Source organism: Ixodes scapularis, unplaced genomic scaffold, assembly GCF_016920785.2.
Source record: "Ixodes scapularis isolate PalLabHiFi unplaced genomic scaffold, ASM1692078v2 PGA_scaffold8__174_contigs__length_109621045, whole genome shotgun sequence".
Lineage (NCBI taxonomy): Eukaryota > Metazoa > Arthropoda > Arachnida > Ixodida > Ixodidae > Ixodes > Ixodes scapularis.
In genome coordinates this window covers 69,837,917-69,909,656 of record NW_024609883.1, presented here as the reverse complement: position 1 = coordinate 69,909,656, position 71,740 = coordinate 69,837,917, and the positions used below count along the sequence as shown (strand labels likewise).

At 48.9% G+C, this 71,740-nt stretch overlaps 2 protein-coding genes and 2 pseudogenes across 2 annotated transcripts; 3 read left to right on the top strand and 1 right to left on the bottom strand.

Moving 5' to 3' along the window:
• Positions 1-927: 927 nt before the first annotated feature.
• On the bottom strand, positions 928-2,125 carry LOC115322624 (annotated as a pseudogene).
• A 1,342-nt stretch (positions 2,126-3,467) lies between these two features.
• On the top strand, positions 3,468-6,709 carry LOC115322472. The gene is made up of 3 exons (XM_040212382.3): positions 3,468-3,472; positions 3,817-4,459; positions 6,533-6,709. The coding sequence occupies exons 1-3, from the start codon at positions 3,468-3,470 to the stop codon at positions 6,707-6,709; spliced, it is 825 nt and encodes a 274-aa protein (XP_040068316.3).
• A 4,525-nt stretch (positions 6,710-11,234) lies between these two features.
• LOC115320076 lies at positions 11,235-42,076 on the top strand (annotated as a pseudogene).
• A 7,376-nt stretch (positions 42,077-49,452) lies between these two features.
• LOC120841458 ((3R)-3-hydroxyacyl-CoA dehydrogenase) lies at positions 49,453-57,891 on the top strand. The gene is made up of 2 exons (XM_040212347.3): positions 49,453-49,624; positions 57,206-57,891. The coding sequence occupies exons 1-2, from the start codon at positions 49,562-49,564 to the stop codon at positions 57,602-57,604; spliced, it is 462 nt and encodes a 153-aa protein (XP_040068281.1). The 5' UTR covers positions 49,453-49,561; the 3' UTR covers positions 57,605-57,891.
• The last annotated feature ends 13,849 nt before the right edge of the window (positions 57,892-71,740 follow it).

Sequence of the window (71,740 nt, the reverse complement as noted above, 5' to 3'; positions counted from 1 at the left end):
AGGAGGACGTGACGCCCTCCGAGCTTTGAATTGACCCCGGTGATTCACCATCCTTTCCAGTCTATCTTCAGGTGAAACAAATGTATAGCCACCGTAACACGGCAAATGCGGAGCCACCCCCCCCCCCCCCCCCCCAAAGCCCTTTTTCACAACTCCCATAGTCTAGTTCGCTGTACCATTAGTAAGACACGTATGATCGTTATCAAAGTGGCCAGACCGAATTTCGAGAAGGGTCTATTGTAAGCATGGCGCCCCGACTCCGTCCCCATGTGTGCGAGCACATTCGACGTGCGCGTTTCCAGGCTGGATACAAACTGGTGCCCCAATTTTGGGTCTAGGCGGAACCGGCATTTTTCATTCCGGCTTGAATCTGACATTTTCGTACGGGCCAGCACCCCAGACCCTTTTTTTGTGTCTGAAATAAAAGATGCATACATACATACATACATAACCGTTAGGCCACACGCGCGCTTCCTCCTTGGCCAGCTGCGCGCTCGGCAATATGAGCTTATGTGTCCCCGATTTTCTGGTGTGATCCATCAGGAGGTCGTGGAGCGCTTTGCGGTGTTGTGACAAGCCTCTGGGTCGGGCCCATTCGTCTATCGTCCTCGGTCGGTCTTCCTCATGGAGGAGTTCGAGGGCTTCTTGTCTGTGTCTATCTAAACCTTTGCACTTCCAATGAAGGTGTTGGATTGTCGCCATGTTGTTCCCCGTGCAGGTCTTGCACTTTGCTTCTTCTGCTTCCAGCAAGCCAAAGCTCGCCAGTTTCGCTCGAGTGCACGCCGTCTTGGTCGTGATACGACGGGCCTGGACGGCAGCCAATCGGCTGTAGCCTGCTGGTATCTCGTCGTCTTGTGGCGGGCCAAGCGTGGAGCTATAATTTGCTGCCTCCACTGCGGCCCTGTGTGCACTCTCGGTAACGGGTATTCAACTGTGTCCAGGAAGCCACGTAATGTACAACTCGCGGTGCCCCTTACTCGAAGCTCTGTCGCCATCCTTTTTATCTTTTTAGTCGTGCAGCCTTTGGCCCTGCTGCATCTGGTCGCGATGATTGCCTCCTAAAAATTCGTAAAAATTCTGGCTTTGCTTGCCGTTACTGGCATGCTCAGGATGTCTTCGTTCGCCGCAAGAATCGCCCTGAGCTCGGCTTCTTTGACGGATTTGCCCTCCGGTAGCGCTTCGGCCCACCCCTTGTTCCCTCTTGGGTCGTGCCGTGCTGCTGCTGAGGCTCCCTCGGTTCTTGCTGCGCCGGTATAGCGTGTTTTGTCGCCCCTTCTATGTTCCTCGCACCAAGCTGCATGTAGCCTATAGCAGCCCTTGCCCTCTTCCCTTCGTTTAGGGCTTTAGGGAGTCGCCAATGGTCTGTGACTGCCTCATCTTACCACGGTGGAAGGGGCTCTTCAAGTGTGGGCTTGTTCCCTATGTCGTACCCCAAGTCCTCTAGAAGTCGACGACCTTGCCTGGTCCGCTCCAGTCGTTGAAATTGTGCGATGTTCTCTGCGTCGTCTCTGTCCTCAATACGGCTCATCTGAGCTTGCCTCGGCTCTTCGAGTGGCGTGAAGTTGGGAAGGCCTGTGATCACCCTCATGGATCGGTGATTCAATTTTTCTAGCTTCTTCCACTGCCCGCGGATGAGATTTAGCAAGTTCCAGCTATATAGAGCTCTTGACGTGAGCAGGGCTTCCGCCAGGATGCGAAGAGCCTTCTCGTTGGCGCCCCATGACTTGTTGGTTGTTTTTCTAATGAGCTTCAAGCCCTGAACCCAGTTTTTCTCTATCTCTGGGAGCCATTTCGTACTTCTCGCCGTTTCCACGAAGGTGACTGCGAGGATTTTGATCTGTGGCTTCCTGCCAATCTCTTGCCCGTTTATCTCGAGTACTATCGAGTTGGCGATTCCTTCCCGATGGTCTCGGGCCCTGGCTACTGCCATGTATTGCGTCTTCTCAGGGGACGCTTCCGTCCCGGACTTGAAATACTCCAGGACTTGTTCTATGCCGCGTTGCACCGCCCATCCCTGCTCGCCTAAGGATCCGCCGCGGGTCCTGAGTGTCACGTCATCAGCGTAGACGGTTAAACCTAGTCCTTCAATCGTACGAAGTCGGATCGGCAGAGCTGTTATCACCATGTTGAAGACGACCGGCGATATCATCGCCCCCTGCGGTACTCCTCTGCAGTTCGGCTCATGAGGACCTTTGGTTTCTCCTATTTTCACCTGGAAGTTTCTATTGCGTAGGAAGTCCCCCATGAAATTCAGTGCCCTGCCTCAAATGCCGCATGCCTTGGCTCCTCTAGCGACAGCCCAATGAGGGACAGCGTCAAAAGCCTTTCGGATGTGGAAAGCAACGACAAGTCACGGATCTTGCTTATTCTTGTCTGCCATAACTTCTTCGTAGAAAAGTTTGAGGCTGTCATAGGTACCCATTGCCTCCCAGAAGCCCGTCTGTCTGGGATCTAGGCACTCGTGCTTCTCCAAGTACCACTGAATCCTCCTGTGTACAACCTTCTCCACCGTCTTTCCGACGTTAGATGTCAGGGAAAACGGCCGCAGATTTTCAGTTCGATCGAGTGGCTTGCCGGGCTTGGGTATCGAAGTCACCCAGGACAGCTTCCAATCCTCCGGCAGCCTCCCCGAATCCCAGACCTGGGAAGCTAAGCTCGGGACGGAGAGATCAAGGCGAGTTCTCCGTCGAACTCGCCGCCCTCCGCGATTGGTCGGCGCCGTGCATGACGACATGCGCCGTCACTCCTTAGATTGTGACGTAACAGCGGAGGGTTTGAGGCAGTCGGAGAGTGGCATATGCGAAACTCCCGGCGAGATGCTGTAACGTCCTTGTGACGTGCGCCGCCGCGGATAGGAAAAGCTTGCCGGCTCCGACCAAGGCGAGTTTGGGCGAGTTTGGCGCTAGATGAGCGAGTAGCGTCCAAAATGGCAGCTTTTTGGTTCGTGTTTCGCCATCGGCGTAGGTATTTAAGCTACGCCAATGTGTTTGACATGAACGACGTTGATTTTCAACAACACTATCACCTCTCGAAAGACGTGGTAAGGTGGCTGTGCGATGAACTCCGTGGCGATCCGGGCTTGAGGCGATGGAGCCATGAATGGACCGTCGTCCCCGTCGTGAATCCTACAAACAAATTCTACAAAGTGCATCCAAATACTTTACGAGGGGTGGTGAATCCTGGAAACAAACGTGTTTTACGGCAATCTGCAACCAGGAGCGCAATTTATCATTACCTACAGGCTTTTACCATTATTCTGATGGTTTGCTGCACCGCGTAGATGCAAGGAAAACGCACTTTGTGGCGTGAGCTTCTTTTGAACTTCCCGCTTTTTATAAGCGAGGCACGGACGCGCGTGCCTTGGTGCCCGTGACTTGTGCAGGAGCACGAGGGAATAAACATTATTTTTGGTTTGCCGTGACACGGAGTCAGTCGCATTTCTTTCGGGTGCCACCGAGCACCGATACATGGTGTCAGAAGTGGGATCCCGTCGCCTCTGAAGCTTCGGGCGTCGCCTTGCGGTTGCGGACCACACCGAGTCATGGATCGGGCAAGCGTCGCCACCGGCCTCGCCCTCAGGCCGCCTGAACCCTTCCACTTTGGGAACGCTTCGGAGTGGCCGGCGTGGATCGCCGAGTTCGACGATTTCCGTCACGCAACCGGACTGGTCGCACAGAACGAAGAAACCCAGGTACGAACGCTTCTCTACGTCATGGGTCGCCAGGCTAGGCAAATTTTCAACACCTTCAGGCTATCTGACGCTGACGCCAAGAAGTACGACACCGTGAAAGCGAGATTCGACGGTCACTTCATTCAAGTCAGGAACGTAGTATACGAGTCTGCATGTTTTAACAGACGGGAGCAGGGGCCCACTGAAACAGTGGACCAATACATAACCGTGCTCTACAACATGGCGGACCGATGCGACTACGGAAGCCTCCGTGACCGCCTGATTCGTGACCGCTTCGTTCTTGTGCTGCGAGACAAGTCACTCTCGGAAACTCTTCAGTTAGACGCTGCGCTCACTCTGACTTCCGCGCTTTTCAAGGCTCGACAGAAAGAGTCTGTTCACAAGCAGCAGCAGTTGTTGAGAGAGACTGAAGTGCAACCGCCTGTCAAGACTGAAGACGCCGACTTCGACGCAGTGGCGAAAGGCTCGTTGTCTAAGCCTCGCAGCGCGCTATCTTCTTCGAATGCGAAGCGAACCTCAAAAGCAAAACAACCAAGCTCCACGTGCGGTTATTGCGGAGGATTGCGTCACGCTCGTTCTGAGTGCCCTGCGCGAGCCGAAAAGTGCGCACGATGCAAGACCAAGGGTCATTACGCACGTGTCTGCAAAAAGATGCCTGGAGGAACCAAAGGCATTTCCTCAGTGGAACAGAATTCAACACCGACGGTTTTTCTGGGCGCCGTCGGGGAGTTCGGTAAACGTCCAGACGCCAAGTTCACGACGATAACCGTGAACAACGTTTCGCTGACCGCAAAGATCTACACCGGTGCAGAGGTCTCAGCGGTCCCTGATACATTTTCGGGAATACCGTCTTCTGGCCTACGCTCAGCAGAAGAGCTCCTTTCGGAGCCCAGTGGACATGCCCTGAAGGGGTTGGGGAAGTTTGACGTTGTCATGAGATGGAAGGACAAGCTCACAAGGCAAAAGGTTTACGTCGTATAACAACTTCGCACTGCCCTTCTTGGATTGCCTGCCATACAGAAGTTAGGACTCGTCAAGTTTCTCTGCAGCACCGAACGCTTCGAGAAGCGCTTTGCTCGACTCTTCAGCGGCCTTGGGACACTTCCAGAAGAGTACACCATCCGACTAGACCCGGCGGCGGTGCCTTACTCGCTGAGCGTCGCACGTCGCGTGCCCATCCCTCTGAGAGATGCTGTCGTTCAAGAACTCAGAAAGATGGTGGATCTGGGCGTCATTCGCCCAGGTGAAGGTCCAACCGACTGGTGTGCTGGGATTGTTCCAATTCTGAAGCCTTCCGGAGAAGTAAGGATATGCATTGACTTCACTCACCTCAACACCTCCCTCCGACGAGAGCGCTATGTACTTCCAACTGTGGAGGAAACGCTTGGCCAGCTGGGGGCGGCGGCAGTGTTTTCGAAGTTGGATGCTAATTCCGGGTTCCATCAGATCCGTCTCTCTCCCTCGTGCCAAGGGCTGACCACATTCATCACCCCAATTGGCCGTTTTTGCTTCACGCGACTACCTTTTGGGATAACATCAGCTCCGGAATATTTCCAAAAACGCATGTCTGAGATCTTGAGCGGACTGCCCGGAGCTCTCAACCTCATGGATGGTATATACTTGTTTTCGGCAAGGACCAAGCTGAGCATGATGCGAATGTGCACAAGACTCTCAAGCGCCTAGATGAAGCTGGAGTCACCCTCAACAAAGCCAAGTGTGTCTTCAGAAAAGGGAAGTTACCTTCCTTGGATGTATCATATATCCCGCCATGGTGTTCGACCGGACCCAGCAAAGGTCAAGGCAATCAGAGATCTTCCGGCTCCAGAGGATCCTGCCGGCGTCCGTCGGATCCTTGGAATGGCGAACCATCTGGCAAGGTTTCTTCCGAACTTGGCACAAATTACGGCGCCGCTCAGAGACCTGCTTCGAAAAACGTCGGAGTGGACCTGGGGTCCCCCACAAGCAGCCGCTGGCTGCTCTGCAAGGCGTCAAGGATCTCCTGTGTTCAGATTGTCGCATGGCTCACTACAATCCGTCGCATCCCACAATACTCTCGGCGGATGCGTCTTCACACGGATTAGGAGCAGTCTTGCTTCAGGTCCAGCCGGATGGGAGGGTAAGAGCTGTGGCCTTCGCATCATGTCCCTTACCCCGACTGAAACCCGATACGCTCAGGTGGAAAAAGAAGCATTGGCTTTGACCTGGGGAACAGAGCGGTTTCAAGACTTTTTCCGGGGCCTAACGACAACATTCCAGACCGAGCATCAACCTTTGCTGACGCTCTTGGGAAAGTCGGCACTGGATGTGCTCCCTCCTCGCACCCAGTGCTTCCGCATGCGTCTGATGCGGTTCAGCTACAGAATGCAGTATGTTCCTGGCAAGAGCATCGCCACGGCTGATACTCTATCAAGGGCTCCGGTGGGTGAGGAAGAGCCAGCGGAGACACTGACCTGCGCTGAGGTTCAGTCATTCACTGTTGGAGCAGTGATGGGACTCCGAAGCAGCTCTCTGCATCCAGTCAAAGAAGCCTGGGAGAAAGACAAAGTTTGCCAGATGCTTCGGGAGTACTGTATGAACGGATGGCCATCAAAGTCAAGACTTCCTCTCGACGTGTCGCCCTTTTGGCAGTACAGAGGAAGCCTGTCCCACTGCGAAGGCTTTCTGCTCTATGAAACCCGCAACCTTATTCCTGACTCCCTAAGGAAGGAGATGCTGAAACTACTGCACGAGGGACACCAGGGAATCGGACGGTGCAGGCAGCGCGCGAAAGAAGCTGTCTGGTGGCCAAGCCTGTCGTCCGAGCTGAGAAGGGTTGTCAATAACTGTGTTGTATGCACGAAGCTACGTCAACAAAACGCCGAGCCTCTCATGCCAACGGTGACGCCATCTCTGCCATGGCAAAAGGTTGGGCTGGACTGGTTTCAGCTGCGAGGCAAGGAGTATTTGCTCCGCGTTGACCAATTGACTAATTGTATTTGTCCAGGAGTCTTTTCTTGGCTTCTTCCGGAAGATTTCTGAGTGCTTGATAAGTGACCCTGTCCGGGCCGGGGGCGCTGTTGGTCTTTGTTGTGAAGAGCGCGTCTATGAGTTCTCCCATGCCAAGCTGCAGGGGGCTAAGCTCGGCGCGGCGAGATCGAGGCGAGTTCTCCGCCAAACTCGCCGACCGCCGCGATTGGTCGGCGCCGTGCATGACGACACGCGCCGACACTCCCTAGATCGTGACGTTAAACGGAGGGTTTGAGGCAGTCGGAGAGTTGCATATTCGGAACTCGCGGCGAGATGCGGTGACGTCATTGTGACGTGGCAGAAGCCGCCACGGATGGGAAAAGCTTGCCGGCTCCGACCTAGGCGAGTTTGGGCGAGTTGGGCGCGAGATCAGGGAGAAGCGTCCAAAATGGCAGCGTTTTCGTTCGTGTTTTGCCGTCGGCATAAGTATTTAAACCACGCCAATGTGTTGGACATGGACTACAATCATTTTCAACAACACTATCGCCTCTCGAAAGACGTGGTAAGGTGGCTGTGCGATGAACTGCGTGGCGAACGGGGCTTGAGGCGATGGAGCCGTGAATGAACCGTCGCCCCCGTCGTGAATCCTACATCCAAATTCTACAAAGTGAATCCTAGAAACAAATGTGTTTTTACGGCAATCTGCAACCAGGAACGCAATTTACCATTACCTGCAGGCTTTTACAATTATTTTGATGGGTTGCTGTGCTGCGTATATGCAAGATAAACGCACTTGATAAAATTCAAACTAAAACAGATGATACAAGAAAAGCAATATACATGAATGGCGCAGACTAACAACTGTGTAATTTCTTTCTCATCTTTCTTCTTCCACACCGTATTTTGACAAACAAATTGGCCGTTAGTTGTTTATACAGCAGGAGAACATGCCAGAACATTGTCACCTACTGTAGATAAGCAATTTAGCCAGTGCAGTATGACTGCTAGCCTAGGGTCTTTAACGTGCACCACGTAGTAGTGATACACGACCGCATGCCGGTTCGATGCTCATCAACATCGAAAAGGGCAGGGGTGGGGGTGAATCCACGATCCTGGGTTCTGCAGCGCGAGCTTTCGCTCCACGTGCACCCTATTCTGAAAAACAAAAAAAAAAATATATATATATATATTGTGGCTGTGTGGCGGTGTGGGGGGAGAAAGATGAGAAAGAAATTATACAGTTGTTAGTCTGCGCCATTCCTGTATGTTGTTTTTCGTCTATACTCTGCTTTAGTTTATATATTTATCAAGAGCGTTTTTCTTGCATCTACGTGGCGCCAGCAAACCATCACAATGTCTAGTCAACTAGCCCACATCCAAGCAATGTTTGTATAATTAGCATCCCTGCTGTTACCTATTCTTATTTGACATTTACGATTTAAATAAAAAAAAAATTGGGCTGTATGTATGTTGATACTGCCTAAAACTTGGTCTGCCTTAACGGGGGAGATTCTCCCAGCTGTAGATGAGAAATTTAGCCATGCAGTGCCGTACAACCGCTAGCCTGGGGTCTTTAACGTCCATCCCGCAGTAGTGTTACACGACTGCACGCCGGTGCGATGCTCATTAACATCGAAACGGGCAGGGGTGTGGATTGAACCCAGCATCCTGGGTTCTGCAACGGACCTTTCGCTAGACGTGCTCCGAGCTGGTGTGCGCTAGCCCAGCCGGCCACCGATCCCCCGATTTAAAGGGGTCATGAAACGATTTTCCTACTTCTTCCTCCTTAGCTTTAATCCTCAACTCAAATGCGAATTGTGAAATTACGTCGTCGTGACATTCCTTCGGCACCGGTGCGATGACCCCTAGGTTCCACCGTGCTTTTTATGCACACCATAGTACTTGTCATTCCCCAGTGACAATAAGTTCCGTCAGGGCACTCATTGGCCACAAACGCAAATCCAAATATTCGTCGACGGATTGATTGTTGACGAGCACATACGTCCGAGTGACGCAGTTCTCGTGTCCAATGCGTGAGCTGGGCTCTGCTGACGTCAGTTTGGCGCCGGTGACGCGCTTTTGGAACAGCGGATGTACATAGTGAAAAGGCGGACACCTTTCGAAGGCAAGAAGGTACAAAATAGTCCGCTATATTTTCAAAAGTTCGTACCGAAAAGCTGGCTTTTGACTTTCTAGCCTCTTTCTTTTGGCCAACTAAACGATATGCGATTAGTAAAGTCCCAATTTAAAATCATTCATCCCAACCCAAAATTCGTTTCATGGCCCCCTTAGATTAAATAAAAAACCTTCACTGCGGAGCGTAGGGAAAAATCGGAGCTACGCTGGGGAACTCGCCGCCGCCGGGGAGGTCGGAAATGTAAGAGGGGGGACTGGGAAACTCGCCGGGGCGGAGTCAAAAGAAGCTCCCCTCCCTCGTGACGTGGCATCGGAGAGATTCCCGCCGAAAGCGAGCTTAGCCCCCCCCCCCCCCCCCCCCCCCCCCCCCCGATTTTCCATCCCAACTTTTAGTGGCATGGCCAAGTCCTCGGCTGTTGCTCCGGGGGTCGTCGGTGCTCCGTCCTCGGGGAAAAAAGTTCACCGGCCTTGATTGCTAACTCCTCCTCGCTTATGTTTAGCTTAAGGGCGAGGTTCCGTGCCGCATTTCTCGTCCTGCGCTTCCTTCCGTTGAGGCCCCGGTAAGTTCGCCATGCCTTTCCAAGCGTCGCATGGTTTAGCTTGATTTTGTTCCGTAGTGTTTTCTTTTTACCGTATCTCTGGAGCGCTTGTAGCCGGCTAGCCCAGAGATTGAGTACGTGATTGTCAGGGGTGGGGGAATCGGTCTTTACCAATATCTCGTCTTGCCTTCTCGGAGTGCCTTGCGTATGCTCATCTCGGCGTCTTGACCGTCTTCCACTTCAAGAAGCTCCCGGCAACGGTCCCACTTTACCACCGCTCCCTTCTCCCTATAGCCTGTCCCTTGGCCATGTCTGAGCTCATAGGCGTAGACTTTGAGGGGGGGGGGGGGGGGGGGGGGGGGGGCATCGTGGCTCGTGCTTCCCCCGGGCCCGGGCCATGATCCTTACCGAGATGCTGTTTACGTGCCATGTAACGAGCTTCTAGTAGTGGCATGTAAACAAAATAACGCACACGTTGCCTTCATTGACGCCAGACTCTAGCTGACAGAGGTCAATTTCGGCTCAAAAAATACGTTTTTCTTCAGTAGTCCGCAAAAAATTTTTCAGGCTGAAAAATTACTTCCTAGATAGTCCTCAAACAAGGCATTTGCAGATGGAAGTCAGGGGCCTTTTGCTCCGCTGGTTGGTCAATAGACCTTTTTAAAAATCCCCCAAGCGCCCCGGCCCGCGCGCGAAGAATTGTTGGAGAGACTGTCCCTCGCCTGGCCACTCTGCCTGCAAAAAGACTGAAGTTCCCTCAATCCATTCCGGCAGCGGCGGCGTAGTCAAATTGGCTGGTGAGATCGGTGTATTTGGCAATAGGTCAATTGGAGATCTTATGATGCCCGTCAGATTGGCTGGCACCCCAGCCGGTATTCAAACACCCGAATTAGGAATTTATATGCCAGCGCGTTGGTTCAGAGCCATTGAGACACTTTAATGTGTTGTCATTTGTTTTAATATCACTGCCAGTTAAAAGCCACCGAGGTGGCTGTAAAACAAAATATAGTCGAACCATTCCGACAACCCATAGTCTCGTCGGGGGAAACATGTGTAGGGAGTCATAATCTAAGGTAAATCAGCGTCGATATCCTAAAACCTAACAAATGTAGGGTGTCACATAAACACGTTTTCTCAAGAAAATAATTTGGACCACGTGCATTCCTGAACTATATTCTTTACTTTACATAATCAATAGAAATTGACTTACAACTGCAGTGACACCGATGGCTGCTACGAGTATGGAAATATTATCACTTCCTTACAAACTCAACTAAATAAAAGGCCGTGGTGATGATTTTTTTCTTTATCGTTAAAAGGGTCAATACTGAAAAATGAGAAAGTGAAATTATTTTTCACACTGTGACGAGGCAAACGACATTGACACCGAACTTGATGCGCACTACCCTAATGTAAGCTTGAGACGGGGCCGGGTGGCGCGACTTGAAATAATATTATTCAACTGGCCGTTACTGCATCTGTCTTTACTCCACCCGTACCGAAATATTATTTAGAGGCTGTTTAATATTAGCATTTTATGAACACTTTATTATATTTATGAACTCCAATATTCATATTATATATAAATACCCAGGTAGCACAGTTCGTCGGGCCAAAATAAGTGTTTTGTGCTAGTCTAGGGTCCTAAAAAGCAGAAAAGACTAAGATACGACCGCAATTGGCAGGATAACTTGCTCGCTTTATATAGAACTTTGAGACTTTTTTCTTGCAACTAACATACCACCCATAAGATAAAAGAGTAAGCCCTACAGATTGCTGCGAATTAATAAAAAAACGAAACAAAAAGTGTCGTCTTTTTTGTTTGTTTCTGAAATTTTTACCGTTCTACATGTACATCTCGCGCGCACCTGTGATTTAAATGTTGGCGTAAAATCACATGACCTAGTTATACTTATACAGGGATGATTCCGACACATGTGACATTCTTCAGAAGTTACACCTTTGCTGCGGCCTCTGCCTCTAAAATTCTCCTGAAAGCCATGTCCAGCGCTCCGAGCTTCTTCGAGGAACGAGTCGCTCTCGTAGTCGGAGGCGGCGGGGGAATCGGCAGATGTGTGTGTCTCGCTTTCGCCAAGGAAGGCTGCCGAGTCATCGTGGCTGGAAGGAACTTGGACAGAGTTGTGGACGTTGCCAAGTCCCTGCCGGGTAAGAAAAATTACGGCCACAAATGGACGTCATTTCATTTTTCATTTATTTTTAGCTATATTCTGCTAGCCAGTGGTAGGAACCAACGAGCCACTCAGGTAGCACTGTAAGCGCAACGTCATGACGTTCAGCTTCTTTTAATGCGTGCCCATACGCCGGTTCCTCCAATTAAGCGGAGAAGGTGCGCCGTAACTTTACTTTTAACTCTTTGTGCATGTGTTTGTCTGTTTTTAGGCGGGGTCACACTCTTTATTACGTCAAACAGAAGGCAGTCTGCCAGACATCAGTCACCGCGGTACCCGTGGTTCGAATGCGGCGTGCCAAGCTTCTCCCTGAACTCGCTGCCATGCGGCATCCGAAGCACGGACCTCGAGGTGACTCGCGTTCAAATCTGTATGCTGTCTATATTTTGAACGATGTTCAAGCAGTGTGGCCATCACAATGGCGAGGGTGAGAAAACACGTTCTTAAGTGCATGCGCTTTATTATGCTTTGGTTCGCCGTTTCCACGCTTCAGTGTTTTTCCCCCACAGCGCCCTTTCCATGCAAGCACCCCCCGACACAGTACGCCAATCTTCAGGCAAATTTCGATTGTCCAGAATGAAGTGCGGCGCTCACACGCGGACGTGGATAACCTACAAAGCTTACCCGATCCGGTCGGTCGTCAACCAGGTCTCAAACGTTTGTCAGCCGTTGCGTTCTTCAACCTCATGTTTACATGATCCTCTTATGTGCCGGCGACGTACCACTCAACTCGTGACCTCGCCCTACCTGTCCTCGCGGCTGCTGCAGTGTGACCATCATGATGGCGGTGGTGAGAAAACACGTTCTTAAGTGCATGCGCTTTATTATGCTTTGGTTCGCCGTTTCCACGCTTCAGTGTTTTCCCCCACAGCGCCCTTTCCATGCAAGCACCCCCCGACACAGTACGCCAATCTTCAGGCAAATTTCGATTGTCCAGAATGAAGTGCGGCGCTCACACGCGGACGTGGATAACCTACAAAGCTTACCCGATCCGGTCGGTCGTCAACCAGGTCTCAAACGTTTGTCAGCCGTTGCGTTCTTCAACCTCATGTTTACATGATCCTCTTATGTGCCGGCGACGTATTACTCAACTCGTGACCTCGCCCTACCTGTCCTCGCGGCTGCTGCAGTGTGACCATCATGATGGCGGTGGTGAGAAAACACGTTCTTAAGTGCATGCGCTTTATTATGCTTTGGTTCGTCGTTTCCACGCTTCAGTGTTTTTCCCCCACAGCGCCCTTTCCATGCAAGCACCCCCCGATACAGTACGCCAATCTTCGGGCAAATTTCGATTGTCCAGAATGAAGTGCGGCGCTCACACGCGGACGTGGATAAGCTACAAAGCTTACCCGATCCGGTCGGTCGTCAACCAGGTCTCAAACGTTTGTCAGCCGTTGCGTTCTTCAACCTCATGTTTACATGATCCTCTTATGTGCCGGCGACGTACCACTCAACTCGTGACCTCGCCCTACCTGTCCTCGCGGCTGCTGCAGTGTGACCATCACGATGGCGGTGGTGAGAAAACACGTTCTTAAGTGCATGCGCTTTATTATGCTTGGTTCGTCGTTTCCACGCTTCAGTGTTTTTCCCCCACAGCGCCCTTTCCATGCAAGCACCCCCCGACACAGTACGCCAATCTTCGGGCAAATTTCGATTGTCCAGAATGAAGTGCGGCGCTCACACGCGGACGTGGATAACCTACAAAGCTTACCCGATCCGGTCGGTCGTCAACCAGGTCTCAAACGTTTGTCAGCCGTTGCGTTCTTCAACCTCATGTTTACATGATCCTCTTATGTGCCGGCGACGTACCACTCAACTCGTGACCTCGCCCTACCTGTCCTCGCGGCTGCTGCAGTGTGACCATCATGATGGCGGTGGTGAGAAAACACGTTCTTAAGTGCATGCGCTTTATTATGCTTTGGTTCGCCGTTTCCACGCTTCAGTGTTTTTCCCCCACAGCGCCCTTTCCATGCAAGCACCCCCCGACACAGTACGCCAATCTTCGGGCAAATTTCGATTGTCCAGAATGAAGTGCGGCGCTCACACGCGGACGTGGATAACCTACAAAGCTTACCCGATCCGGTCGGTCGTCAACCAGGTCTCAAACGTTTGTCAGCCGTTGCGTTCTTCAACCTCATGTTTACATGATCCTCTTATGTGCCGGCGACGTACCACTCAACTCGTGACCTCGCCCTACCTGTCCTCGCGGCTGCTGCAGTGTGACCATCACGATGGCGGTGGTGAGAAAACACGTTCTTAAGTGCATGCGCTTTATTATGCTTGGTTCGTCGTTTCCACGCTTCAGTGTTTTTCCCCCACAGCGCCCTTTCCATGCAAGCACCCCCCGACACAGTACGCCAATCTTCGGGCAAATTTCGATTGTCCAGAATGAAGTGCGGCGCTCACACGCGGACGTGGATAACCTACAAAGCTTACCCGATCCGGTCGGTCGTCAACCAGGTCTCAAACGTTTGTCAGCCGTTGCGTTCTTCAACCTCATGTTTACATGATCCTCTTATGTGCCGGCGACGTACCACTCAACTCGTGACCTCGCCCTACCTGTCCTCGCGGCTGCTGCAGTGTGACCATCATGATGGCGGTGGTGAGAAAACACGTTCTTAAGTGCATGCGCTTTATTATGCTTTGGTTCGCCGTTTCCACGCTTCAGTGTTTTTCCCCCACAGCGCCCTTTCCATGCAAGCACCCCCCGATACAGTACGCCAATCTTCGGGCAAATTTCGATTGTCCAGAATGAAGTGCGGCGTTCACACGCGGACGTGGATAAGCTACAAAGCTTACCCGATCCGGTCGGTCGTCAACCAGGTCTCAAACGTTTGTCAGCCGTTGCGTTCTTCAACCTCATGTTTACATGATCCTCTTATGTGCCGGCGACGTACCACTCAACTCGTGACCTCGCCCTACCTGTCCTCGCGGCTGCTGCAGTGTGACCATCATGATGGCGGTGGTGAGAAAACACGTTCTTAAGTGCATGCGCTTTATTATGCTTTGGCTCGCCGTTTCCACGCTTCAGTGTTTTTCCCCCACAGCGCCCTTTCCATGCAAGCACCCCCCGATACAGTACGCCAATCTTCGGGCAAATTTCGATTGTCCAGAATGAAGTGCGGCGCTCACACGCGGACGTGGATAACCTACAAAGCTTACCCGATCCGGTCGGTCGTCAACCAGGTCTCAAACGTTTGTCAGCCGTTGCGTTCTTCAACCTCATGTTTACATGATCCTCTTATGTGCCGGCGACGTACCACTCAACTCGTGACCTCGCCCTACCTGTCCTCGCGGCTGCTGCAGTGTGACCATCACGATGGCGGTGGTGAGAAAACACGTTCTTAAGTGCATGCGCTTTATTATGCTTGGTTCGTCGTTTCCACGCTTCAGTGTTTTTCCCCCACAGCGCCCTTTCCATGCAAGCACCCCCCGACACAGTACGCCAATCTTCAGGCAAATTTCTATCGTCCAGAATGAAGTGCGGCGCTCACACGCGGACGTGGATAACCTACAAAGCTTACCCGATCCGGTCGGTCGTCAACCAGGTCTCAAACGTTTGTCAGCCGTTGCGTTCTTCAACCTCATGTTTACATGATCCTCTTATGTGCCGGCGACGTACCACTCAACTCGTGACCTCGCCCTACCTGTCCTCGCGGCTGCTGCAGTGTGACCATCATGATGGCGGTGGTGAGAAAACACGTTCTTAAGTGCATGCGCTTTATTATGCTTTGGTTCGCCGTTTCCACGCTTCAGTGTTTTTCCCCCACAGCGCCCTTTCCATGCAAGCACCCCCCGATACAGTACGCCAATCTTCAGGCAAATTTCTATCGTCCAGAATGAAGTGCGGCGCTCACACGCGGACGTGGATAACCTACAAAGCTTACCCGATCCGGTCGGTCGTCAACCAGGTCTCAAACGTTTGTCAGCCGTTGCGTTCTTCAACCTCATGTTTACATGATCCTCTTATGTGCCGGCGACGTACCACTCAACTCGTGACCTCGCCCTACCTGTCCTCGCGGCTGCTGCAGTGTGACCATCATGATGGCGGTGGTGAGAAAACACGTTCTTAAGTGCATGCGCTTTATTATGCTTGGTTCGTCGTTTCCACGCTTCAGTGTTTTTCCCCCACAGCGCCCTTTCCATGCAAGCACCCCCCGATACAGTACGCCAATCTTCGGGCAAATTTCGATTGTCCAGAATGAAGTGCGGCGCTCACACGCGGACGTGGATAACCTACAAAGCTTACCCGATCCGGTCGGTCGTCAACCAGGTCTCAAACGTTTGTCAGCCGTTGCGTTCTTCAACCTCATGTTTACATGATCCTCTTATGTGCCGGCGACGTACCACTCAACTCGTGACCTCGCCCTACCTGTCCTCGCGGCTGCTGCAGTGTGACCATCATGATGGCGGTGGTGAGAAAACACGTTCTTAAGTGCATGCGCTTTATTATGCTTGGTTCGTCGTTTCCACGCTTCAGTGTTTTTCCCCCACAGCGCCCTTTCCATGCAAGCACCCCCCGATACAGTACGCCAATCTTCGGGCAAATTTCGATTGTCCAGAATGAAGTGCGGCGTTCACACGCGGACGTGGATAACCTACAAAGCTTACCCGATCCGGTCGGTCGTCAACCAGGTCTCAAACGTTTGTCAGCCGTTGCGTTCTTCAACCTCATGTTTACATGATCCTCTTATGTGCCGGCGACGTACCACTCAACTCGTGACCTCGCCCTACCTGTCCTCGCGGCTGCTGCAGTGTGACCATCATGATGGCGGTGGTGAGAAAACACGTTCTTAAGTGCATGCGCTTTATTATGCTTTGGTTCGCCGTTTCCACGCTTCAGTGTTTTTCCCCCACAGCGCCCTTTCCATGCAAGCACCCCCCGATACAGTACGCCAATCTTCGGGCAAATTTCGATTGTCCAGAATGAAGTGCGGCGTTCACACGCGGACGTGGATAACCTACAAAGCTTACCCGATCCGGTCGGTCGTCAACCAGGTCTCAAACGTTTGTCAGCCGTTGCGTTCTTCAACCTCATGTTTACATGATCCTCTTATGTGCCGGCGACGTACCACTCAACTCGTGACCTCGCCCTACCTGTCCTCGCGGCTGCTGCAGTGTGACCATCACGATGGCGGTGGTGAGAAAACACGTTCTTAAGTGCATGCGCTTTATTATGCTTGGTTCGTCGTTTCCACGCTTCAGTGTTTTTCCCCCACAGCGCCCTTTCCATGCAAGCACCCCCCGATACAGTACGCCAATCTTCGGGCAAATTTCGATTGTCCAGAATGAAGTGCGGCGCTCACACGCGGACGTGGATAACCTACAAAGCTTACCCGATCCGGTCGGTCGTCAACCAGGTCTCAAACGTTTGTCAGCCGTTGCGTTCTTCAACCTCATGTTTACATGATCCTCTTATGTGCCGGCGACGTACCACTCAACTCGTGACCTCGCCCTACCTGTCCTCGCGGCTGCTGCAGTGTGACCATCACGATGGCGGTGGTGAGAAAACACGTTCTTAAGTGCATGCGCTTTATTATGCTTTGGTTCGCCGTTTCCACGCTTCAGTGTTTTTCCCCCACAGCGCCCTTTCCATGCAAGCACCCCCCGATACAGTACGCCAATCTTCGGGCAAATTTCGATTGTCCAGAATGAAGTGCGGCGCTCACACGCGGACGTGGATAACCTACAAAGCTTACCCGATCCGGTCGGTCGTCAACCAGGTCTCAAACGTTTGTCAGCCGTTGCGTTCTTCAACCTCATGTTTACATGATCCTCTTATGTGCCGGCGACGTACCACTCAACTCGTGACCTCGCCCTACCTGTCCTCGCGGCTGCTGCAGTGTGACCATCATGATGGCGGTGGTGAGAAAACACGTTCTTAAGTGCATGCGCTTTATTATGCTTTGGTTCGCCGTTTCCACGCTTCGGTGTTTTTCCCCCACAGCGCCCTTTCCATGCAAGCACCCCCCGATACAGTACGCCAATCTTCGGGCAAATTTCGATTGTCCAGAATGAAGTGCGGCGTTCACACGCGGACGTGGATAAGCTACAAAGCTTACCCGATCCGGTCGGTCGTCAACCAGGTCTCAAACGTTTGTCAGCCGTTGCGTTCTTCAACCTCATGTTTACATGATCCTCTTATGTGCCGGCGACGTACCACTCAACTCGTGACCTCGCCCTACCTGTCCTCGCGGCTGCTGCAGTGTGACCATCACGATGGCGGTGGTGAGAAAACACGTTCTTAAGTGCATGCGCTTTATTATGCTTGGTTCGTCGTTTCCACGCTTCAGTGTTTTTCCCCCACAGCGCCCTTTCCATGCAAGCACCCCCCGATACAGTACGCCAATCTTCGGGCAAATTTCGATTGTCCAGAATGAAGTGCGGCGTTCACACGCGGACGTGGATAAGCTACAAAGCTTACCCGATCCGGTCGGTCGTCAACCAGGTCTCAAACGTTTGTCAGCCGTTGCGTTCTTCAACCTCATGTTTACATGATCCTCTTATGTGCCGGCGACGTACCACTCAACTCGTGACCTCGCCCTACCTGTCCTCGCGGCTGCTGCAGTGTGACCATCATGATGGCGGTGGTGAGAAAACACGTTCTTAAGTGCATGCGCTTTATTATGCTTTGGTTCGCCGTTTCCACGCTTCAGTGTTTTTCCCCCACAGCGCCCTTTCCATGCAAGCACCCCCCGATACAGTACGCCAATCTTCGGGCAAATTTCGATTGTCCAGAATGAAGTGCGGCGCTCACACGCGGACGTGGATAACCTACAAAGCTTACCCGATCCGGTCGGTCGTCAACCAGGTCTCAAACGTTTGTCAGCCGTTGCGTTCTTCAACCTCATGTTTACATGATCCTCTTATGTGCCGGCGACGTACCACTCAACTCGTGACCTCGCCCTACCTGTCCTCGCGGCTGCTGCAGTGTGACCATCATGATGGCGGTGGTGAGAAAACACGTTCTTAAGTGCATGCGCTTTATTATGCTTTGGTTCGCCGTTTCCACGCTTCAGTGTTTTTCCCCCACAGCGCCCTTTCCATGCAAGCACCCCCCGATACAGTACGCCAATCTTCGGGCAAATTTCGATTGTCCAGAATGAAGTGCGGCGTTCACACGCGGACGTGGATAAGCTACAAAGCTTACCCGATCCGGTCGGTCGTCAACCAGGTCTCAAACGTTTGTCAGCCGTTGCGTTCTTCAACCTCATGTTTACATGATCCTCTTATGTGCCGGCGACGTACCACTCAACTCGTGACCTCGCCCTACCTGTCCTCGCGGCTGCTGCAGTGTGACCATCACGATGGCGGTGGTGAGAAAACACGTTCTTAAGTGCATGCGCTTTATTATGCTTGGTTCGTCGTTTCCACGCTTCAGTGTTTTTCCCCCACAGCGCCCTTTCCATGCAAGCACCCCCCGATACAGTACGCCAATCTTCGGGCAAATTTCGATTGTCCAGAATGAAGTGCGGCGTTCACACGCGGACGTGGATAAGCTACAAAGCTTACCCGATCCGGTCGGTCGTCAACCAGGTCTCAAACGTTTGTCAGCCGTTGCGTTCTTCAACCTCATGTTTACATGATCCTCTTATGTGCCGGCGACGTACCACTCAACTCGTGACCTCGCCCTACCTGTCCTCGCGGCTGCTGCAGTGTGACCATCATGATGGCGGTGGTGAGAAAACACGTTCTTAAGTGCATGCGCTTTATTATGCTTTGGTTCGCCGTTTCCACGCTTCAGTGTTTTTCCCCCACAGCGCCCTTTCCATGCAAGCACCCCCCGATACAGTACGCCAATCTTCGGGCAAATTTCGATTGTCCAGAATGAAGTGCGGCGCTCACACGCGGACGTGGATAACCTACAAAGCTTACCCGATCCGGTCGGTCGTCAACCAGGTCTCAAACGTTTGTCAGCCGTTGCGTTCTTCAACCTCATGTTTACATGATCCTCTTATGTGCCGGCGACGTACCACTCAACTCGTGACCTCGCCCTACCTGTCCTCGCGGCTGCTGCAGTGTGACCATCATGATGGCGGTGGTGAGAAAACACGTTCTTAAGTGCATGCGCTTTATTATGCTTTGGTTCGCCGTTTCCACGCTTCAGTGTTTTTCCCCCACAGCGCCCTTTCCATGCAAGCACCCCCCGATACAGTACGCCAATCTTCGGGCAAATTTCGATTGTCCAGAATGAAGTGCGGCGTTCACACGCGGACGTGGATAAGCTACAAAGCTTACCCGATCCGGTCGGTCGTCAACCAGGTCTCAAACGTTTGTCAGCCGTTGCGTTCTTCAACCTCATGTTTACATGATCCTCTTATGTGCCGGCGACGTACCACTCAACTCGTGACCTCGCCCTACCTGTCCTCGCGGCTGCTGCAGTGTGACCATCACGATGGCGGTGGTGAGAAAACACGTTCTTAAGTGCATGCGCTTTATTATGCTTGGTTCGTCGTTTCCACGCTTCAGTGTTTTTCCCCCACAGCGCCCTTTCCATGCAAGCACCCCCCGATACAGTACGCCAATCTTCGGGCAAATTTCGATTGTCCAGAATGAAGTGCGGCGTTCACACGCGGACGTGGATAAGCTACAAAGCTTACCCGATCCGGTCGGTCGTCAACCAGGTCTCAAACGTTTGTCAGCCGTTGCGTTCTTCAACCTCATGTTTACATGATCCTCTTATGTGCCGGCGACGTACCACTCAACTCGTGACCTCGCCCTACCTGTCCTCGCGGCTGCTGCAGTGTGACCATCACGATGGCGGTGGTGAGAAAACACGTTCTTAAGTGCATGCGCTTTATTATGCTTGGTTCGTCGTTTCCACGCTTCAGTGTTTTTCCCCCACAGCGCCCTTTCCATGCAAGCAACCCCCGATACAGTACGCCAATCTTCAGGCAAATTTCGATTGTCCAGAATGAAGTGCGGCGCTCACACGCGGACGTGGATAACCTACAAAGCTTACCCGATCCGGTCGGTCGTCAACCAGGTCTCAAACGTTTGTCAGCCGTTGCGTTCTTCAACCTCATGTTTACATGATCCTCTTATGTGCCGGCGACGTACCACTCAACTCGTGACCTCGCCCTACCTGTCCTCGCGGCTGCTGCAGTGTGACCATCATGATGGCGGTGGTGAGAAAACACGTTCTTAAGTGCATGCGCTTTATTATGCTTTGGTTCGCCGTTTCCACGCTTCAGTGTTTTTCCCCCACAGCGCCCTTTCCATGCAAGCAACCCCCGATACAGTACGCCAATCTTCAGGCAAATTTCGATTGTCCAGAATGAAGTGCGGCGCTCACACGCGGACGTGGATAACCTACAAAGCTTACCCGATCCGGTCGGTCGTCAACCAGGTCTCAAACGTTTGTCAGCCGTTGCGTTCTTCAACCTCATGTTTACATGATCCTCTTATGTGCCGGCGACGTACCACTCAACTCGTGACCTCGCCCTACCTGTCCTCGCGGCTGCTGCAGTGTGACCATCACGATGGCGGTGGTGAGAAAACACGTTCTTAAGTGCATGCGCTTTATTATGCTTGGTTCGTCGTTTCCACGCTTCAGTGTTTTTCCCCCACAGCGCCCTTTCCATGCAAGCAACCCCCGATACAGTACGCCAATCTTCGGGCAAATTTCGATTGTCCAGAATGAAGTGCGGCGCTCACACGCGGACGTGGATAACCTACAAAGCTTACCCGATCCGGTCGGTCGTCAACCAGGTCTCAAACGTTTGTCAGCCGTTGCGTTCTTCAACCTCATGTTTACATGATCCTCTTATGTGCCGGCGACGTACCACTCAACTCGTGACCTCGCCCTACCTGTCCTCGCGGCTGCTGCAGTGTGACCATCATGATGGCGGTGGTGAGAAAACACGTTCTTAAGTGCATGCGCTTTATTATGCTTTGGTTCGCCGTTTCCACGCTTCAGTGTTTTTCCCCCACAGCGCCCTTTCCATGCAAGCACCCCCCGATACAGTACGCCAATCTTCAGGCAAATTTCTATCGTCCAGAATGAAGTGCGGCGCTCACACGCGGACGCGGATAACCTACAAAGCTTACCCGATCCGGTCGGTCGTCAACCAGGTCTCAAACGTTTGTCAGCCGTTGCGTTCTTCAACCTCATGTTTACATGATCCTCTTATGTGCCGGCGACGTACCACTCAACTCGTGACCTCGCCCTACCTGTCCTCGCGGCTGCTGCAGTGTGACCATCATGATGGCGGTGGTGAGAAAACACGTTCTTAAGTGCATGCGCTTTATTATGCTTTGGTTCGCCGTTTCCACGCTTCAGTGTTTTTCCCCCACAGCGCCCTTTCCATGCAAGCACCCCCCGATACAGTACGCCAATCTTCGGGCAAATTTCGATTGTCCAGAATGAAGTGCGGCGTTCACACGCGGACGTGGATAAGCTACAAAGCTTACCCGATCCGGTCGGTCGTCAACCAGGTCTCAAACGTTTGTCAGCCGTTGCGTTCTTCAACCTCATGTTTACATGATCCTCTTATGTGCCGGCGACGTACCACTCAACTCGTGACCTCGCCCTACCTGTCCTCGCGGCTGCTGCAGTGTGACCATCACGATGGCGGTGGTGAGAAAACACGTTCTTAAGTGCATGCGCTTTATTATGCTTGGTTCGTCGTTTCCACGCTTCAGTGTTTTTCCCCCACAGCGCCCTTTCCATGCAAGCACCCCCCGATACAGTACGCCAATCTTCGGGCAAATTTCGATTGTCCAGAATGAAGTGCGGCGCTCACACGCGGACGTGGATAACCTACAAAGCTTACCCGATCCGGTCGGTCGTCAACCAGGTCTCAAACGTTTGTCAGCCGTTGCGTTCTTCAACCTCATGTTTACATGATCCTCTTATGTGCCGGCGACGTACCACTCAACTCGTGACCTCGCCCTACCTGTCCTCGCGGCTGCTGCAGTGTGACCATCATGATGGCGGTGGTGAGAAAACACGTTCTTAAGTGCATGCGCTTTATTATGCTTTGGTTCGCCGTTTCCACGCTTCAGTGTTTTTCCCCCACAGCGCCCTTTCCATGCAAGCACCCCCCGATACAGTACGCCAATCTTCGGGCAAATTTCGATTGTCCAGAATGAAGTGCGGCGCTCACACGCGGACGTGGATAACCTACAAAGCTTACCCGATCCGGTCGGTCGTCAACCAGGTCTCAAACGTTTGTCAGCCGTTGCGTTCTTCAACCTCATGTTTACATGATCCTCTTATGTGCCGGCGACGTACCACTCAACTCGTGACCTCGCCCTACCTGTCCTCGCGGCTGCTGCAGTGTGACCATCATGATGGCGGTGGTGAGAAAACACGTTCTTAAGTGCATGCGCTTTATTATGCTTGGTTCGTCGTTTCCACGCTTCAGTGTTTTTCCCCCACAGCGCCCTTTCCATGCAAGCACCCCCCGATACAGTACGCCAATCTTCGGGCAAATTTCGATTGTCCAGAATGAAGTGCGGCGCTCACACGCGGACGTGGATAACCTACAAAGCTTACCCGATCCGGTCGGTCGTCAACCAGGTCTCAAACGTTTGTCAGCCGTTGCGTTCTTCAACCTCATGTTTACATGATCCTCTTATGTGCCGGCGACGTACCACTCAACTCGTGACCTCGCCCTACCTGTCCTCGCGGCTGCTGCAGTGTGACCATCACGATGGCGGTGGTGAGAAAACACGTTCTTAAGTGCATGCGCTTTATTATGCTTGGTTCGTCGTTTCCACGCTTCAGTGTTTTTCCCCCACAGCGCCCTTTCCATGCAAGCACCCCCCGATACAGTACGCCAATCTTCGGGCAAATTTCGATTGTCCAGAATGAAGTGCGGCGTTCACACGCGGACGTGGATAAGCTACAAAGCTTACCCGATCCGGTCGGTCGTCAACCAGGTCTCAAACGTTTGTCAGCCGTTGCGTTCTTCAACCTCATGTTTACATGATCCTCTTATGTGCCGGCGACGTACCACTCAACTCGTGACCTCGCCCTACCTGTCCTCGCGGCTGCTGCAGTGTGACCATCACGATGGCGGTGGTGAGAAAACACGTTCTTAAGTGCATGCGCTTTATTATGCTTGGTTCGTCGTTTCCACGCTTCAGTGTTTTTCCCCCACAGCGCCCTTTCCATGCAAGCACCCCCCGATACAGTACGCCAATCTTCGGGCAAATTTCGATTGTCCAGAATGAAGTGCGGCGCTCACACGCGGACGTGGATAACCTACAAAGCTTACCCGATCCGGTCGGTCGTCAACCAGGTCTCAAACGTTTGTCAGCCGTTGCGTTCTTCAACCTCATGTTTACATGATCCTCTTATGTGCCGGCGACGTACCACTCAACTCGTGACCTCGCCCTACCTGTCCTCGCGGCTGCTGCAGTGTGACCATCACGATGGCGGTGGTGAGAAAACACGTTCTTAAGTGCATGCGCTTTATTATGCTTGGTTCGTCGTTTCCACGCTTCAGTGTTTTTCCCCCACAGCGCCCTTTCCATGCAAGCACCCCCCGATACAGTACGCCAATCTTCGGGCAAATTTCGATTGTCCAGAATGAAGTGCGGCGTTCACACGCGGACGTGGATAAGCTACAAAGCTTACCCGATCCGGTCGGTCGTCAACCAGGTCTCAAACGTTTGTCAGCCGTTGCGTTCTTCAACCTCATGTTTACATGATCCTCTTATGTGCCGGCGACGTACCACTCAACTCGTGACCTCGCCCTACCTGTCCTCGCGGCTGCTGCAGTGTGACCATCATGATGGCGGTGGTGAGAAAACACGTTCTTAAGTGCATGCGCTTTATTATGCTTGGTTCGTCGTTTCCACGCTTCAGTGTTTTTCCCCCACAGCGCCCTTTCCATGCAAGCACCCCCCGATACAGTACGCCAATCTTCGGGCAAATTTCGATTGTCCAGAATGAAGTGCGGCGTTCACACGCGGACGTGGATAAGCTACAAAGCTTACCCGATCCGGTCGGTCGTCAACCAGGTCTCAAACGTTTGTCAGCCGTTGCGTTCTTCAACCTCATGTTTACATGATCCTCTTATGTGCCGGCGACGTACCACTCAACTCGTGACCTCGCCCTACCTGTCCTCGCGGCTGCTGCAGTGTGACCATCACGATGGCGGTGGTGAGAAAACACGTTCTTAAGTGCATGCGCTTTATTATGCTTGGTTCGTCGTTTCCACGCTTCAGTGTTTTTCCCCCACAGCGCCCTTTCCATGCAAGCACCCCCCGATACAGTACGCCAATCTTCGGGCAAATTTCGATTGTCCAGAATGAAGTGCGGCGTTCACACGCGGACGTGGATAAGCTACAAAGCTTACCCGATCCGGTCGGTCGTCAACCAGGTCTCAAACGTTTGTCAGCCGTTGCGTTCTTCAACCTCATGTTTACATGATCCTCTTATGTGCCGGCGACGTACCACTCAACTCGTGACCTCGCCCTACCTGTCCTCGCGGCTGCTGCAGTGTGACCATCACGATGGCGGTGGTGAGAAAACACGTTCTTAAGTGCATGCGCTTTATTATGCTTTGGCTCGCCGTTTCCACGCTTCAGTGTTTTTCCCCCACAGCGCCCTTTCCATGCAAGCACCCCCCGATACAGTACGCCAATCTTCGGGCAAATTTCGATTGTCCAGAATGAAGTGCGGCGTTCACACGCGGACGTGGATAAGCTACAAAGCTTACCCGATCCGGTCGGTCGTCAACCAGGTCTCAAACGTTTGTCAGCCGTTGCGTTCTTCAACCTCATGTTTACATGATCCTCTTATGTGCCGGCGACGTACCACTCAACTCGTGACCTCGCCCTACCTGTCCTCGCGGCTGCTGCAGTGTGACCATCATGATGGCGGTGGTGAGAAAACACGTTCTTAAGTGCATGCGCTTTATTATGCTTTGGCTCGCCGTTTCCACGCTTCAGTGTTTTTCCCCCACAGCGCCCTTTCCATGCAAGCACCCCCCGATACAGTACGCCAATCTTCGGGCAAATTTCGATTGTCCAGAATGAAGTGCGGCGTTCACACGCGGACGTGGATAAGCTACAAAGCTTACCCGATCCGGTCGGTCGTCAACCAGGTCTCAAACGTTTGTCAGCCGTTGCGTTCTTCAACCTCATGTTTACATGATCCTCTTATGTGCCGGCGACGTACCACTCAACTCGTGACCTCGCCCTACCTGTCCTCGCGGCTGCTGCAGTGTGACCATCACGATGGCGGTGGTGAGAAAACACGTTCTTAAGTGCATGCGCTTTATTATGCTTGGTTCGTCGTTTCCACGCTTCAGTGTTTTTCCCCCACAGCGCCCTTTCCATGCAAGCACCCCCCGATACAGTACGCCAATCTTCGGGCAAATTTCGATTGTCCAGAATGAAGTGCGGCGCTCACACGCGGACGTGGATAAGCTACAAAGCTTACCCGATCCGGTCGGTCGTCAACCAGGTCTCAAACGTTTGTCAGCCGTTGCGTTCTTCAACCTCATGTTTACATGATCCTCTTATGTGCCGGCGACGTACCACTCAACTCGTGACCTCGCCCTACCTGTCCTCGCGGCTGCTGCAGTGTGACCATCATGATGGCGGTGGTGAGAAAACACGTTCTTAAGTGCATGCGCTTTATTATGCTTTGGCTCGCCGTTTCCACGCTTCAGTGTTTTTCCCCCACAGCGCCCTTTCCATGCAAGCACCCCCCGATACAGTACGCCAATCTTCAGGCAAATTTCGATTGTCCAGAATGAAGTGCGGCGTTCACACGCGGACGTGGATAAGCTACAAAGCTTACCCGATCCGGTCGGTCGTCAACCAGGTCTCAAACGTTTGTCAGCCGTTGCGTTCTTCAACCTCATGTTTACATGATCCTCTTATGTGCCGGCGACGTACCACTCAACTCGTGACCTCGCCCTACCTGTCCTCGCGGCTGCTGCAGTGTGACCATCACGATGGCGGTGGTGAGAAAACACGTTCTTAAGTGCATGCGCTTTATTATGCTTGGTTCGTCGTTTCCACGCTTCAGTGTTTTTCCCCCACAGCGCCCTTTCCATGCAAGCACCCCCCGACACAGTACGCCAATCTTCGGGCAAATTTCGATTGTCCAGAATGAAGTGCGGCGTTCACACGCGGACGTGGATAAGCTACAAAGCTTACCCGATCCGGTCGGTCGTCAACCAGGTCTCAAACGTTTGTCAGCCGTTGCGTTCTTCAACCTCATGTTTACATGATCCTCTTATGTGCCGGCGACGTACCACTCAACTCGTGACCTCGCCCTACCTGTCCTCGCGGCTGCTGCAGTGTGACCATCATGATGGCGGTGGTGAGAAAACACGTTCTTAAGTGCATGCGCTTTATTATGCTTTGGTTCGCCGTTTCCACGCTTCAGTGTTTTTCCCCCACAGCGCCCTTTCCATGCAAGCACCCCCCGATACAGTACGCCAATCTTCAGGCAAATTTCGATTGTCCAGAATGAAGTGCGGCGCTCACACGCGGACGTGGATAACCTACAAAGCTTACCCGATCCGGTCGGTCGTCAACCAGGTCTCAAACGTTTGTCAGCCGTTGCGTTCTTCAACCTCATGTTTACATGATCCTCTTATGTGCCGGCGACGTACCACTCAACTCGTGACCTCGCCCTACCTGTCCTCGCGGCTGCTGCAGTGTGACCATCATGATGGCGGTGGTGAGAAAACACGTTCTTAAGTGCATGCGCTTTATTATGCTTTGGCTCGCCGTTTCCACGCTTCAGTGTTTTTCCCCCACAGCGCCCTTTCCATGCAAGCACCCCCCGATACAGTACGCCAATCTTCGGGCAAATTTCGATTGTCCAGAATGAAGTGCGGCGCTCACACGCGGACGTGGATAACCTACAAAGCTTACCCGATCCGGTCGGTCGTCAACCAGGTCTCAAACGTTTGTCAGCCGTTGCGTTCTTCAACCTCATGTTTACATGATCCTCTTATGTGCCGGCGACGTACCACTCAACTCGTGACCTCGCCCTACCTGTCCTCGCGGCTGCTGCAGTGTGACCATCATGATGGCGGTGGTGAGAAAACACGTTCTTAAGTGCATGCGCTTTATTATGCTTTGGTTCGCCGTTTCCACGCTTCAGTGTTTTTCCCCCACAGCGCCCTTTCCATGCAAGCACCCCCCGATACAGTACGCCAATCTTCGGGCAAATTTCGATTGTCCAGAATGAAGTGCGGCGCTCACACGCGGACGTGGATAACCTACAAAGCTTACCCGATCCGGTCGGTCGTCAACCAGGTCTCAAACGTTTGTCAGCCGTTGCGTTCTTCAACCTCATGTTTACATGATCCTCTTATGTGCCGGCGACGTACCACTCAACTCGTGACCTCGCCCTACCTGTCCTCGCGGCTGCTGCAGTGTGACCATCATGATGGCGGTGGTGAGAAAACACGTTCTTAAGTGCATGCGCTTTATTATGCTTTGGCTCGCCGTTTCCACGCTTCAGTGTTTTTCCCCCACAGCGCCCTTTCCATGCAAGCACCCCACGACACAGTACGCCAATCTTCGGGCAAATTTCGATTGTCCAGAATGAAGTGCGGCGCTCACACGCGGACGTGGATAACCTACAAAGCTTACCCGATCCGGTCGGTCGTCAACCAGGTCTCAAACGTTTGTCAGCCGTTGCGTTCTTCAACCTCATGTTTACATGATCCTCTTATGTGCCGGCGACGTACCACTCAACTCGTGACCTCGCCCTACCTGTCCTCGCGGCTGCTGCAGTGTGACCATCATGATGGCGGTGGTGAGAAAACACGTTCTTAAGTGCATGCGCTTTATTATGCTTTGGTTCGCCGTTTCCACGCTTCAGTGTTTTTCCCCCACAGCGCCCTTTCCATGCAAGCACCCCCCGATACAGTACGCCAATCTTCGGGCAAATTTCGATTGTCCAGAATGAAGTGCGGCGTTCACACGCGGACGTGGATAACCTACAAAGCTTACCCGATCCGGTCGGTCGTCAACCAGGTCTCAAACGTTTGTCAGCCGTTGCGTTCTTCAACCTCATGTTTACATGATCCTCTTATGTGCCGGCGACGTACCACTCAACTCGTGACCTCGCCCTACCTGTCCTCGCGGCTGCTGCAGTGTGACCATCATGATGGCGGTGGTGAGAAAACACGTTCTTAAGTGCATGCGCTTTATTATGCTTTGGCTCGCCGTTTCCACGCTTCAGTGTTTTTCCCCCACAGCGCCCTTTCCATGCAAGCACCCCCCGATACAGTACGCCAATCTTCAGGCAAATTTCGATTGTCCAGAATGAAGTGCGGCGCTCACACGCGGACGTGGATAACCTACAAAGCTTACCCGATCCGGTCGGTCGTCAACCAGGTCTCAAACGTTTGTCAGCCGTTGCGTTCTTCAACCTCATGTTTACATGATCCTCTTATGTGCCGGCGACGTACCACTCAACTCGTGACCTCGCCCTACCTGTCCTCGCGGCTGCTGCAGTGTGACCATCATGATGGCGGTGGTGAGAAAACACGTTCTTAAGTGCATGCGCTTTATTATGCTTTGGCTCGTCGTTTCCACGCTTCAGTGTTTTTCCCCCACAGCGCCCTTTCCATGCAAGCACCCCCCGATACAGTACGCCAATCTTCAGGCAAATTTCGATTGTCCAGAATGAAGTGCGGCGCTCACACGCGGACGTGGATAACCTACAAAGCTTACCCGATCCGGTCGGTCGTCAACCAGGTCTCAAACGTTTGTCAGCCGTTGCGTTCTTCAACCTCATGTTTACATGATCCTCTTATGTGCCGGCGACGTACCACTCAACTCGTGACCTCGCCCTACCTGTCCTCGCGGCTGCTGCAGTGTGACCATCATGATGGCGGTGGTGAGAAAACACGTTCTTAAGTGCATGCGCTTTATTATGCTTTGGTTCGCCGTTTCCACGCTTCAGTGTTTTTCCCCCACAGCGCCCTTTCCATGCAAGCACCCCCCGATACAGTACGCCAATCTTCGGGCAAATTTCTATCGTCCAGAATGAAGTGCGGCGCTCACACGCGGACGTGGATGACCTACAAAGCTTACCCGATCCGGTCGGTCGTCAACCAGGTCTCAAACGTTTGTCAGCCGTTGCGTTCTTCAACCTCATGTTTACATGATCCTCTTATGTGCCGGCGACGTACCACTCAACTCATGACCTCGCCCTACCTGTCCTCGCTGCTGCAAACCAGTCTACGATAATGTGGCCGCTCTACATTTGATGGGTGAAACGTCCGGCTCCACCGGATATTTGAGCAACTCTCACTGCCGGCCTATTGGCGCTTGCCAGCTGCCGTCGTTCAACGACAACCTGTTTGACGCTCAAGATCAGCCTACGCCAGCGTCCACTGCACCAATTATCACCGCCAGGGATAGACCAAAGACAGCTTCCGCTAGGATAAAACAAATACCAACATCTATCTGGTTTTCTAACTTCCGATCCGTCAAAAACAAAATGCACGAATTCCGTGTGCTCACTGGTCCCTGCCCCACCACCATATCCGCTGTATGTGAGACTATGTTGAACAGCTCTATTTATTACAGTCAGCTTGTTGAGCTGACACGGTTCCATATCTAACGACAAGACCGTAACTGAGCTGGGGATGGAGTACTTGTCGCCATACCGTCATTAAATAAGTGCACTAAAAGACATGACTTAGGCCAAAATGGATTTGAGGCCGTTTTTATGGAGCTCCATACAACAGAAGAACTTCTATGTGCCGTATACTGGCCACCAAGCATAAAAGCAGAAAGCTATGACTTATTAGTCATCACTGTCCTCCGTCACCCTCTCAAGAAACATGTAAACCAATGTGCTGGAAGTTGGAGATTTCAGTGCTCACAATAACCGGTCAGATGCACGTTTGTATAAGTTTATTTGAGACAGAACTTACAGAATGTCTCGGGGGACATGGCTAAAGGCACTTTGAAGTGCCTGACGAGGCCACGCCGCCCTTTTTGGCAACAGCGGTAGCAAAACAAAACAAGAGTGACATGCTTTCACTGCTATACAATAAAAAACAAACACAAAAGAAGACAAATAACAAACAACCAGGGGTGTGCGAACACAGGTGGGCCAATTATCTATAATATTACATTTTGCTACAACAGGTCAAAAAAAAAAAAAAACATTTTTGTGCTATTACATGCATTTATCATTCAAGAAGTTTAGGACATATTTTTCGTTGTTTTATTCATCCGTAAATAAAATTTCTTTCACACTTTTCTTATAACTAAGGGGTGACCTGGCGCTATTTAGAAAGTCTAAAATAGTTGGGTGTTTGTTCAAAAAATCTGGTATCTGAAAACTTAGCTTCTGATCTCCATAATTTGTCCGTGAACGAGATTTCATTATTACATTTTTTCTTAAATTGTACGGCCCAATTTTCACGGGGTACTTTGTATGGAACAGCCATTTGTCAGCATGAAATTGCCGCCAAATCTCGAGGGACAGTTTATATTTGTGTAGATCTCTTAAGTTTAATATTTGGTATGTTCTAAAGTATGGTGTGGCATTCCTAAAAAAATTTATGTTTCCGATTGCTCGTAATGCTCGCTTTTGTATAGATAAGAGACGATCTAAGTTTGTTTGGGACGTACTTGACCACACTAATAGACAATAACTTATACGGGAGTGTATGAGGGCGAAATAAATTTGACGTTTAGCTTTTTGGGGGAGATAATACCTTAATCTATTCAAAAGACCAACAGCTCGACAAAGATTTCCTATGATCGAATCAATATGGGGTGCCCATGATAAGTTTTCGTGGAATACAACTCCCAAGAAACGAATAGTTGAAGTCTGCTGAATGAAAGAGTCCTGGAATTCTAATTTAAAATTTGACGGTAATGTCATTCCTTTCGGTTTAAATAGTAAGTACTTAGTTTTGTCTACGTTTAAATAAAGTTTATTTGATTTAAGCCACATATCTAACCCCCTTAACCATTCGTTTGCCCTACCAAAGAGATCGTGTATGTCTACACCGGAGAAGAAAATATTGGTATCATCTGCATATAATACTATATTTGAACTACCATGTATGTTTACAATGTCATTGATATATACCAAAAATAGTATAGGTCCAAGAATAGATCCCTGGGGAACTCCATATCTGATGCGTTGAAAGTCTGACTTCACTCCGTTTATGGTTACATACTGAGTTCTGGACGCGAGATAGTTTTTAAATAATAATAACGCAACACCACGGACTCCATACAACTGAAGTTTCTTTAAGAGTATGTCATGTTGAACGCAATCGAATGCTTTTCTAAGGTCAAGGAATATGCCTAGCGTGTATACTTTTTGTTCTATGTTCTCAAGGATTTGTTCTTTTATTCCAAGCAGTGCAACTTCTGGTGACTTATTTTTCTGAAAACCGAATTGCTCCTTCACTAGAATATTATTTGAGGTCAAAAATTTAACAAGTCGTTTATTTATAATATTTTCAGCTAGCTTAGAAAAAACTGAAAGCACAGAAATAGGTCTATAGTTGTTTAAATCATTAACTGGTCCACCTTTGTGTATAACAGCCACACGTGCATGTTTCATTTTGTCCGGGAAGACGCCTGTAGATAGAATGAGGTTACAAACGTGAGCCAATGGAAAGCTGATTTCTTCACAAACGGCCTTTAAAGGTCTAGGCTTGATGTCATCAGTACCTGAAGCGCAGTCATCTTTTAGTGCCCTAATTAGGTCTATAATTTCACACTGATCAGTCGGATATAAGAAAAGAGAATCTAGGCAATTTGTCCTTATGAACTGTTCACATGGTAAATCTACGCGGTCATTTGAAGGAGCACCAGCAGTAACAAAGTGGGCGTTAAACCGGTTTGCTATCTGCTCTTCCGATAGCGCCTCATCGTGAAATGGCACTTTTCTAGGCGAGACGTTTTTAGAAGTTAACTCGTTTACTGTTTGCCACATCAAGCGGGGATTCCCCATAACTTCCGAAAACTTTTGCATGTAGTATTCACATTTTGCTTTTTTAATATCAGTGTTTAGTTTATTCCGTACTTTTTTAAACATGCGAAGGTCAGTTTCACTCCTTGTTTTTAAAAATATCTGATACAGCTTGTTCCGGTTTTTAATCCTTTGATATAATTCGCTAGATATCCATGGCTTGCGAGTTTTCTTATGTTTTTTTCGCACCTTTAAGGGAAAAAACGTGTTATACGCGGAAATAAAATGGGATAGAAAAACGTCATATGCCCTGTCTGCATCGTTTTCTCTCAAAACAATACTCCAATCTTGACACGAGATAAAATCCTTAAACCGCTGAATATTTCGTTGAGAACAATCCCTGAATAATGCTTCTTGTTTATAGCCGCGTGGCTGTTTACAAGGCAGAAGACAGTATATTGGTAAATGGTCACTTAGATCGCACATCAATGTGCCTGATCTCAAATCATCAGAAGGAAGATTTGTTATACAAAGGTCAAGAGTGGTTTCTGTTGTCGAAGTAATCCTAGTTGGTACATTTATTGTGTTTGTGCAGCCATACGATTCAAATATTTCTTGTAAACGCGTGTAAGATACATTGTCCGTGCCAGCATTAATGTTTAGATCTCCAACCAAGACAGCTTGTAACTTCATCGATACGCTTTGATCAAGTAACGTTTCTGAAAAATGAAGGAAATCACTCACGGATCAACCCAATGTGAAACCTGTATACCCACAAAACCAATTGATTCTCTCTTTCTCGAAAACGTGGAGACACTTGGACTCAACCCAATGTGAAACAAACCAAGCTACAGTACCAGCAAAAACCAAGTTGCCTACCTCGGCCTCATATTTTTGTCTAACCCCAGACTTATCTCAAATTGTTTCACAGATCAAGGCCTCACAGGATCCGACCACCAAGCAGTAATCACAAATACGCACCATATTTTGCCTAAATCCGAAACCCACACCAGACACCTCCACCACTTCGCAAGATTAGGTAGTAACCACCTCAATTCGTGTATAAACCTCGCCCTTGGGGCATGGTGTTCCAAGATAACCCAGAAGTCTCGTACAACACATGGCTCGACTTCATGCAGGCCATCAAAGCTCAATGCGTCCCCTCCGATTTAAGCTACAACAAACCCGGATCGCCATGAATAACGAAGGATGTACTGCTCCAAGCTTGTAGAAAGCGTCAACTGTTTTCACAATTGAAACAAAACTACTGTACCGCTACACTCGACGCAGCCCGCACACTGCAGAGAGACCTTAAGAAACGCGTAAGACAGTCGCACTGGGACTATTGCTTTGGAATTGGCACAGTGGGTCATGAAGGAAGCAAAGATGTCTTGGGCTTACGTAAGATGCAAGAAGAAGAAAACGTCTGCCTTGAACATATTATTGCTTTGGTTTGCTGTTAACATGATTTCTGTGAATGTTCCTAAGACTAAGCTTGTCTGTTTCCGTAATCCGCATAAACGTGTTCAGTTGTCTCCATGTATTCTCCTTCATACAGCTCATTGTCATAATTGCAACTGTTTGCCTCTGCCGTATAGCAGGTCTGTTAAATACCTAGGCATCTATTTCGACGAGCACATGTTGTGGAATGAACAAATAGATTACATTATAAAACGTTTGCGTGTAATATCTGCCAACATGTATAAATTAAAATTTGTCAGCTCTTTAAGAATAAGATTGTTAGTTTTCAGATCACTAGTAGAATCGACGTTGCGTTACGGTATCACTGTATATGGTCATTGTTCTCGTTCTAAAATGAGTGCGATAGATCGGGTATTAAAACAGATTGTGAACCATATCACCTATGGAATTGGGTATGAAACATTAGAAATGGAGGAAAAGGTGGCAAAGCTGGGTATTTTATTTTTTGAAAAATTTCATATCTTTGCTACAATCACACAAAACTTTTTTAATAAGACTTTTAAGAATAAAGTGGCCAAAACCAGAGTCTTAAGACATACAGAAAGATATGTTGTCCCGAAAGTATACACCCACTACGGAAAAAGAACAAGAAATCATTATATTCCAACATTATTTAATAGACCTCCTCAATTTTAATAGCTATGACATCCTTAAAAAAAATAAAATTCAAACTTAAAACCTGGTGTCATTCTTTAATGAATTAATTGTAATATGTCTAACTGCATAACTTCTAAGTGCCTTTTTTCTGTTGTGCAATTTGATTCCGATTTCCTCATGTCGATGCGTTCCGTCGTTTGCCTGGCCCCACACACAAGCACACCCCTGCTTTTGTGGGCCAGATCACTGTTTTTGTATATATTTCCTGTGAGTAAATATTACTACTATTACTACTACTATGCCAGTAAGGTAAAGTTCTCAATGACCTGGAAACTGCAGAGCTATTCAGCAACCACTTCGCTACAATATGGACGACAACCAGCCCTGCCCGGTCACACCATGACTCCTACCCATTATCATTGCTGCTGGTCACCCACCTCTTCCTGTCCAATATCCTCTTCACCGAAAAAAAACGTCAAAGAGGCTCTCAACCGATTAAGACCTCAAAATAAACTAGCCCTGATGAGATCCATCCTGCGCTACTGAAGGAAAGTGGCCACCAACTAGCACCATTATGGCTTGACTGTTCCAGCAGCCCCTAGGCACCGGGTGTGTCCCTTCCATTTGGAAACGGGCCCATGTCACCCAGATCTACAAATAAAAATGGAACCCCAACTGACAAACCAGAGTCACAGGCCAATTTCCACAACATCAGTCGTCTGCCGTACCATGGAACGAGTGCTGAACTCTGTTCTACACAAGTACCTAAACGCTCACGCCCTCCTACCTCCAGCGCAACACGGATTCGCCCTAGACGGAGCTGTGAGACCGCCCTGCTGATCATTGCCTACCAAATCAGTGTTAACCCAGACAATTCTACACCTTGCGAACTGGTACAGCTTGACTTTACAAAAGCCTTCGATAAAGTAGCTCACCAACTCCCGCTGGCTAAACTGGAGAGCGCAAGTGTCAAGTGCCTTCTCCTCTGCTGGCTGTCCAACTTCATCCAGGAAAGGCGACAAAAAGTGTCCTAAAATGAATCAAAGCCCCAGTTCTGAACCACTGAATTTGGAATCCCCCAAGGCGCCGTACTTCATCCGACCCTCTTCTCAATTTTCATCAACGACACTGTCCAGGTCATAAACTTCACTGCCACCATGTATACGCTTTGACCTCATTCTCCTTCAACCGAATAGATAGCAAGAAGAGTATAATCAACTGCAACGAAACCTCGATGGGATCCGTAACTGGATTATTATAAATAAGTTAACACTAAGTGCATCAAAATAGGCAACAATTCATTTCACCCTCCCCCCCCCCACCTAGAACCGCAGAACGCACCTCAAATCTTATCAATCAATTGATCCACATTACAGCAAAACGTAAGAATAAACCCTTTACAGTAAACTAAACTTCACTCCGCACGTTCAATCCATCGTCTCACGCGCACAGCGAAGGTTGGGTTTTGTGCAAATGGCCAGCAAAGCCCTGGTGCCCACGGTGCTCGCGCAGGTCTACACTGCTCTCGTCCCACCTACTAGACTAGTGATCGCCCACGAGGTCACCACAAGGAGCGTCAGCCCAGAAAACAACGCTGGAGACCATACAACAAAATGCAGCCTGCGGGATCTATTGCTAAGCATCGCCAAGCCCTCGCTTCCCACCACGTGACATCCCGACATCCCAACTATAAAGGAACGCCAAGGGGAGCACACTGGCCCAACGAAGAGACGTAGCCACCCTGCGGCTGCTGGCCCACATAATTGGTCGCGGGCAGTGGCGTCACCAGGGTCAGCGGCATCCGGGGCGGTGGCCCGCGGCGATATCCCCCCCATCCCCCCCTCCCGCTCGTTGCTCCCAGCAACAACCCCCCCCCCTCTCGTAGCCCGTCGCGACAGCCCCCCCCCCCCCCCCCCCCCGGCACCTCCCTCGTGACGCCACTAGTCCTGGGATCCAACAGGACAATTACCACCACTTCGTGCCCCGTCGTAATGAACGTGCTGGACGTATCGACCCGTTTGTCGCACCGACCCAACGACACGACAACACATGCCTCCTGCGTGGTGTGAGATTCTGGAGAGCTCCACATGACCATACCGTCACCCTCCCGATCACGAACAAAGAAGAAGCGACGGAGCTCTGCAGGGCAGTTGCAGAATACCCTTGATCACACCCACAAATCTCACATAACTTCATTCATAGTACATAACCAAAATCCTACCACTGTCACTATCTCATATACATCGATCACAAAACTCCACATCGACATCATCACGTAGACGGCCGCATCGGCACTTGTGTGCGGGCGGCAACGCCCTTCATTTGGCCTGTACCTAACGAGTATACGAATAAATATCTAGGATTTGACCGCGCTAATAGTAAAACAAATTACACGATTTTTTTTTTTTTTTTTTTGAGTTCATGGCTTTTGGTCCGCTACTTCGAGCTGCAATTGTCTTGCAGACTAGCGAGCCTTTGGTTGAGTGCCGGGGTATTTTGAGTGCCGGGAATCCTTTTTTTCCACGGCATGAGGGACGCAAATTTTGGTCTCAGTAACACTGTCGCAAGCTCCGTGAAGAATATTTGTTCATATAAATAGATACCATTTAGTGGACGAGAAGTTAATTGTAGTCCGCGTGCCTCCAACCTATAACATATTCTTTTTTTTTTTTTTTTTTGTATCGATCTCGCAAGATTGATCTCGGACGCTAAGCTCACACTTTTGAGCGGCCTTAATCGGCATCCGCTTATTCAGAACTGTAACTTCCTCCTTCTTACAGTTGCCGAATACCGAGTTCATTAGTAATTTTATACTTCGGTGTTCACCATTAAGCGGGGAGGTTGAATGACGTTGATTCGCCATTCTGTAAAAACGAAGGAGCGCACCTAAACGAAATTTACAACAAAAATAAAAGAGAGCAGCAAAAAGTGACACTACGAGTGTTCTCACCGCTTTCGCGTCTATAACGCTATTTCCAGAGTTGTGTACCGTTATTGTTAGGGCGCTGGGGCGTCGTAAATGACGAAAATTTGTAGTTTTCCATGCTTTGACAGTCCGGGAATAAAGCACCATGATGTCGCGACAAATAAAACAAGGGCCTAGCTAAAAAGGAGCATTTTATCGGATGCAACAAAAACAACTAAAAGAAAAAAAAAGGCAGCTGGCATTTTGTGACGGCGACTGAAACAAGACCGATCCGACACTGCCAGCCACTGCCTTTTCTCAAACAAGTCACCATACGCTGCAGTCACGCTGCCATTACATTTTACAAATGACAGCATGCAGACAGTATAGAGAGTTTCAGGGAACCGTGTTCGCACGTCCGATATGGTATACAATGATCTTTCCGGTACGAACTGCGCATGTGCTACAATAGAAGACTCTCATGTGCGCTGTTCGTACCGGACGGCCCATCTTACGGTATCGGATGTGCAAAAACGGTTCCCTAAAACTCCCTATTAGAGAGTTTAAGGGACCAGTTTTTTCACGTCCGACACGGTACGATGGGCACTCCGGTACGAACTGCGCATGCACTATAGTCGGATGCAACCTAAGAACAATCTTTTAGCTCCACCCACAAGCGCATTGCGCCCATCTGAAGTGCGTCCGCCGTCGAGAAAGTAGTTCGCTAGCAACGTTGCTTTTTCTTCCTCCAGGAAACGTGTCTTAAACTACTACAATATTTATTTAATTCATTCGGGACATTTAAATAATTTAGAATACGTTTTTGTCAACGAAATAGCTGTTTAGTAAAGAAAGAAAGTCATGTCCAATGTACCGTCTTCCCAATTCATTTTCTGTCCAACATACTGTCTAACATACCGTCTAACATACCTCTCAGCAGTGCTAAGCCTCGCGCCCGCTTCGAAATTTTCGTTGGCGATAGCGTCGCTGGATTCTCACGTTGTCGCGCAAAAACTGCTGCAAACGCAAGCTGATACCATTAAGATTTCGTGGCGTAACCTCGGGCACGTAAAACACGGTGCAAAAAAGCAGAATAGTTGTCACGAGAAACTAGCGTCGCGTTGCTAAGGCCAGCAGCCATGTTGGGCTTTTTTTTTTTTTTTTTTCAAAAGGATCGCGATTGGTCCACGGAATCGTGACGTCATGAAAACGATTGGCTGGCGTTTCTCGGCGTAGGATTACATATCCCTCTGAGAGGCATTTCCGGTTTTTTCTTAGCTTGCAACCGACTATACCACAGAGGACTCTCATGTGCGCTGTTCGTACCGGATAGCCCATCGTACGGTATAGCAACAGCAGCACCAACTCGATGCTCCCGTGCAACAGAACCCTGCTAACGCCAACACAATAGAGAGTTTTAGAATAGGGGGCCCCAAAGCTTGGGGGCCCCAAAGAAATAGGGGCTCACCACTGCGCATGCGCAGAACCCAAACTCTGTTTGGGGCTTTGGGTTGGCGCTTGGGGCCGGGTTGCGTCGGCCAACATGGCGGCGCCCTTTCCGCTCGCTTCGGAGCAAATTCTTCATGGTCGCTGCAGTATTAGCCAATTTCATTGCCAATGAATAGTGCAACCGCCTTCCGCTTTGGTTTATCTCGCTCAGGTCACAAAGAATGAGCGGTGGACTTGCCCCATTTTAAATATCGTTCCCGATTCTGGCCGTTTCTAAGCCTTAAACATACGCGGTAACCGTTGACATGGCAACGTATTGCTACTCCGTGACTCCGAGTAGATTTTGTTCGTGGCAAGATACCTGCATCTTGAAAACGCGCTCGCGTTCGTCTCAGTCTCGGCATAGTTGAAGGCCTAAATCTTCGGCTGCAGTTGGTCAAAGAGCACACAAACCCCCAAAAATTTTAGAACGAAACATACCCCAAACAATTCGAGAACGAGCACAGGAGGAAGAAAATAGAACACAGGAAAGAGCGCTGACTCCGAACTTATGCATTGTGAAAGAAAGAGAAAGAGGAAGCCTCAGACATAAGGCCCGCGCGCACCCACAAGGTAAAAACAAGGAAGAATAAAAACAGATACATTACTAAGTTACAGTAGAAAAGAAAAAAACTGACATTACAAGGTCACGACAAAAAAAAAGACGAGAAAAAAGAAGAAAGAACAACAACGTGGGCTTCATATCTGAAGGTTCCTCTTTTTCTTTCTTTCACAATACATAAGTTGGGAGTCAGCGCCCCTTCCTGCGTTTTGTTATCTTCCTCCTGTGCTTGTGCACTGTTTTAGGTATGTCTTAAGTACCAGCTAGCTCAACTCTCTATGCTACTACGAGAACAAGCGTCAAATTAGAACGCTACGGATTGGATTGTTTCGGCTGCACCCGAAACGGGATGGGCGAACGAGTCGAGGCCAATCCAAGGCCAGAAGAAAATGGCGGAAGAGAAGGCTCCCGCGCGCGTTCGCTTCTCGATCGACGATATAATTTATGTGCTACGCGAGGTGTACGCCACTAACCCATTTGAGGATTCCAAGAGATGGAATTCAAATGCCGAAAGGGTCTCCGAAGCAATCGGAAGAATCACTCCACGCGGGCCATCCGCGACCGGGTCGACCTGCTGCTGACAGAGTTTAATACGAAGCACAGATTTCCCGGTAACTTTTCGTAACATAACAAAAAAAAAAAAAGGGGGTTTGTGTGAACGAGTTTTTAGCCGCGGAGCAGCAATACGTTACCATGTCAACAGTTACGATGTATGTTTAGGCTTAGGAACGGCCAGAATCGGGTACGATCTTTAAAACGGGGCGAGCCCACCGCTCATTCTTTGTGACTTGAGCGAGATAAACCAAAGCGAAAGCCGGTTGCACTATTCATTGCCAATGAAATCGGCAAATACTGCAGCGACCATGACGAATTTTCTCCGAAGCGAGCGGAAAGGGCGCCGCCATGTTTGCTGACAGAACCCGGCCCCAAGCAATTGGGGGCCCCACGCTATTTCTCGAATTTCACGTTGGGGGCACGTGCCAACCCAAAACCCCAAACTGAGTTTGGGTTCTGCACATGCGCAGTGCTGGGCCCCTATTTCTTTGGGGCCCCAAAGCTTCGGGACCGCCTATTATAAAACTCTCTATAGCTGTCGTGCTGCATCAGCTACAGGATGGGCTAAAAGCAAGCTACACCAACCAGCGTCGTGCCTGTGACCGGGAAATGGCCCGTCGAGTTCGCAGATAATTCTATTGGCGCACATGATAGCCTGGTATTTGAGGACGTGCACTCTCTTGTGACCAGAGAAGTAAATCTTCTGATTCAAAGATGGTCAGCAGATGGGTCTTGCTGTGCCGTTCCAACTGGTGTTACCCCCCCCCCCCCCCTATTATTTGAACCGCAAGCCACGATAAAGTGTCGTTTCAGCGCAAATATTTTGCGTTTTAATAATTTTTCACTGTTAAGAAGCTTGTTCGTTGTCCACAATGGTGTTGCATGCGAAAAAAAGCGAGCGTGCCGCGTTCCGTCGTCACAAACCCTATTCTATAAGCACGCTGCGTGAGGTGTCGTTGCGTTGGGTACCCCAAAGCGTTGGGTTCCCGAAAGCGTTGGGGCCGTTTATTCTAAAACTCTCTAATACCGCCCGTGCCTACCGGAACCGCGGCAGGCGGCGGAACCCCTGCAGCTGTCATCTCGGACGCTGCTTCACTTGGCGTCTGCCGTGTAGCCGTCAAACTTCCGCCGTTTTGGGCGGACTCGCCTGAGGTATGGTTCGCACAAGTCGAGGCGCAGTTCTCCCTGGCGCGCATCACCGAAGACCGAACGCGCTACGATTACGTCGTCGCCCACTTGGACAGCCGCTACGCCAACGAGATACGGGATATCCTCGACAATCCACCAGCGGCCAACCTTTATCAACATCTCAAAACTGAATTCACCCGCCGCCTGTCACTATCGGAAGACCAGAAAGTCCGTCAACTTATTCAGTCCGCAGAACTCGCCGAGCGCAAACCATCACAGCTCCTCCGCCACATGCGTGCTCTCGTAGGCAACACGCAAGTCCACGATTTTTTTCTGCGGACACTATGGCTCCAATGACTACCACCACACGTCCAGGCCATTCTACAGGCTCAACCTACGCTACCTCTAGACCAACTTGCCGAAATTGCTGACCACGTCATTGAGGTCTCTGTACCGCCGCTGTCGCCCACCGTCCACGCCGTCGAAGCACCGCTGGACACCACAGAGCTCGCGCACCGAATCGACGATATCACGCGGCAGCTCAGCTCCATTCAACGACGCCTGGATCAAAGTCCTCCGACGCGCCCCCGTTACCGCTCACAGAGCCGTGACCGTAACACCGGCCCGTCACAGCAGCCTCGTGACAGTAGCCGATGCTACTACCATCGGCGCTTCGGGGACAGAGCCCGACAATGCCGACCACCCTGTTTCTGTCGGACATCAGGGAAACGCCAACGGCAGCTTGTAGACGCGGCTACAAGCTGCCAACCCGCAGGCCGCCGCATCTTCGTTACCGATCAAATCACAAAGCAGCGGTTCCTTGTCGACTGTGGCTCTGACACTTGCTGCTATCCTCGTACCCATCTTCAAGGTTCCCATCCACCTGCGTCTTTCGAGCTCAGCGCAGCAAACCGGTCCACCATCAAGACCTACGGCTCGCTCCGTCTGCACGTCCAACTGAAAAACCTACACCGTGACCTCCATTGGAATTTCGTCATCGCCGACGTTTCCGAGCCAATCATCGGCTCAGACTTTTTGGCACACTACAACCTCCTTCCCGACTGTCGCCACGACCGACTCATTGACGCGACAACGGGATTTTCTTCGCCAGGCCAGCGCTCGACCACCCACCAGCCCAGCACTAAAGTACTCGGTGTGGAAAACTTTCGCCGTACCACGCCATACTCGCCGAATTTCCCGGTTTAACGCGACCCAGCGGGCTGCCACGGGACGTGCGACACACCACTGTAACCCATTTCCGAACCACTCCGGGCCCTCCGGTCTTCTGCCGCGCTCGTCGCCTTGCTGCGGACCGCTTGCGCATCGCCAAAGCAGAGTTCGATTCCATGGTACACGAAGGAATCGCCCGCCGATCCGAGAGCCCGTGGGCCTCGCCGCTTCACCTTGTCCCGAAGAAGACTGAAGGCTGGCGACCCTGCGGGGATTACCGCGCCCTCAACGCTCGCACCATACAGGATTTCGCCCACCGTCTCCAAGGCTGCCACGTCTTCTCTGTGCTAGATTTGGTGAAGGCCTACACGCAAATACCTGAAAACCCGGAGGACATCCCCAAAACCGCGATCATTACACCCTTTGGCTTGTTCGAGTTCCTCTTCATGAGCTTTGGCCTGAGGAACGCAGGACAAACCTTTCAACGTTTCATCGACGAAGTCGTCCGCGGCCTCGGCTTCTGCTTCGTCTATCTTGACGATATATAAATCTTCTCCCAAAACGCCGAAGACCACCATAGGCACCTTCGCCTACTCTTCCAACGACTTGATGACCACGGTCTGCTCGTCAATATCCAAAAAAGCACTCTCGGCGCCCCCACTGTCACCTTCCTCGGTCACGAAATTTCATCAGAGGGAACTCGACCCTTGCCTGACCGCATCTCAGACCTGCAGAATTATCCTCAACCGTCCTCCGCTAAAGACCTCCGTCGTTTCCTCGGCATGCTTAACTCCTACAGGCGCTTCTTGCCTCACACAGCTGACTACCAAGCTCCTCTTCATGATGCCTTGGCTGGTCTACGAGGCAACCAACCCGTCACCTGGACGCCAGCTTTAGCGCAAAATTTCGAGAAATGCAAAACTGCACTCTGCAATGCCACACTTCTGTCTCATCCCGTACCAGACGCTCCCTTGGGGCTCTTTACGAACGCCTCCAGTTTCGCAGTCGGCGCCTCCCTCACGCAACGTGTCGACAACATCTGGCGTCCCTTGGCATTTTTCTCAAAGAAACTCTCCATTCGGAAAACGTCCCCTCCCACCGCCAGCCCCACCGACACAACTACGACTTCCGCTCAGACGAACTGGCCAGCTTACTACGGAGAGCTTCTCGCCATTTACGAAGCAGTTCAGCACTTTCGCCACATCCTTGAGGCACAGCACTGCACCATTTATACCGACCACAAGCCTCTAACCTACGCCTTCTCTCGGCGCCGTGACAAACTTCCGCCAGTCCAGCAGAACCAGCTTTCGTTTATAGCCCAGTTCACCACCGACATCCAGCATGTCAGCGGAAAAGATAACGTGGTCGCCGACGCGCTTTCTCGTGTATCGGCTATCAGATCTTCGCCAATAACAGCTGATGTTCTCGCCGAAGCTCAAACAACCGACACGGAACTTCAGCAACTTCTTAAAGGTGGGTCTTCGCTACAGCTACAACAAGTCCCCGTTCCCGGGTCGACTATAACCATCTACTGCGACATGTCCACAGGACACCCCAGACCCTACGTGCCCCGTCCTATCGTCGTAGCCTTTTCCACCAACTACACCACCTCAGCCATCCCGGAATCCGCGCTTCTTCACGCCTTGTGGCTGACCGCTACGTCTGGCCCTTCATGCAGCGCGACTGCCGCAACTGGGCGCGCTACTGCAGTCAATGCCAACGCGCCAAAATCACCAGGCATGTCACTTCACCGCTGAGAGCATTTCCTCAGCCCTCTGGTCGTTTTCAACACGTCCATCTTGACATCGTAGGCCCGTTTCCGCCAGCCGACCCTACCGCTACTACCTCACCGCCATCGATCGATATACTCGATGGCCTGAGGCATGGCCCCTCGAGAGAATCACCGCGGAAGACGTCGCTTCGACCTTCTTCACCGGTTGGATCTCTCGCTTCGGCTCCCCTCGCCGCGTCACAACCGACCAAGGACGACAGTTCGAATCGCAACTCTTCAGGCTCCTCGGGCTCACCACCGGGTTCGAGCGCTTGAGGACCACCAGTTACCATCCTTGCGCCAATGGGATGATTCAGCGCTTCCACCGGCAATTCAAGGCAGCCATCATGTGTCACGCCGACTCAACCTGGCTCGAAGCGATCCCAGCCGTCACCCTAGGTCTTCGCGCCACCTTCAAACCGGACATTCAAGCTACACCCGCAGAGCTAGTCTACGGGGAACCCCTTCGCCTACCAGGGGAATTTCTTGTTGCCCCACAATCCACCATCGCCACATCAGACCCCATCGATTTTGTCACCAGGCTCCGACGCACTATCGCCGCCCTCCGCCCGTCACCTGCTGCGCATCACTGCAAGCCTACGCCTTTTGTTTTTAAGGATCTGGCGACGTTCACACACGCCTTCCTTCGCGACGGCACCGTCCGCGCGCCTTTTCAGCCGCCTTACAACGGACCCTACCGGGTTACCCGTCGCGACGAGAAAGATTTCACTCTACACGTGAACGGGAAGGACATCCGCGTTTCTATCGACCGGCTGAAGCCAGCATATATCATTTCGAACGAATCAAACAACCCGAGTGCATCCTCAAGCGTCCAGCCACAACTCCCGACACCGCAGCCCACGCCAGTCACAACCCGTTGTGGACGTCAAATACGCTTCCCGGATTTTTACAAGCCCTGAGGGCTCTCCACTCCGCGGAGGGGGGGGGGGGGGGGGGGGGGGGGATGTGGCGACGCACAATCACCAGCATTTTGGCGCTATACAACCTTGTCGTCGTCTGCTTCGGGGAAGCACGGCCGCGCGCTACACTGTCACGCGGGACAGAGGAACGTCCGTCGACCGACGCCGCCGAGGCAATAAAACCGCCGTTCCTTTTCTATGTTGGGATTCGCTCGTCACCACGACGCAGCATCCCACAGGCCCTCCGGTACGAACTGCGCATGCGCTACCACAGGACTCTCATGTGCGCTGTTCGTACCGGACGGCCCATCGTACGGTATCGGATGTGCAAAAACGGTTCCCTAAAACTCCCTATTAGAGAGTTTAAGGGACCAGTTTTTTCACGTCCGACACGGTACGATGGGCCCTCCGGTACGAACTGCGCATGCGCTACCACAGAGGACTCTCATGTGCGCTGTTCGTACCGGACGGCCCATCGTACGGTATTGGATGTGCAAAAACAGTTCCCTAAAACTCCCCATTAGAGAGTTTAAGGGACCAGTTTTTTCACGTCCGACACGGTACGATGGGCCCTCCGGTACGAACTGCGCATGCGCTACCACAGAGGACTCTCATGTGCGCTGTTCGTACCGGACGGCCCATCGTACGGTATCGGATGTGCAAAAACAGTTCCCTAAAGCTCCCTATTAGAGAGTTTAAGGCACCAGTTTTTTCACGTCCGACACGGTACGATGGGCCCACCGGTACGAACTGCGCATGCGCTACCACAGAAGACTCTCATGTGCGCTGTTCGTACCGGACGGCCCATCGTACGGTATCGGATGTGCAAAAACAGTTCCCTAAAGCTCCCTATTAGAGAGTTTAAGGCACCAGTTTTTTCACGTCCGACACGGTACGATGGGCCCACCGGTACGAACTGCGCATGCGCTACCACAGAAGACTCTCATGTGCGCTGTTCGTACCGGACGGCCCATCGTACGGTATCGGATGTGCAAAAACAGTTCCCTAAAGCTCCCTATTAGAGAGTTTAAGGCACCAGTTTTTTCACGTCCGACACGGTACGATGGGCCCACCGGTACGAACTGCGCATGCGCTACCACAGAAGACTCTCATGTGCGCTGTTCGTACCGGACGGCCCATCGTACGGTATCGGATGTGCAAAAACAGTTCCCTAAAGCTCCCTATTAGAGAGTTTAAGGCACCAGTTTTTTCACGTCCGACACGGTACGATGGGCCCACCGGTACGAACTGCGCATGCGCTAACACAGAAGACTCTCATGTGCGCTGTTCGTACCGGACGGCCCATCGTACGGTATCGGATGTGCAAAAACAGTTCCCTAAAGCTCCCTATTAGAGAGTTTAAGGCACCAGTTTTTTCACGTCCGACACGGTACGATGGGCCCACCGGTACGAACTGCGCATGCGCTACCACAGAAGACTCTCATGTGCGCTGTTCGTACCGGACGGCCCATCGTACGGTATCGGATGTGCAAAAACAGTTCCCTAAAGCTCCCTATTAGAGAGTTTAAGGCACCAGTTTTTTCACGTCCGACACGGTACGATGGGCCCACCGGTACGAACTGCGCATGCGCTACCACAGGACTCTCATGTGCGCTGTTCGTACCGGACGGCCCATCGTACGGTATCGGATGTGCAAAAACAGTTCCCTAAAGCTCCCTATTAGAGAGTTTAAGGCACCAGTTTTTTCACGTCCGACACGGTACCATGGGCCCACCGGTACGAACTGCGCATGCGCTAACACAGAAGACTCTCATGTGCGCTGTTCGTACCGGACGGCCCATCGTACGGTATCGGATGTGCAAAAACAGTTCCCTAAAGCTCCCTATTAGAGAGTTTAAGGCACCAGTTTTTTCACGTCCGACACGGTACGATGGGCCCACCGGTACGAACTGCGCATGCGCTACCACAGAAGACTCTCATGTGCGCTGTTCGTACCGGACGGCCCATCGTACGGTATCGGATGTGCAAAAACAGTTCCCTAAAGCTCCCTATTAGAGAGTTTAAGGCACCAGTTTTTTCACGTCCGACACGGTACGATGGGCCCACCGGTACGAACTGCGCATGCGCTACCACAGAAGACTCTCATGTGCGCTGTTCGTACCGGACGGCCCATCGTACGGTATCGGATGTGCAAAAGCAGTTCCCTAAAGCTCCCTATTAGAGAGTTTAAGGCACCAGTTTTTTCACGTCCGACACGGTACGATGGGCCCACCGGTACGAACTGCGCATGCGCTAACACAGAAGACTCATGTGCGCTGTTCGTACCGGACGGCCCATTGTACGGTATCGGATGTGCAAAAACAGTTCCCTAAAACTCCCTATTAGAGAGTTTAAGGCACCGGTTTTTTCACGTCCGACACGGTACGATGGGCCCACCGGTACGAACTGCGCATGCGCTACCACAGAAGACTCTCATGCGCGCTGTTCTTACCGGACGGCCCATCGTACGGTATCGGATGTGCAAAAACAGTTCCCTAAAACTCCCTATTAGAGAGTTTAAGGCGCCAGTTTTTTCACGTCCGACACGGTACGATGGGCCCACCGGTACGAACTGCGCATGCGCTACCACAGAAGACTCTCATGCGCGCTGTTCGTACCGGACGGCCCATCGTACGGTATCGGATGTGCAAAAACAGTTCCCTAAAACTCCCTATTAGAGAGTTTAAGGCACCAGTTTTTTCACGTCCGACACGGTACGATGGGCCCACCGGTACGAACTGCGCATGCGCTACCACAGAAGACTCTCATGCGCGCTGTTCGTACCGGACGGCCCATCGTACGGTATCGGATGTGCAAAAACAGTTCCCTAAAACTCCCTATTAGAGAGTTTAAGGCACCAGTTTTTTCACGTCCGACACGGTACGATGGGCCCATCGGTACGAACTGCGCATGCGCTACCACAGAAGACTCTCATGTGCGCTGTTCGTACCGGACGGCCCATCGTACGGTATCGGATGTGCAAAAACAGTTCCCTAAAACTCCCTATTAGAGAGTTTAAGGCACCAGTTTTTTCACGTCCGACACGGTACGATGGGCCCACCGGTACGAACTGCGCATGCGCTACCACAGAAGACTCTCATGCGCGCTGTTCGTACCGGACGGCCCATCGTACGGTATCGGATGTGCAAAAACAGTTCCCTAAAACTCCCTATTAGAGAGTTTAAGGCACCAGTTTTTTCACGTCCGACACGGTACGATGGGCCCACCGGTACGAACTGCGCATGCGCTACCACAGAAGACTCTCATGCGCGCTGTTCGTACCGGACGGCCCATCGTACGGTATCGGATGTGCAAAAACAGTTCCCTAAAACTCCCTATTAGAGAGTTTAAGGCACCAGTTTTTTCACGTCCGACACGGTACGATGGGCCCTCCGGTACGAACTGCTCATGTGCTACCACAGAAGACTCTCATGTGCCTCCGTCGGAACTGTTCAGGAGAATATGGAGGATGGGGATTGCCGTCTCCTTCCTCGGAATTTGTTTTCTCAATGAATTACGCTGGTCTTTTTTTTTTTTTTTTTTTAATTTCCTTGCCTGAGTATCAACAGTAGCGAGCGGAAGCGACGCTAATCGGTAGCGGCTTACGCAATAGTGATAAAAACAAAAGAAGAAGAACTGAGCGACATTGACGTGTCATTTCCAACGCAGATCGTCACACCAAGTAAGACAAAATGTATCGCGCCCAGTTCAATGAACTGGTTATCAGTGAAGTGTCGAAGCGTCGGGTTCTTTGGGACGCGCAGCTTAAAGAGTTTAGGAACAATGGGACCAAAGGCACTCTTCCATTCTTAGTAGAAGGACATACTCCGGATCATGACCACATACCTCGATTTCGAAAATACCGAATATTCCAACGCTGTCCAGGAGGTTCAGGTCGGTCATATCAGTTGGAGTCTTTACATCCGAGGAAGGCGCTGCCTTTGATGCTGTCAAGGATGATCCGAAGTTTCATCCTCCTCGACAACAAAATTTGAAGAAAAAAAAATTAGGCGAAGGTTCATTTAGTATTTTAAACGCTTTTGTTTTTGATTTCTCAGGGTCAAATTGAAGGGATAACTGAAAACTAAGGTCTTAAACTTGTTGCTAGAAGGCGCTGTAACCGACGGTGCACATCTCCTTGCTGCAAGCAACACTGGCCATCGCAACGGCAGAAAACACTCATGTGAAATGAAACCTCGCGATCTGTGCCGCCGCGCCGCTAGAGGCAGCGATTTCGGCCGCGGAGTCGCTGCATGTCTAAAACCGCTTCATGCGAGCCTGAAAGGCGCAAGGATTCAGCGCGACCTCACGAAATTCGCAATTTCCGGGAGTCGCACGGCCTACGCGAGGACAAAAACGCGTTGGTTTGGATCACGCTCTATGCGCCCTTACGAGTAGCATGACGTTCGTGAAGAATGCAACAGTGTGTATGCATATGTGTCGTCTCAATCGGTCGTTTCAACTGCGCAGGTAATGGACATGAAGCATTCCAGGTAGATGTGGGCCAGTCGAAGTCTGTGGCTCTGCTCTTCGAGAATGTCTCCAGGCTGTGTTCTCGGCCTGCAAGCATCGTGGTTAACTGCGTCGGCATACCGAACCCTATGACCCCATTTGTTGACGTGCCGGAAGAGATGTTTGATAATATCATCCGAGTAAATCTGAAGGTAATTTCCTTAACTTCGAGGCATATGAAACTGAACTGATCATGACATTGTCAAAATACGTAAGAAAATATTTAAAAAAATCAAACGGAGGCGCATTAAGCACGACATTAATTCCTTTTGTCGCAGTTAACATTTAAACAAGGAACACCGCGATATGTTTTACGCGCATTCGGAACAAAACAAATTACCGGCAATAAAACGCTTGAACTAAGTATATCGTCTTTTTCAAACACGGAATTCCTTCGTGGGCTGGACTTTATGCGAAAAGTGCCATCCTAAGGTGTGAGCAAATATAGTACACATAAGCCAAGAAAATATACAACGTGTTCACGTAAGGTGGACAAATTCGACATTTCGAAAATCTACGCGTCGCAACAAAAAAAAAGATGTGTCGTTTTGGTCTAGGGCCAGGGGCCTATTTTGCAAAAATTATTAAAGTCCGGGATAAGTAGGGTGTTAATTACTTTGCGTAATTAACTTTTTTTTAATATTGTGTTTAAAGGCATTGTTTTAATCAGAAAATTCCTCAGCATCATCAAAAAACACTAAATCAACAAATTGCAGAACAATAAAAGAAACACGAAGCATTTTACGGCATTCCGAAAAACCGCACAAATTCGACGGGTTTTTAAGTTTCGGTTTGCTATCGGAGCGCATCTCGGCCCCGGCGGCACCGCGCCCCGTGGAGAGATAGTGCAATCAGCCTCTCCTGCGTCGCACGATGACAGCGCAGCAGAGCTTGGTTGCACTATCTCTCCACGGGGCGCGGTGCCGTCGGGACCCCGAGTACTCAAGGCTCTGCAAGCACCCTCAGAAAACGCGGAACCGTAATACCTTACTGGGAGAATATGTTTTACTTAGGTCATGTGCACTGGACAGTGGGTTTCTGAGCGCCACACCATTCCCGAGTGGTTTGAAAATCTACCGTAGGAGAAAATGCATGTGCACTGCGCTATCGGCGATGTCGAGCTTTCCCGCTGCGCCGATGGAGAGGGCTGCGGCCGACGGACCGAAATACCGGATACGCCAAGGCAGCAGACACGGCTGTTTCCGATGTTTCGACGGGTTCACACAAAAATAGATGGCGACAGCCACCCATATAAATTCCCCGCAGGGGGCACCTGTGAAAGCAGGTGTTTGGAGAGTGGCGTCTCCACGGACCCTGAGCCATGCGGGTTCGCCCGCCCACGTCTGGCTGTGCGTGGCTTTCCCGTGTCTGGGGAAAAGGGAATCCTGGTGGTTGAGCCGAGCCCGGGGCAGGTTTGGACCCTTCGGGGCCCCCCGGGTGAGGCAATACACCACTTCGGCCCCCGCTTCTCATAGACGGGAGTCCTGGTAAGGCCCGGCCAGGATGATTCAGTCTAGTCGCCTTTTCTTCTACTATCCCCTCCGATCTCTCACTTTTACCTTTCCTGTTTCCTTTACTTCTCTTTCACTTATCTCACTCCTTTTTCACCCCTCTTTGGCGGCAAGGGCTAACCTTGGGTGGCAATGGACCTCTGTCTTGACCCACACTTGGGTATAGTTTCCCGGCAGCACTGTTAGCGTAACGTCTCCAGCCAAGCCCTTCTTGTTATGGTGCGTTACCTAACCCCTTGTTGGGCTCGGTGGTGGGCGGTGCACCGCGGATTCTGAACACTCTTTGCCCTCCTATGGCGCCCCACCCCTCTAAACCCCGTTCAGGGCAAGGCTTTAAAAGGCGTTGTCTTGAACCCAAGACCACTGACAAAGATCCTGAAATCGAAACATTTACAAAGTTTTTCGTTGTTCATTCGCTCGATGAACATAAACCTGTTGCAAAGCTATCGCCCTTTGTTGTTGCCAAGGTACTAGAAAACCTTGTCGGGTTCTCCTACAAGGCCAAAAAGCAGCACTCCGGAGACCTCTTAGTGGAGGTAACCACCAAAAAACAAAGTGAAGCAATCCTGAAGTTGACTAGTTTTCTTGATGTCAAAGTGTCAGTTAGCCCTCACCGCACGCTCAACACCATCCGTGGGGTCCTTTCCGAGGATGACTTCTTGCACACTAGTGAGGAAGAACTCCTCGAGGGACTCCAAGGTGTTGGTGTTGTTGCTGTTAAGCGCATTATATTCCGAAAAAATGGTGAGGAAATCCCTTCCAAACACGTCATTCTTACATTTGAACGACACACACTGCCAGAAACCATCAAGGCGGGATACCTTAATTGCCGCATCCGCCCCTATGTCCCCAACCCCCAGCGGTGCTTCCGTTGCCAGCGCTTTGGCCACGGATCGCGCAGCTGTCGAGGGAGAGAGACTTGCGCAAAGTGTGGCAGCCACGACCATGTAGCCGACATCTGTGAAGATGCCATTTCCTGCGCCAACTGCAAGGGTCCTCACCCTGCCTACTCTCGCTCTTGCCCCTTGTGGCGACAAGAGAAAGAAATCCTTACTCTAAGAGCCAAAGAAAACATATCGTATCCCGAGGCAAAACAAAGATTCTCTTTTCTTTCTAAAGGCACATACTCCGACGCGGTGCGCAGGGGCCCTCCACCGCGAACGGAATCGAGGGCCACCCAGGTCTCGCCTGAAGCCCTGGCAGTGGCCCTTCGGGCCCCCACCCCGCCGCAGGGGCAGCAGCTCTCCCCACCTTCTGGAGGGAGCACACTAGCTGCCCTCAAGTCTAAGGACAGGCAGGCAATGCCATTGCCAGTCCTTACTTCGACGCCTTCCCCCGGTGAGAAGGGGCGACACTCTCGCCCCAACTCACTGGAGAGGGCCTCCTCCAAAGAGCGGCACAACTCCCGTGCTGCTCCCCTAGTACCCAAATGGTCAGGGCAGGCAGAGTGTAAAGACGCTCTGCCCAGCACCTCCGCTGCCTCCTCGGCTGGTCGCGGCCGGGGCCTGGCTCCCCGTGATCCAAGTCGAAAGAAAACGCTGGCCAACACCAGCGACACAACTCAAGAGGCAGACGTGTCCATGGAGTTAGACGATTCGGCTACTCCTGCTTCTGACCCGGATAGCATGGAGTGGCAGACGCAGACCCGTGCAGGGAAGAACAAAAAACCGGTTACTGCGCCGAAGTAATCCAAGTGGTCTCTCTCCTGAGTTTTAACCTTTTAACTACCGAGTTTTATTAATTTACATTTTCCGACATATACAAATTTTATAAATGACAAAAGTAAATTTTATGCAATGGAACTGTCGCGGACTTTTAAGAAATATTGATGATGTAAATCATTTCATGGATGAGCTTCGGCCGATAGCTCTTGCTCTTCAGGAAACTCATCTTCATGACCGCTCTCCTCATATTTTAAGACATCACCGGGTTTTTAGAAAAGACCGTCTTAGTGACACTCCCTCTGGTGGCGTGGCAGTGGTTGTACAGGGTGGGGTTGCCTGCTCTGAGGTCCCACTCTGCACACCACTTGAAGCCGTGGCAGTGCGCCTTCTTTTAGACCGCCTCATAACTGTAGTATCACTTTATTTACCACCTAACACTCCATTACATCTTAGTGAATTGCAGGGTCTTGTAAGTCAGCTCCCACAACCCTTTATGATTCTAGGCGATTTTAATGCCCTTCACCCCCCATGGGGTAGTATTCGTCGAGACTCTCGTGGAGGTGTAGTTGAACGTTTTTTATTGGCATATGGGCTATGCCTTCTTAATGGGAGAGAGCCAACATTTTTCAGTGCAGCTCACACCACATTTACATCCATAGATCTGTCGATCTCATCCCCCTCATTGTTTCCTTGCTTTACATGGAATGTTCTCAACAACCCTTTTGGCAGTGATCACTTTCCGATTGTCTTAGAGAGCGTTGTTCAGCTGCCCTCACTTTTGAAACGAATCCCTAGGTGGAAGTTAGATAAAGCTGACTGGTCACTTTTTGGGTTACATTCCACTTTGGACCCTGCTCTGCTTTCTTCTATGTCTCCCGAAGATTCTACACTGTATATTACTGAGCAGATACTAAATGCTGCTGAGGTGTCTATTCCACGAACCTCTGGTAATGTGCCAAAAAAATGCAAACCATGGTGGAACAAGGAATGTGCCACAACCTTAGCGGATCAAAACAGGGCTTGGGGAAAACTTCGCAGATACCCCACATCATGTAATCTCGCAGAGTTCAGGCAGCGGAAAGCTAAAGCCCGTTGGACCAGGAAGCAGTCGAAATGGAAATCCTGGATGAAGTATGTTTCTTCTATAAATAGTTTTGTGCCTGCCAAGGAGGTTTGGGATAGATACAGGAAAATAAATGGAGATTATAGGTGCTTTGCAATCCCTACTTTTGACGCCCCTTCCTCATCTTTAGTTGACATCGCCAACATCCTTGGTGAACATTTTTATAACACATCCAGCTCGGCAAACTACAGTGATTCATTCAGTAGATTTAAATCTCGTGCAGAGCGACAAAATATCTCCATGTCTGGAGGAGACTCTGAGCCTTATAACCAGCCTTTCACGCAGTGTGAACTTGAAATGGCACTTGACATAACGAGGGTTTCTGCTCCAGGGCCCGACGCAGTTCATTATGAAATGCTTCGTCGCCTTTCTCCTGAGTCCCTGAAAGGCCTTCTCTTGTTCTTCAATTTATTGTGGGAAAAAGCCTGCTTTCCCCATGCCTGGAAGCATGCACATGTAATCCCGCTCCTAAAGCCACAGAAAGACACCTCACTACCATCAAGTTACCGTCTCATTGCTCTAACGAGCTGTGTCGGGAAAACATTTGAAAGACTTATAAACAGGCGGTTAGTATACATATTAGAAAGCCAAAAGGTCCTTGACAAAAATCAGTGCGGGTTTCGCCGAGGTCGATCTACTCTCGATAATTTGGTTCGCCTAGAAACCGTTATACGCGAGGCATTTGTGAACAAGCAGCACTGTGTTGCAGTGTTTTTTTACTTAGACAAGGCGTATGATACCACTTGGAGATATGGTATCCTGAAAGACTTGTATGCTTGTAATATCCGTGGTAGGATGTTGCAATGCATTAAAAACTTTCTAACAAACAGAACCTTTCAAGTCCGGCTTGGCAGCACCTTGTCTAAACCTTTTGTTCAAGAAAACGGAGTCCCACAGGGAGGCATTTTGAGCGTCACTTTGTTTGTACTGAAAATGAATTCTCTCGCACGAATGCTACCTCGATCCATTTCCTACTCTCTTTATGCTGACGATATACAGATCTCCTCATCTTCTTGCAATCTTTCTAGTTGTGAGCGGCAGTTGCAACTGGCTATAAACAAACTTTGTAAGTGGGCAGATGAAAATGGTTTCAAGTTCTCATTTGCAAAGACAGTCTGTGTGCCTTTTTCCCTACGTCGCGGGCTTTCCTTAGACCCAGCTTTGGAACTAAACGGTACTCTGATCCCTGTTAGGAAGGAGCACAGGTTTCTTGGTGTCATATTCGACAAAAAACTTACCTTCATTCCCCACCTGAAATTTCTCAAGGAAGTTTGCCTTCGTTCCACAAACCTTCTGAAAGTTTTGGCTCATAAATCATGGGGGTCGGATCGGAAATGTTTGTTGCATTTGTACACCGCGCTTGTGCGATCTCGTCTTGATTATGGCGCCGTGGTGTACGGATCAGCTCGCCCATCTGCTCTCAAGATGTTGGATCCTGTACATCATCTTGGCTTGCGTTTGGCAACAGGTGCTTTTCGGACATCGCCTGTACTTAGTTTGTATGCGGAATCAAACGAAATGTCGCTGTGTAAAAGACGTCAATACCTCAGCTTAACCTACGCGTCTAGGATCCTAGCAAACCCTGATCACCCAACGTATCATTCCGTACAAAGGTCTCAATTCCACCGTCTCTTTGAAAATAAGCCAAGCATTGTCAGACCCTTGAGTTTTCGTATAGAGCAATTTTGTTCCTCACTTCAACTTCATCTGGACGAACTTAACCTAATTCAGAACACAGTCTGCGTGGCGCCCTGGAATGTGGTGCGTGTTTTTTGTGACTGGGCTTTCACTAAGTTTAATAAGAATAGCATATCAGCTCTTGTGATTCAGCAGGAATCCCTTGACCTAGAAGAGAAATATAAAGATTATGCTCACTTTTACACGGACGGTGCCAAGATTTCATCATTTGTCGGGTGCGCCGTGCATTCAAGTCGTTTTGTAAAAGTTAAACGTCTAGAAGAATTTGCGAGTATATTTACTGCTGAAGTCTATGCTGTGTCTTTTGCATTGGATTATATTCTGAAGGCTAAAACTAGACGGGCCGTAATATTTGTGGACTCTCAAAGTGCCATTACTGCAATATGCTCTCTAAAAGCCACTAAGAATATGCTTGTGGAACAGGTGCGAAATAAACTTAACGGAGCTTTACGTAAAGGTCACAATATAAAATTCTGCTGGGTTCCGAGTCATGTGGGAATAAAGGGTAATGAGGAGGCAGACAGGCTCGCAGCATCTTCAGGTAACTGCTCTAAATATCAAGCTAGCTTGCCCTATCAGGATATCAGATCATTAATTAAGTCATCACTTTTTAGTTTGTGGCAGACAGAGTGGTCCATGGAGACTAATAACAAGCTCCATGTAAGCAAACCAGTCCTTGGGTGTTGGGAAAGCTCCTCACTTAAGAACCGCTTTCACGAAGTTGTATTGTGCCGGCTTCGAATTGGGCACTCCTTCCTTACACACAGATATCTCCTTTGTGGGGAGGATCCACCAGTTTGTGAGCACTGTGGAGACAATCTCACTATTATTCATATTTTGTGGATCTGCCCGGAATTTGACACTGAACGACGCACTCATTTTCCAGAGCTTTTTAGATTTTGTATTCCATTTCATCCCGCTCTTTTGCTGGGAAAGCACCCTCTCGTTCCTCTTGATCGAGTTTTATCATATATTACTAGTACTGGCCTTATACACCAGATCTAGTCCCAGTTCTTTTTAGGATCGCCTTTTTGTAATGAGGTAACCATAGGAGTTTCATTAGTTAATTTAGTCTGGCGCAGTATGGCCTCCGTTGCTGTTGCGCCAAAAAACCCGCAAACAACAACAACAACCACCCATATAAATTTAAAGTGGAAAGCCCCGAGGCTTTGAGCCTCTATCTCTTCCAACTAGGCAAAAGCTGTCGTGGGGTCAGTTATATTCTTTAGCATATTCAGGATCAGTGGTAACTTCCCAGTAAAGTATCATCTTACACTCCACTCCTGAATTTTTGTAAATTTGTCTCGATTATTTTGATAAATCTGTTCAGAGCATAACTGTGTCCTGTGTGCAACACAATAAAAAGACCTCAAGCCCCGTAACAGATCGTTACTAACAATGACGCACAGACACGGCATGCACGACAAAAATTCTGCTTCCCATGTTTGTTAAAATGATAAAAAAAAAAAGATTAATATATTTTTAATCGTGCTCTTAAGCGTAAATATGTATATTAGATATAAATACAGCCATCCGTTAAAACAAAAATGTGCACTTGTCATTACCCGACACTGTTGATCATGTTAAACTTATTTCTTAATGTTAGAGATATATCTGGACTTTGATATAAGTGTCCCTTTACTCTGGGAGCAATCATAATAAACTAAACAAGTAGACCTACTGAAAAAAAGAAAACGACAGAACATCAGTTTACGCGGTATTTCTTCACACTCGCAGGGCACGTTCCTGATAACCCAAGCAGCGGCGCGGGCTATGACTGCAGGCAACGTTCGCGATGGGGCCATCGTGAACATTTCAAGCTTCGTGTCAAAGCTGTGCCCTCCCTACCGCGCCGCATACGTAGCGTCCAAAGCGGGGTTGGAGGCATTGACCAAAGTGGCGACAAAGGAGCTCGCCTCGCAGGGCATCCGTGTCAACAGCGTCCTGCCTGCACTTACGTCCACGCCCATCTCCAGAGCGAATAGAAAGCCCGACGAAAAAAACAAGGTGCTGGAGGCCATTCCTCTAAAGAGAGTCTGCCGCCCAGAAGAGGTGGCTGAAGTCATCGTATTCCTCTGTGGCCCCGGAAGCTCTTTTATGACGGGCGCCGCTGTGGACATCGCGGGCGGGATGTAGCTCACGCGCTTCACCGATGCATCTTAGATGACAATTCTTGCGCCTTTAACCTCCAAACGGGAGCACTTGTAAATTCACGCAACGTCACCTGGCTGACGTCATCATCGCCGCCAGCGTCTCTCAAGGCGTTTCAACACTATTGAGACGCCCGCATGCTTCGACGCCATGACGGAAGCGTCTGCCGATAGGCATCGTCCCTCGTCGAGCCTAGCGGGTTTACCGCTTGGAGCGCGTGGGCGATTCACTGATAATCACGTCGTTTGCACGTTTTGTCTTTTATGGGGTATTTGCTTCACTATTGTAGTGCTGAATTGTTTATGCCGATTAATAAAGTCTACTTCACAGTAAAGCCAGTTTCGGTCATCTGAGCTAAGTAAACATTATGCTTCGGTTCGAGTTCAGCTACGCTGATTGCAAGTTCCAGAAACACGGAAAGGAACAAGTCCCGCGCATCTAGTTATCGCACCACACTCAATCAGATTGATATATCAGCCGATAAAAGCACCGAACGAATTACAAACCACGAAGCAGTATTAACATAGAGCAGGCCCCGTGTTATTTGAAGGGGAAGCTGAAACATTTATTTATTTATTGAAATACCTTAAAGGTCCTCTTGGGAAGGACGTTACATGGGGGGGGGGGGTCGGTAAAGTACAGCATATATGAGAAGAAAAAAAAACTTACACAAGAGAGCAGTGCAAACGTACAAGAAGTCGTGTCTCAAACAATACCTAAATGGCTGCTGATAAGACAACAAAAACAATCGGGGTTAGTCTCGGTGTCGATGCGCTCTGTCGGATCATTCAACCCCCCTGCTATTTTGGTGAAGAAGGAATACAAGTGCGGCAGGTGAAACGGCCATTTTTGTATCCGTGATAAGGACGAGGTGTGATTAGATGCGACTGTGTTAGGGTGCCTTGGCTGAGAGATGGTGCATAGTAAATGCGATGTAAAAGGCATAAGCAAGAAATCTTGCTAATTAAGGCCAGTTATGAAGGTCGGCGTTTTGTTTTAAGAAGGTGACGCTGGAACGTCTCGAATATTCAGAAAAAAATAAAGCGCGCGACTCGAATTCGAAAAGCTTTTAGTTCAGTGGCCAAATAGGCTTGGTTAGAATCCCAGATGTTCGATGCGTACTCAAGTTTCAGCCGAATTAATTATATGTATGCAGTTTCTCCTAAGTGAGGAGGATCACAACAAGTGTATGTTTCAGGTAGCCCGAGGAACGATTGCACGATGGTAACACTGACCGAACATGTATGTTCCAGGAGAAACGCGAGTCGACGTGACCCCTTAGGTACTTGTAAGATAAAAAAGCTCAATAACGTTAGAATCAATAGAATTGTTATTGGAAAAAAAAAGGTTTCTTTTCTAAAAAATGAGATGAGTTTGCAGTTCGAAGGGTTAAGGTGCAACCCCACCGTGTATGACGTTTTGGTGCTTTTCCGACGGCTTATAACTTTCGTTCTGTGTATCTTACAATTATAAAGTTAGTGTCAAATCAAAGAGCAGTTTCTCAACAATGCTTTAATGTCTTGATATCACGATTATATTTAGTTGTTAGTTAATTATTTGGCTTTTAATAGACCACAGTCTCTAATATTGAAAAAATTATTTCTCGAGTTATAACGTCCCATCGTCCACGATATTTTACGTGAGCGTTCGGTTAGATGTAATAAAATAAAAAAGTAAGCAACGAACTGTACAGATAATGTATATTTTAAAATAAAAAATAAAGTTTAAAATTGTAATATTTTATGGCGCTATAAAAACGGAATCACGTCAACTAATCAAAATAACGAGACATTAAATTATGAAGCATCCTTCGATATTACATTTTCCAGAACTTCCATATCGATATATTACACGTTAAGAATGTTATAAGACCTCAAACTTTTCCCATTCAGTTACGGCGAATTGTAGTTTCTTAATATAAAGTACAGATGGCGACACGTGTTCAAGAACAGCTTGATGTGCATTTTCCGTCGTGTGCCGCTTGGAACGCCACGTGAAAGACAGAAAAAGCGCCAGATGTCAGGGTGTCAGATACCTGGATGCCCGCAGTGAGCTAAAGTCACTGGATCCTGGGAAAGTAGCGCCATTGCCTTCCCTACCTGCTAGCCGGACACAAACGGATACTAACATACAGACGACCCAAACCTCGCAAGGCGATTGGCTAATCGGCCTACGTTGCCATGGAAATCGCCATCTTGGTCCATTTAAATCTTCGAAGCTTCCAGGGGGTCGTTCTAAACCAGTCGCGCCAAGATCACCATGGAGCATCATCGTACTGGAAGCGTTCCTCTTCAATATAAGAGTCTGGCACTTCGTATGCGATCAACTTATTAATCAGGCCCATCTCCATGGATCTCTTACAATTATATTGTTCTTCTTACGCATTTCAAGACAGTAAACTTATTTTTCAGTGCCTCCAAGCACCGATACAGCATCTGGTCGTGGTACGAACGTGTACGCCTGTTTCGCCGGTGTGTGGTTAGCAAAATCTCGGTATACAAAAAACGACTCAATAAAGCTACCCGTCACCAGCGAATCTAGATAGGCTCACCAAGAACGAAGGGGTCAAGAGAAATTGCTCATTTCATGGACCAAGATGGGGACCACACGCGGAGCTTGGCGTTACTTTCCCAGGATCCAGTGACTTTACAGTGAGCGAGCCAGAGATCTCAGAACAACAAGAGCGAGGCTGCGGGTGCACCACAGCTACTTTTGCGCGTGTTCTACTGTGCGTCGGTACACATGCCCGACGCGATCCAAAATGAAATGGGCGCCATGAAATGCATTCTGCCATTTCAGATTCCGCCACGTACGCGAAAACATTTGAATGTTTTTATCACTTGCATAAATCATTTACGATATCAAACTATGCTTGTCGGAATGGTTCGACTATATTTTTTGTTTCAAAAATCACCTCGGTGGCTCTTAAGTGGCAATGACACTAAAACGTCTCAGTTCCTCTCAGCCAACGCGCTGGCCTATGAATCTATATTTGTCGGGTTTAAACATCGGCCAAGGTGCCCGCAATCCGACGGAGGCCAATCTGAGATTTCGGTTGCACGTCAAAAGATCTACGGCTAGTCAAAATAAACCCGCAATAATTTTTTTTTAGTTGGCGCGTTAAGTGCTTTTTGTTGGTTTGGCTTGTGAAACCCTAAGATCTGAATATTTGCTTTGCTTTACCTTAGTTCGGAGCGCAACCAACGCTACGGGCTGATGAAGCCACTGAAGCAGCGCCAAGAGCGCGAAGTTAAGCTGTTCGTTCTCTTTCTGTGCCTATGCGGTCGGGCTAAACTAGACCCAATAAATCAGCTACGCTTCATACAGATATGGACGCTTAAAATTATGAATGTCAGTTATGTGAAGCTTTATCTGAAATCACAGGAAACGCTTTTTCGTCCTCCACAAATGTTTAGACAGTTGGCGACAAAGCAAAGCAATATTACGTGAGCTTCCTGACACCGAAACTATTGCTGAGGAAGTCGCACTTTTGAATCATGACGACCGGCAGTTGCATTTGATTTGTTACTAACCACCAACATGGCGGCGCCCAAAACAATATCGGGGGAAAAATTGCCGATACTCTAAGTGTAGCTCATTTGCTCTAGCTCACAGGATAAATCAAGTGTGGTGGGGGATCGTTGGCCGAGTGTGTTGTGGCACCGCAAATCAGAGCACGTGGAGAAATGTTCGAGCGCGAGCTCCGTTCAAAGCACGGAGCTCCCGCTGCAGAGCGTGTAGGGACTAAATGCCCTTGATGTATTTGCGTTGGTCTTTCAAATAACCTCAAAGGTGCCAGTGAACGAGGCCCGTGTCTCGACCGGCCCTTGGACACAAATTCCGACGCAGCACTAATACATTCGAGTCGCCCGTGTGGCTCGCGTGCCACACGGGCAACTCGAATGTTATTTACAACGAATGACATTCATGTGATCAACGAATCGGCTCGCAATCTGTCGCGCGTGGAACGCCCCACGCTCGGAGGGTCGCGCGCTGATTGTCCGATCCTTCAAATGTCATTCGTTGTAAATGGAATTCGAGTTGCCCGTGTGGCACGGGCTCCGTGGGCACGGGTATATAATGACTGGCCCTTGAAAGCGAATGGCGGCGGAGCGCCCGCTCGTGGCACGTGTCTTGCGCGTTTTCACAATAATGGTTGGCGGTATACTTGTAAAAAAAACCTTTATCAAGGGGCTTTAGCAGGTACCCTGGGTTCAGTCGCCCATCTGCATTTTACGGTCGTGCGATCGTGTATCACATATACTGCGTAATGCACGTTAACGACCCCGAGCTAACAGTTGCACTGCACTTTTTATAACCTTCATCGGGTAACAATGGCGTCCTACGAAATTGCTGCTCGCTAAAAAACTAACGACTAATTTTGAATGCGCCGTTACATCGCATTTTTAATGTGTGTTCGCGTTCTTTTTTTTTTTTCTTTTTTTTGTCTACATTTTTGATTATGTGGCTCTTATAATGAAACAGACTATATAGTTGTCAGACTTCTGGAAAAATATTATATAACTAAGAAAATGGCACGTAAACGTAAAAGTAAAAAAAAAAAAGAAAAACGCATAGGCGCACTTAATAAAAATAATTGAAATAATAAAATTGATTATAATTGTGTTTTCAAAGGTTTGAGCGCCCCAAACGCTATAAAAGCGAGCTCGGTGCTTTGGATGGTGCGCTTGTTCACTGGAAGTGTAGTTCAGGACAGTATGCTCGCACTTGTATGTTTCGCTTCGCTCGCAGGATAAAACCAAAGACTTTATTGGTAATGTATTTAGTGAGACAATGCTTACCTTTTGTATATGTGCAATGCCCTCAGTTTTGGAGTGATTACACGCTTGTTTATCATTATTGTTTTCGTTTCCCGCAGCGATTCAGTTCGTGGTCTTTTTTGTGCTACATGAATTATTAGACACCAAGGTAACCCAAGAGCATTTTTTTTTTCGCGGATTCTAGAAAAAAAATGCAACTTGCTACGTGTGCCACAACCAATAGAAAATATTCTAAGCTTCACATATGACCGCTTGCCTGACTAAACATTGTTGTTTGTCAAGAACAAATGCGATCGTATGAAATCACGTGGGAAAAACCCGTTCTAAGCACGCGACCGTTGGCATGCAGTGAATACTCATAATCGGCGCCGAGATGATTGGTGGCCGTCAGCAGGTGGAGTTTTTCTACCAACCCAGAGTTAGAATGTTTCCTTCTTTCTGTAGTAAGCCATCAGGAGACAGCTTGCACCAAATCTGAGGGTAATAAATTACTATGAGCATTAAAACACAATGGCCTGAGCAGTATATGTGTACAAGCTTTAGCTTTTGATGCACCCTTAACTTTCGACACGCTCAACGCCAGTGTAAAACGTAGGGCTGTTTCATTCTTAATCAGCGTACCATGTGCGTGCTTACACTATATTTTATACAACGTCAAAGCCTACCCGTTTGCATCGTTTTCATTTTTGCACACCACTACTTGCGCGCATGAATCACCAAATTAAGACTGTCACAGGATGTCATAAAAACAATTTACAGGGTTTTTTTTTACCGAAAAAAATAAACTACGCATTGCCTAACGCTCATTCTCCGCCCAAAGGTAACGCTAGGTCACAACCAGGTGCCAAAGTTTCATCCCGAACGGACACCTTATTCAAAAGTTATAAGTGATTTTCTGAAAATTCCAAAGGGAAAAATGGAGCCCATTTTTGGCCTGTTTTTCGTTTCTGGCGCCATAGAGCCCCATGTATTCGAAAACTCCGTCGGCCGCTATTTTCCCATTGAACTTTTCAGAAAATCACTTATAATTTTTGAAGAAGGTATCGTATTGGGCTGAAACTTTGACATCTGGTTGTACCTCTAGCGCTACCTATGGGCGGAGAATGAGCGTTTAGCGATGCCTAGTTTATTATTGCGGTAAAAAGAAACCCTGTATTTTTTTTTTCTTTTGTGACACCCTGCAAGTTGCTTAAACTATGTGCAAAAGCTATCAACAGACCCAGAATCTTTGCATGGTCAGTCATTGCAATTATCACCGAATTCGTATTAAAGTTAATAATTATTCTTTATTGCTGTGACTTTATTTTTAACCTCGGTATTTTTTATTATGACCCCCGCACCAGTCCTACTTTGGGTTTACCAAACTCAACATCTAAACCTGAGTGTCATTTTTTGTTTTTTCCAGTCTCGTGGTTTGGGTCAAAATAAACACCCAGCTACCTAAATGAGACACCTGACCGCAAAAAAAGTCTTTTCTTTTAGGTAGTTTATTCCTCAAGCTAGAATTTTGGAAACCAAACTATGACGTCATCACGTATTGCTGGAAATCCACAAAGATCCAGACACGTGCACGATAAAAGGGCCGGCCCGTCATATTGCCGCCCGCAGAGCCGAGAAAGCAACGCTCGGTCACGGACTTCTGGAAGATTCGCGTTCATTCTTGCACCAGACGGAACTTTCGCCCTGTTTTCTTGTCCTCGAAAGTGCCGGTTCATCCTCGCCCCGAACGCGCGACGCTCGAACTTCTTTGCCGAGCTTTCGAGATGGTGACGTGACGCACTCTAGATAAGCAGCTGCCAGCGACCTTGTCGAGTCAGTCTCGCTCTCGCTCTTTGTTACGCTGCCGAATCGCCGCCTGCTTATCTGCTGCCTCGACGCTCTTTGTTTAATTTTTTTTTTTGGAACAAGTTCGCCGATTAAATCTTTATTTTTCAGTTCACTGTTCGTCCTCTCGTCAACTTCATTCGTATCAGTATAAATCTGATCACATTGTAATATGTGTCATTGGCCTCTGAAATCTCCGATAACGGCGCACAGGCAATTTTATATTTTTCAACGCGTCGGTAGTTTTGTTGTGCATGTGTCTCGCCATTTGGCTCAGGACGATTTTCGCATTTTGTTCTGCCTACATTTGCTGGAGGCGTGAGCTCGGAGCGTGGCAACTGGCCCCCTTGTACGAGAACTGGCGCAGCCCTGCGCGTTCCAAAGAAAGCTCGTGCAGAGAAAACCAAGCAAGGGACCAGGGATGTCAAATTCTCGATATAGGAGAATATTCAACTGTGTCGAAGCGCCACCACACACGATTTCTCGCATTGATGTACAAGCCTGGAAGGCGATCCCACCGCCATCTGTTGGTTCAGAATCACACTAACCAGGGGTGGGGTTGCACCTTAAAGGGATACTGAACCAAAGAATTTAGTGCCCATAATAAGTGGCGCACGTTCTTTCCACCAGCCAGCAGCCGCCGGTGTGCGCGAGCACACGCAACAAAAATGACGTCACAGACCTCCATTCGTGGTTGAGATGACAGTGAAATGCAAGGGCTTCGGACTAAAGGAGAATAAAGACAGGCTTTTCATCTCTACAAGTGAAAGCTAGGTGCTTGTTAGACCAATTCATCGCTTACTTTTTACACCAGGCACCACTGTGTAGATGAAAAACTTGTCTTCATTCTCCTTTGGTCCGAAGCCCATACATTTCGCTGTCCTCTTAAGCGCGAATGGAGGTCTTTGACGTCATTTTTGTAGCGTGTGCTCGCACACACCGGCGGCTGCTGGCTCGTGGAAAAAACGTGCGCCACTTATTATGGACACTAAATTCCTTGGTTCAGTATCCCTTTAAGCTTTATGAGCCAAGTCGTCTGCTAAAATACGAATGCGGTAGGAAATACATGAAGGTAGGTCATTAATATGAATTAAGAAAATCAAGGGTTCAAGGACGGACACTTGAGATACACCCGAAGGAACAAGGATAGAAGTTGGACTATGAGAGTTTACGAATGTGTATTGACTTCGATATGAAAGTCAGTCTTTTATCCAGAGGATGATTTTACTATTTAATTTTAGATAGATAAGGTTTTGCACAAGACGCTTATGTGGGATCGGTCAAACGCTTTGGATACATCAAGAAAAAATAACATCAATTTGGGAACCTAAGTTAATACAACGATGGATACCATGAATGAATCCTGCGAGTTCAGTCTCGCAGGAATGACCCTTCCGGTACCCATGCTGGTAATTAAAAATTAATTGTTTTTCCTCTAAAACCCTATGCTGTTCGAATGTAGTATATGTTCAATTATTTTAGAGGCTATGCTTGTAATGGATATTTAAATAACGGGATAAATTCAACGGCCTTCCAGTCACTGGAACTGAGTGACTAAGCAAAGACTGGGAAGCGATTGCGGAAATAATAAGAAATAGCGTTTAAATATTCATTAAAACCTTCGAATTAATTTCGTCTTCACCACTCGAAGAAAAAACCTCAAGTTATCAATTAGTTTTACAACACCAGATGAATGAATCGTTATACTTTACATTTGAAAACGCTCAAAAAACGTATCCAAAACAGGCAGGGCCGTATTCTCACATGAAAATACTCCTGAAAAAGCAGAATTCAAAACACGAGCACTTTAGAGGTCTTCTTTCTTTTCTTCTTTAATAACTGATAAAAAGAAATAAAAAGGAGACATTGGCTGCTGCAATAGCAGCGCCGGCTACTCCTTTGAACTTGAGTGCTTAGTGCCCATTTCCTTGAGAGTTCACAGTAGTCACATAAACTAAACACTGCACAGAACACCCTGCAATACACTCCAAGTTCTTAAAGTACACTATTTACATCAGGGTGCAATGATTTGTCATGCTATTTATTATATTCCTACGCTCAAACGTGCGTGGTGCACTGTACAATATATATACACTAAAAAGGGCGGTATGCACATTAAATTATTCAAACACTTTTTACATTAAAAGCTCAGTTATTGGAAATTTCCTGAAATATCAATAATGCTTAATGCATCAGCTGATTTAGGGTTTATTATTGTCCAAAATGTTTTGGGGTTTGCACGCAACCCATTCGGGAGAGTGATTTGGTAGTAAGAATTTCTAGTTATAGCAACTTTTTGTTTATACTCTGTTTCGCACTTCTGGTATGGCTGCCTGTCGGAGGGACTGGCACGGTAGCTGGCACGCCTAAATAGACGTTTTTGTCTTATTCCCCAGGCGCCTCAGGCTGGTGTCATACCATGGAGAGACATTTTACGTCTTAGTAAAAACAACAGGAATATTCTCTGTCTATCTTAAACTTTAATATAGCTACCAGTTTTGCTCAACTGTGCGACTCTCAATGTTCTGCCAGAAAACCTCTTCATAAAAACACGCTAATTCGCTGTTTATTTCTTCTTAAAAAAAAAAACAGAAAAAAAAAACAAAAAAATGAGATAGAGGTGAATTTTGGCGCATTTTTGCCGTGAATCTGAATATCACGTTCGTTTTCTTGTTTTTCTTTTTTTCCCGAAGATGTGACTAAAGGCGAGAGGACACGAAAAACCTCCGACCAGTCAGTCGTGACGTCATACTAGGATCTGTGAGCCGCCAAGCGAGTGTCGCTCGTGTTTACAGCGTGTGCAATTGCAAGCTTGCCACTTGTATTTTTCCGTACTGACGGCAGTCGTTACGTCTATTTTTGACCTTTTTCAAAATAGCGAGAGTGCGTGTGCATAGCTTTACAGGCGTCGAAGATGCGCGAGAGCAGGAATTCCGGAAATTCCCAGTGTGACGTCACCCCCAGGAAGGAAGGGCTTCGGCGGCACTTTAGAAAATTAATTTTTGTTCCCTCCGTGCACCAAACTGAAAAATAATCTCGATGCGCCTGATGCTGGAGCCCAAATGAAGACGATTTAAGCGTTTTTCCTGAAATACAGAACCGCTTTAGTTTTCCTTGATGCTTCCATTAAATTTGGACGCCCGTATTCTACCTGCTGTAACACCTTACAACTATAGAAGGCCGGAGAATTTTTTTTTGCGCCAGAGGCACTTCAAAACCATACATGCACAGGTTAGCCAAAAAAAATTTAACTAAATACGTTACTTGCTGCCGATTCTCGAAAGGAACGCGCTACTTTACCTGAGAAGTACCGAGTTACTATTCTCGTCACCTTGACGACTAAACGCACAACCGCTTTTGTTTTATGGTTTATTGTTTTCTTTTCAGTAGTCGTTGTACTTAAGCGGTACCTGCCTCTCCAAGCTTTCATCAGTTACGTTTTCTCGCTTCATTGAAAATACATCTCCGGCGACGCTATAGAGTCGTTCTACTGACGCACTCAAATGAAGGGCAGTGTTGCGCTTCAGGAAGAGCTGGTGAATCTGGTGAATCAGACAAGCTCGTTCATGACGGGCGCCGCTGTGGACATCGCGGGCGGGCTGTAGCTGACGAGCTTCACCGATGCCTCTTAGATGACAATTCATGCTCTTTCATCTCCAAACGTCAGCACTTGTGAATGCACGCAACTTCGCCTATCTTGCGTCATCATCGTCGCCAGCGTCTCTCCCGGAGTCTCATCACTGTGCGGAGCGCAAGGTTGTCTGCTTCTTGCACAGGGCTTGCGGTGTGGTCAGAAGGCCGAGATATGATTGGCTCCGATTAGAAGGATAATGGGTAGACCTTAAGGCAGCTAGCATTGAGGTCTACCCACTGTCCATTCATCAGAGCGAATCATAGATCAGCGTTCTGAAGTCCCTGCAACCCCTGTTCACGAAGCAGACTAACTCGCGCTCCGCATTGAGACGCCAGCATGCCTCGACGCCAAAAGGGAAGCGTCCGGAGCGAGGCAGCGTCCCTCATCGAGCCTCAGCGGGTCCGCTGCTTGGAGCACATTTGCGATCACTAATAATGACGTCGTGTGCGAGTTTTATCTTATATGAGGTATTGGCTTCACACTTGTAGTGCTGGATTGGTTATGTCGCTTACTAAATAAAATCTACTTCACCATTTAGCAAGTTTTGGTCATCTGAGATAAGTAAACATTACGCTTCAGTTCGAGTGCAGCTACGCGGATTGGAGGTTCGAGAAACGCTGAAAGGAACAACTCCCGCGCATCTAATAATCGCACCACACTCATCCGGACTGCTATATTAGCCAATAAAAGCACCGAACGAATCACAAACACCAAAGCAGTACAATAAGACACCAGGCGCCGTGTTGTTTTAAGCTGCCATTAAAATTGGTCGCCCGCATTCTAACAGCTGTAACACCGGACAGCTAGAGAAGGCCAGAGAATCATCGTGCTGAGGCACCTCAAATCAGACATGTACACGTTAGGCAAATAGAGGAACCAAATACGTTACTATTTCCCTATTCTCAAAAGGAACGCGTTACTCTGCCTGAAAAGTAGCAAGTTCCTAATCTCGCTACCTTGACGACCAAATGCATGACTGTCTTTGTTTTATGGTTTATTGTTTTATTTTCAGTAGTCGTTGCACTTAAGCAGTAGCTGTTTCTCGAAATTTTCATCAGTTATGTTTCCACGCTTTATTGAAAATACACCTCCAGCGACGCTGAAGGACGCGTTCTACTAACCTGCCCCAATGAACGGCATTGCTGTACTTCGGGACGAGCTAATGAAGCAGATATTCCACTCTCTCTTTTGTTTCATCTACTTCTGAAGTTTGAAGTGTACAGTAGGTTCAGTGGCTTCCCGCGTTTCAACCTCTGTGATTTTATTTGGGCTGTGTTCGATTCTAATATGTTTAACAAACGAACCTTGTTGTGTTCACTGGGTGACGCACATTCCCAGCTGTAGAGTTTGACTGACGTGTTTAGCGACAAACGCTCCCGTACTTTCATACTGTTTAGTTGTTTTTCAGGTTCCCCATCTGTCTTTGTCGCGATGGATGCATACTCAGGTTAAAATTAGAACGAGGCTGTTTGAACGTTGTTGTTCACGCTACTCCTCAAAAAATAACGAAATACCGTTACTTGGCCTTCAAAGTAAAAGAATACGTTACTTAAAAAAGTAACGAAATACGGGGTCCTAGTTCCATAAATTTATATTCCTGTTGAAAAAAAAACGACAAATTATTCCAGTATTGGTTATAAACAGTCACTTTCAAAGAGCATTTGAAGGCGAAATTCTAAGTCATGATTGCCATGGAATTTTTTTTCTTCAGAAATCATGTTATAATAATAATAATAATAATAATAATAATAATGTATTTTATTTCCCATTCTGGTTGGTACAAAAAGGGAGGACGTCAGGACAAAAAGCTGCTGTTGCAGCTTGACGAGGTCCTGGCGCCCTAACACACTTTGGCGGGAAAGCAGCACTGGAAACACAACGAAAACACAAAAAGTGGCACTAAAACACAATAACGACTATTCACATTGTTGCACTCAGCTTGAATGCATCAAAACAAATATTTTTAAAGTAGAAAAAAGTTTCACCACAGATACAAAAACTCCAGGCACAAGAGGTAAAAATTATGCTGTCTGTAATATGATTTTCGCCAACATCCGATTTGATGTCCCATAGATGCTGATACCATTGGCTTCGAGTTTATTAAGTAAAGATGGTAATGCGTATTTTAATGATGTAAAGCCGCAATTCGTACGAGGTATTGAAACGCTCCAAATTTCGCCATGACGTGTGACATATTTATGGTCTAGTTTTGCTAAGCCCGACAGTGCGAAAATGAAAGAAATATTATGTTTTAATGCCATGTTATACATCACCAGCAGGCGAAATTGGTACAAGTGGTCAATAGGAAGGACGTTATGTTTAAGAAAGAGCTCCCGAGAAGGGTGCAAGAAGGGTACATTTGCGATAATTCGAAGAACCCTCTTTTGGGTTAGCAGTAGTTTTGTTATATTTTGTATCGTTGTTTGGCCCCAAACTAAATGGCAATACACCTAGTGAGTGTAAATTAAAGAATAATATAAAAGTAATTTAACACCTGTTGGAAAGGCATCCCGATTCTTACAAAGGAAACCAATGGATTTGCGAACTTTTTTATGTATGTAATCAACGTGCTCATTCCATGACAACGATTCAGTGAAATAAACGCCCAATTGTTTTACCGACTTTACCACTTGAAGTGTTGAAGACCCTAAAGTTATTTGAAGCAAATTAGGTACTTGTCTATTTCGTGGTCGAAATAACACACATTTAGTTTTTTCCGCGTTTATTTTTAGCCCGTTTACTTTCGTCACACGAATCGATGTTTGAAAGGAATCTTATTGCCGTGCTCTCTATTTCATCCGCTGTCGTCAGCATAAGAAACAAGGTTTGCCTGTGGTACACTATTTTCAATATCATTAATAAAAATAATAAATAAGAGTGGCCCGAGCACACTACCCTGAGGTACTCCGGTTTCAATTTTTTGAGTGGTTGAAATATAGTTGTTAATGGTAACGAATTGTGTACGGTACTGCAGGTAAGATCTAAATAAATTCAGAGCAGTTCCACGAATACCATAACGTTCTAACTTGTCCAGCAATATTGTGTGATTAATTAAGTCAAACGCTTTCGAAAAATCGATATATATACCCAAAATAAGTTCCTTGTTTTCAAAGCTTTCAATGATCTGCTGTTTTTGTACTAAGAGCGCTGATTTTGTTGACCGATGCTTACGAAAGCCATGCTGACTATTAGAAATAACAGAATGTCTCTCTAGGTAGGAATAAAGTCTCTGATGAATTATTTTCTCAAGACCCTTTGAGAATATGGATAGCAATGAAATAGGTCTATAATTTTTAAACATATTTTTATCGCCATCTTTATACAAAGTGACCACCTTAGCGCGCTGCATTGCTTTAGGAAAAACACCGGAAGAAAGTGATAGATTAAATATATACGTTAACACAGGTGTCAATATATCGACGACATACTTAATCGGTTTGATATTGAAATCATTTACGTCTCGACTTTTGCAGTTGTTTAGGTTTTTAAAAACCGCGAGAACTTCACACTCATCTGTCGGACTCATAAAAAAAGAATTTTCGAAATTACGATTGATATAACCACAAGCATCGGGTCCACCTTGAGGCACCTTGAGGCGCCCTAGTATCATTTATGTTCCTTGCTTGAAAAACAGGTTGTTATTTTTACGTCAAAGGAATGTCCACTGCGCATTACAAGACTCCTATAGCTCTAAGATTCCTACTATTTTTTAGTTTTGACGATTTTTGAACATTTTGTTGCCTTCTCAGCTGTGGTTTCAAAGCTCGTGTCTAAGCATTATTTGTATACATTTGATATTTATAACTAATATACGCATAACGGTATTCAGAGGGATATATTGAAATGTCACTCCACTCATACTTTGCTTTCACCTTCAACCTG

Excerpts from the sequence above, each read along its gene's own strand:
- LOC115322472 (XM_040212382.3), top strand. Across the intron at positions 4,460-6,532 it reads CCAAGTTCACGACGATAACC|CTACGTCAACAAAACGCCGA; the intron begins GTGAACAACGTT and ends GTATGCACGAAG.
- LOC120841458 (XM_040212347.3), top strand. The coding sequence starts at position 49,562 with ATGACCCCATTTGTTGACGTGCCGGAAGAGATGTTTGATAATATCATC. Across the intron at positions 49,625-57,205 it reads TCATCCGAGTAAATCTGAAG|GGCACGTTCCTGATAACCCA; the intron begins GTAATTTCCTTA and ends TCACACTCGCAG.